This window comes from Neofelis nebulosa, chromosome 3 (assembly GCF_028018385.1).
Source record: "Neofelis nebulosa isolate mNeoNeb1 chromosome 3, mNeoNeb1.pri, whole genome shotgun sequence".
NCBI classification, from domain to species: domain Eukaryota; kingdom Metazoa; phylum Chordata; class Mammalia; order Carnivora; family Felidae; genus Neofelis; species Neofelis nebulosa.
This window is the reverse complement of record NC_080784.1, coordinates 114,152,373-114,224,169: the sequence shown is the minus strand read 5'-3', so window position 1 is coordinate 114,224,169 and position 71,797 is coordinate 114,152,373. Positions and strand designations below refer to the sequence as shown.

The 71,797-nt window shown below is 43.4% G+C and overlaps 1 protein-coding gene and 1 long non-coding RNA gene across 4 annotated transcripts; both read right to left on the bottom strand.

Moving 5' to 3' along the window:
• Positions 1-24,530: 24,530 nt before the first annotated feature.
• Positions 24,531-36,147, bottom strand: LOC131507192 (uncharacterized). Its single transcript, XR_009259385.1, has 3 exons — positions 35,839-36,147; positions 35,256-35,398; positions 24,531-24,704 (listed from the first exon to the last, which is right to left on the bottom strand). It is a non-coding gene; the product is annotated as an uncharacterized LOC131507192 (long non-coding RNA).
• A 1,236-nt stretch (positions 36,148-37,383) lies between these two features.
• On the bottom strand, positions 37,384-57,972 carry PITX2 (paired like homeodomain 2). 3 transcript variants are annotated; one of them, XM_058721646.1, is made up of 5 exons: positions 56,893-57,972; positions 53,066-53,121; positions 52,448-52,585; positions 41,118-41,323; positions 37,384-38,641 (listed from the first exon to the last, which is right to left on the bottom strand). In XM_058721646.1, the coding sequence occupies exons 2-5, from the start codon at positions 53,109-53,111 to the stop codon at positions 38,078-38,080; spliced, it is 954 nt and encodes a 317-aa protein (XP_058577629.1). In that variant the 5' UTR covers positions 53,112-53,121; positions 56,893-57,972; the 3' UTR covers positions 37,384-38,077. The 3 variants fall into 3 exon arrangements, with proteins under 3 accessions (XP_058577629.1, XP_058577630.1, XP_058577628.1); XM_058721647.1 differs by lacking the exon at positions 52,448-52,585; XM_058721645.1 differs by lacking the exons at positions 52,448-52,585; positions 53,066-53,121; positions 56,893-57,972 and adding an exon at positions 42,184-43,032.
• Positions 57,973-71,797: the final 13,825 nt, after the last annotated feature.

The following is a 71,797-nucleotide window of genomic DNA, read 5'->3' as shown; positions in this document are numbered from 1 at the left end:
CACCTAAAACTATAAAACACTGTTGAAAAAAACTAAAGATCTAAATGAATGGAAAGACCTCTCAGGCTCATAAACCAGAAGACTTAATATTGTTACAATGGCAATCCTCCTCAAACTGACCTACAGATTCAACATGATCTCTATTAAATCCCAGCTTATTTTTTTTTTTTGGCAGAAATTAACAACATGATCATAAAATTCGTATGGAAATACAAAGGACACAAAATAGCCAAAATAATCCTCAAAAATAAAAAGAAATTTGAAGAGCTCATATTTCTCAATTTTATTTTTTTAAAGATTTTATTTTTAAGCAATCTCTACATCCATCGTGTGGCTTGAACTACAACCCTGAGATTAAGAGTCAGACGCTCTTCTTACTGAGCCAGCCAGCTGCCCCAGATTTCTCAATTTTAAAACTTAATACATAGCTACAGTATCAATACAATGTGGTACTGCCATAAAGATAGAAATATAGGTCAACAGAATAGAATTGACAGTCCAGAAATAAATCCTTACATTTATGGCCATCTGATTTTTGAGAAGGGTGCCAAGACACCTCAATGGGGAAAAAAATAGCCTTCTCAAAAAATGGTTTTGGGATACCTGGATATACATTAAAAAATGAAGTAGGACCCATTTCTTCCATCATATACAAAAATTAACTCAAAAAGCATCACAGACCTAAGTGCTAAAACTACAAAACTGCTAGAAGAACACATAGGAGTAAATCTTTGTGATTTTGGATTGGCAATGGTTTCTTAGATATGACACCAAAAGCACAAGTAATAAAAGAAAAAATAAATTGGACTGCATCAAAATTCAAAAATTTTTGCTGCAAATGATACCATCAAGAAAGTGAAAAGACAACCTACAGCATTAAGGAAGATATTTGCAAATTATATATCTGATTAGGGACTGGCATACAGAATGTATAAAGAACTCTTACAACTCAATAGTAAAAAGACAAATCACCCAATTAAAAATGGGCTAAAGATTTGAATAGACTTTTCTCTAAAAATATACAGATATCCAATAAGCACATGAAAAGATACTCAACATCATATGCCATTAGTGAAATACAAATTAAAACCATGATGAGATACCACTTCACACCCACTAGGATGGCACTAATAAAAAAGACAGACAATAACAACTGTTGGCAAGTATATGGAGAAATTGGAACCTTCATACCTCACTAGTGGGAACGTAAAATGTTGCAGCTGCTTTGGAAAGCAGTTTGGCAGTTCTTCAAAATATTAGACATAGAGTTATTATATGACCAAGCAATTTTACTCCTAGGTATATATCCAAAAGAAATGAAAACATATGCCCACACAAACACTTGTACACAAATGTTGATAGTAGTAGTATTCATAATAGTCAAAATATGGAAACAACTGATATAAAATACAGTATATCCATGGGTTAAATGGTGATGGGATTAAGGAAGGCACTTGTTGTGATGAGCACCAAGCATTGTATGTGAGTGATAAATCACCGTATTGTACACCTGAAACTAATATAACACTGTATGTTAACTAACTGGAATTCAAATAAAAACTTTAAAAAATAACCCCCCCCCCCCAAAAAAATAAAGAAGATAGAACATATCTTCTATTATGGATGAACTCCTAGCTAGGGCCAGGGCCAGGGCCAGGGCCAATGTACTAGGTCTCAACTTTATAAAGCATTGCACTACTAAATCTCCATTTTCTTTTTCACACCATCAGTGTTTTCTTCTCTAATGGGCTCTTTACATTAGCAGAGAAACAGGCTAATATTTCCCAAAAAGTTAAAAAAAAATATATATATACATTGACCCCATTTCTCTTTCCAGATCTCTCCTACTTATTGCAAAATTTCTCTGAAGATTGTCTATGCTAGCTATTTTAGAGAAGTTAGCAGAAAGTATTGGATTTTAAATGGTTATGCCATAGACCTAGCAATTGTACTACTAGGGTCCCCTTTAGATAAATCCTTATACTTGTTCTCTTAGAGATATTTTATTGGTTCAACCAATATTATAGAACATTTCTTATGTCCAAGGTCTGTGCTAAAAACTGGCATGGTTTCTTTTATCAGAGAATAAAAGACAAAAACAAAACAGAGTTTTGTAGGTTCATCTAAAATTTCTCCCTTGAGCCCATTCTAGTAGGGCTTTCCACTAAAACTGCTTGTTGAGGTCACCTTGCTAAACTCAAAAGTCAATTCTCAATTAAAAAAATTCTATTCTATAGGAAGCAGAAATAATAGTGTCCATCCAGTAGACAGCTAATTTATATCTGGCTTAATCTGGAATTTTAGAACTTCTAGACAAATTAAATGGGCCATATTCTTCACTTAATTTCAGAAATACTATTTTCAACTGAGTTTTGATGTTTTACCAAAATAGTAGTGACTCTGAAAAAAAAAAAAACAAACAACAGTACTGAGTCTGAGTACAGATTTTTCTTTTGTTACTTTGTCAGATGAACTGAAGGAAATGGTGACATATTCTTATGATAGCTGAGAACCAGCTGTCTGAATAGAAGTCTACTCCAAAATTAGAACCATTGTGCAAAGATGAGATTTTCTCAAATAAATAATTTTGCATCTATCTACTCTATACCTAGGCTAATTATTAAGGTCCCCAAATTACAGGATGTAGAACATAGCTCCAGCTGTTTCAGCCTGTAAAACGTTTAAAGAAAATACTGGCAAGCTTCCTCCTCAGCCATGTCCTTTTAGGGAGGAAAAACAACAACAACAACAAAAAAAACCACCCAACTCTTGATAAAGCATTGTAAAATCTATAGTTTTAATCAATATACCTTTGCAATTAACACTTTAAGATAAATTGAAGATGTATTATAATTGGAAGGATAGATGTCAACATTATAACGAATATTATCCCTGAGGGGTGCAACTGATTCCTATCTAAGGAATTAAAGGTCTAGGTCTAAGGATCAATAAAAACTCAAATAAATGTATGCTTTTCCTAAAAGATTTATCCACAACATAATAATAAAGAGAATATAAGCTCTGATTTTTTAGAAAAGTCTAAACATAAAGTTCATCAAGAAGAAAGCTATAAAAAATTGGACAAAATGTCTGGTAAACTAATAAATGCTTAATTTGGGGTAAGTAAAGCGCTATGCTTTTTTCCCTCCTTTTTAAGAAATATGAAGTGATAGAATATACTCTGGACCCAGCTAGGATTAGTCAATGACTGTATATAATGTATCATAGTTTAAACTTTTAAATCAAATATGCAGTCATAAAACAAGAGTAGAATGGATCAACATGAAATGTAGATTTAGAGCGGCTGGCCTTGATTCACAAAGCTGAGAAAAGTCTCAGTGGTCAACTAGTATCTGATCTATTCGTATTCACCAAATTCATGCTTCATGTAACTATGCCCCAGAATCTACCCTAAATTCAGGTTCTGTCGTAGATTTTCTCACATGGATATTTTTATTTTCATATTTCATGTTGGTGTTGGGGAAAGGAAGGTCTTTATTTTGAGGCAATAAGGAATGAGTTTCAGGCATCAGTATGAACTCATGTTTAGCTTAATATAGATACAGATGGTTACAAATAAAGATATTTATAGATGTGTGTATATAGAAAAGTCAGTATATATACATTCTTTCTTTTACCTGTCAGCTGACAAAAACTAGGAGCAATGACAGCTCAGTGGTACTGAGCACCTTAGCATCCATATCTTGGTTTCTAATACTATTTTCTAATAAAAGAAACCAGGGCTTCTTGGAAAAATGGTTGATTTTAGGCCTAGGGCAGAAAATATACAAGATTAGCATGGAGAATCTTATAGTGCCAGCAAGTAAAGAAATGCTCAAAAACAAAACAAAAAACCTCACGGCGTGTGGGAATGTCAGAGGGACACAGGAGCCAAGTGGAAGGCCTCCCAATGGCTAAAGATGTACTAATTTGATAAATGAAGCCATAATGAATTATAACCGAAAGTATAACAGTAATATCCACAAATCCACACTGATATGAATAACTGATTAAATAAATTGACAAGCGGGGAAGAGTAACAAATCTCCTGTGCAGAAGCCAACATAATTGATGTTGATACTCTGCCCTCAGGGAAGTGGTGCATCGCTCCCCACCTCCTTAAATGCAGGCTATGCACAATGGCTTCCTTCCAAAGAGTACAGCAGGTTAAGGTAGAGAAAAGGCAACTTTAAGGGGCGAACTTGACAAACACTATCTCAGCCAGGTGTTCCCAGTCAACATCAGTGATAAGTCATACTGACAGTATGTACTCTTGACATGATGTGATGAGACGGCACTTCACCTCTGTGGTCATCCTCCCAAAACCCATAATCCCAGGCTAATCATGAGAAAAACATCAAATTGTAATAGAAGGACATTCTACAAAATACCTGACCAGTACTCAAAACTGTCAAAAATAATGACAAAAAATGAATTTAAAAATTCAAAAACAATGAGAGTCTGAGAAATTGTTACAATCGAGAGGAGTCTGAGGACATACAACAACTAAATGTAATGTGGTATCCTGGATGGGATCATGGAACAGGAAAAGGGCATTGGATAAAAACTAAGGATATCTGAATAAAGTATGGAAGTTAGCTAATGAAAATAAAATTCTGTAATTATTTATGAAAACTGTGCGTGATTTCTTAATACCACCTTTGTTCTTGCTCCACTTCTTGGACTGTGATGAGTTGAAAGAGGATGGGCTTTGGCATCAGACCAGATCTGATCTCAGCTTCACCCCTGGATAGCTGTTGAATTCTGAACAAGTTACTTCTCACTAAGCCTATTTCCTCATTTTAAAAAAAGGTGCTAATATCTCTTCATAAGACTGTTGTAAGGATAAATGAGATAATGACACATAAGATACCTAGCAAAGTACTGGCACATAGCAGGAGCTCAATAAACAGTAAAATGTGTCCCTTTTGCAAATTACAACAGTTGGAAGTCAAAAAGGGCAGGTCTTGTATATTATGTAGGAAAGCTGAATGTTTACTTTGAGTCTCATGTTGCAGATTAATACTTTGCCATCTGACACTTAAGGGGTTGGTATCACTTGTCAGAAATTAAAATATTTTTGACGCAATATGCCTTTGATGAGGGATAAAGCCTGTATCAGCTGTTAGAACTTCTCATAAATCTTCTCCTTGTACTCATTCAGTATTTGCTTGAGATCTAATTATATCTTGCCTATTTGAAAAGTCCTTTCTGAACATCCCTTATTTTATTAAAAAGAGAGTAGGTAAAGAGAACAACCATTTAATTCACTATAACGGCTAATAAGAAAAGCAATAGACACAATGCATTTTAGTCATGAATTGTGCCTTAATAAAAGTGAGTTTTCTAACTGCAAAAAGGAAATTCAGTGACAGCGACCTAAGGCAGCCCAGCACCACATACTGTGCTGAAATACAGAAGCATAAGCCAAAAGCAAGAGTGCCTTCATCCTCTATTTGGATACCAAAAATAAACCATCAAACACAACTGATAGGAACCAAACCTAATAACAATAATAAAGTTTTTCAAAGAAAGAAAAGAACTGTGATGGGGGGGGGGGAGCCTCAAAATGTGAATGGGAAAACAATGCAATTTCCAAAGTAATTTCCAGTTTTCTCACTTGCTGTGGGAAAAAAATAACCTCTTCACTACGTTAGTCCTCACATAATAAGAATGAAGAGCAGCCTCTAGTGGCAGGTTAAGGATTTTACAAAGTGACCTTGCAGAAACCAAGTATCTATTTCTTTTACTATTTGCTCCGAGCAGAAAATACATTTCATCCAAGGAACCTGCGGGAGTTCAGAGCCAAAGTTTGTGAAGCTGCTTTAGCAATTATCTAAGGCAGTATTTTATTGTAAGGAATGAAACCAGGGACAAAAACCTGAACGAAGACAGATAGGTTTGATGAACTGCAGTCCAGTTCCCACTTAGCCTTCTCTCTCCACGTCAGGAGTGACCCCAAACAGAAATACTCTCAGAGGAAAAGAGAAGTAGGTCTTCCACCTGAGAAACAAATCTCATGTCATCTTCTCAAAGGGGACCCCTCTCTCCAACAGTGCAAGAGAAAGGCTGGGAATGGGCCAAATAACTGTTTTCTTCCCTGCACCTCTCTGTCCTTGGAACTTGAATCTACTCATCCAAGCCTTGGTTTCTCACCACTTCTAAAGTTAAAAAATAAACGAACGAATAAACTGTACTTCCTCATCAGTTACTGCTACAAAGACACTGATATTACCTTTGGAGGAAATACTACCTTTGGAGTGGTGCTGGGATGTGAGGTTTTGCCCCTGTGGCTAGCTTTACTGCTTTGGGGTTAACAACGCTCAACACCGCGCACTGTCTACAGGAACCGTCAGAAACCCTGCGAACATCCAGGGGTAGGCATTTTTTAAACTCCCACGAAAGACATCGCCAGGGAATTGGGAAAATCACCGAGAGCCGTTAACACAAACTGGGGGCTGCGAGGAAGACACAAGTTGCTCCCCGAGAGAGGCCACGCACGCAGCTTCACATCTCATCGCCTCTCCGGACTGTCATCAGGCTCCACTTCTGGGAACGTGGGGAACCTCGCACGTCTTCCCGGCGTGTGACTCGGCCTCCTCGTTCTCAGCGGCCTCAGATGACTGCCTTCGTTCGCTCCCTCCTCCGCCCGGCCCCGCTGGGGTCGCGACGCGCCAGCAGGGCCGCGCCTGCGAGGTCCGGCCCCAGCGCGGGCCCCGCGCCTCCGCCTGCCCGCGCCCGCCAGGCTGCAGCCGCCTCCACCGGCCCCGTTCCTCGAGGCGGGCCTCTGCCGCGGGACTGCGGGCCTCCGGCTTCCGGCCCCGCTTCTCCGGGCCAGAGCGCCGCTCCACCTGGCAACCGGGAGCGAGAGGTGCGCGCCGAGGCCCAGAGCACGAGGACGAAGCTCCAGGTTTCTCAAAATAAAAGGCCCGCTTGGTCGTGGAAAGGAAGAAGGAAGCTTCGGGAAAGACGCAGAGGCGACCGAAACCCCGGCCGGGACCGAACTGGACTTCCCGGACTGGAATCCCCTCCTCGCCCACGAGGCGAGCGGCGGAGGGGGGCGCAGGCGCTCGCCAGGTGTTCGGGGCGGGGCTTCTGCTCTCGGAGGGCCGGGGACCCCGAGGAAGGGGAAGGGGAAGTGGAAGGGGCGGCCCGGTGCTGCGTGAGGCGAGGGTTGCACTCTGCCTGCAGTTAGTCACGGCCCCGTGGAAATACTGCTAATTGTTCCTTCACTTGAGAAAGGGGGGTGGAGACAAAATGTTCTTAACCTTGGCAGGCCCCTAACTCCCATGAGTTCCTCCTGAAATTACTTCAAGGGAGAGTGAATCAGAAAACAATATTACCTTCTTTCCTATAGTTAATATAATCATTTAATTTTTTTAGAGTTGCTCTGCTTGCCTCTCACAGGTGCTTTCAAGTAAATTAATTAATCTAGAGTATACTTTATTATCTTTTATTTATTAAAAATTGCTACCTCCTCATAGGAGTGCTGCAATGCTGAATTCGTATTTGCTAAGCACTTGAAAGGTGAAAACTACATAAAACTTGATGGAGTTACTCTTACTGATACAGAAAAAAAGATAATAACTTGGTGGGGTGGGTAACCCATGCCATCTGCTATCTTACCCGAAATTACATTGTGAAAAGGCTTTGCAAAGGCAAAGTGGTCCAGTACAGAAATAATTATCCAGGTAACTCAAATTCCCCAGCAGATGGAATCCTGCTTTTCAAGAAAAAAAGTGAGTCTTGACTGATTTCGTTTGTTTTGTTCAATCATTATTGTTGTATAAACAATAATGAGCCTATATACAACTGTGAATCAGTTGTATAAATATAGTCACTTTTGGACACCTTCTCTATTTTATTTTATTTTATTTTATTTTATTTTTTACACTTTCTCTATTTTAATTCCTCCTTCCTGAAAGCAAGGTCTGCATTAATAGATTGGGAATTAAAGAATGTTTTTCCGTTCATAGCAGCGCAGCTAACTGACTTTATATTCAGGTACTGTAATAGAAATTTAAATGACACTCCAAAAAATTTCAAATATTTTAATATCTGTATCATTACTTACACAGCATATCTGACTAGTAGAGAGAAATAAGGTTAATAGTGTATTACTTTTCTGAGGTATACGACAACCAGAGCAAAGATAAACATTGTATCTAGACTTAGATTTCCAGTTAAACTTATTTCCACCAGGATCCACTTTTAATTATTAGGACAACTGCTTTAATTCCCCTTCTTTACTTTGCTAATGCCAACAGGGCCATAGCCATCAAATAACATGGTACCAAATGTGTTTCAAAAGTATTCTGAAGAGTTTTAGAAGAAAATTGTTTTTTTCAATGCACGGTTTTTTGTTTTTTGTTTTTTTTTCAACATTTTTTATTTATTTTTTGGGACAGAGAGAGACATAGCATGAACGGGGGAGGGGCAGAGAGAGAGGGAGACACAGAATCGGAAACAGGCTCCAGGCTCTGAGCCATCAGCCCAGAGCCTGACGCGGGGCTCGAACTCACGGACCGCGAGATCGTGACCTGGCTGAAGTCGGATGCTTAACCGACTGCGCCACCCAGGCGCCCCTCAATGCACGGTTTTTTAACGTCATGTTCTAAAATATCCAGCGAGCAGCTCCAATCAATCGTTATAAAACTTCCTTATATTCAAGCACAGAAAACATAAAAATTTAATATCACAAAAGAAGGCCAGACCACTATCATCAACCTAATAGTCATCATCATTTATATCATTTATTAAATTACACGGAGCAGCAGTGCCAAAAAGCGAAGTAATATTGTGAATTCACTAGAGGGAGCAATTCTTTTTAGTAAATTAGTATTACTTAGCTCTATATAGTCAGTGGTCCTAGAGTGGATCTGGATACTCAACATAATTTGAGAATAAAAATATGCTGAATTCAGGAGAGAGATCTCAGTAAAGATGTACTGTCATTTCAAGGGTTATTCGGAACTTATCTTCAAACATCTGAGAAGAAAAGAGAATTTGGAAACAGACTAAGTCCAAGGTAGTAATACTGAAGCTGAACATCTATCAGCATCCCCATTCTGTTTTAATTTTCACACATTTATACTTTTAGACAAGAAATTACTGCCTACTAAATTGGCACAGTATCTTATCCATTATCACCAATCACAGTTTAAGAGCTGGTTTCCAAGTGTCTGGTATAAATGCAAATAAACTCCAGAGTCCATGAAATAAAGCTAACTTATTCTAGTTAGCAACACAAGTGACAGATGTTTAGACCAATTCACACTTCTACACATTTCTATAGTTTGGCTATTTGTGACTTAACCTCAATTCATTTAGATTTGCTTCCTATCTGCTATATTTAATACTTTGGATTTTAGCCAGAAAAGCATTTTTAAGCAACAATTAATGTGGAATTAACAAATAGTATTTATACAATTGTGCCTAAGTGTTTTCGTCTTGCCTGTTAAATGTTGATTTTTAATGATACAGATTTGCCCTTGAAGATAAAATAAACTTTACTGTTATCATTGAATTCTGTATTTTAATAATATCAAAGATGCTATATTCTTAAAATGTAGTTTTATTTTATTTTTGAAATATTTCATTCAATACTATTTAGTGAATTTCTATCTGGTACTGAATACTGTTAGGATTGGGGACACAAACGTAAATAAGAATAAGATCCAAGTTAGTTCACAAATACTGATCCTTTTAAAATAAAATTTTCCACAATAATTTAATTATATTTATGTTTCAAATGAAAACTATGTATTTAAAAAGCTAAAGTCTTTTACTGAAAGGAGTGGCATGTCTTCCTTTTTTTTTTTTCTTTTTTCTTTTTAAATCTCTGCAAAACCATCATAGGAGCTCAAAGTTTAAAGAAAAGTTTTAGAGTCTTCCAACATGTAAGGCATGTTTAGAATATAAATTGTCAACTCTGGCAGCTCCAAGTCAAGTATTTACTACTATTTATTTGTATGCAGATGGGCCAGATGTTCCAAACTGCATTCCCTGAACTCTTTTCCTTAAAACACTTCTCCCCAAAAATGCCATCCTAATACTCGTGCTGTTGAGTTGATGATTTTGATGTTGTTTCTACTTAAGAATGAAGAAAAAGGATAGGTGATGAATGAATTCCTGGTAATGATCAGTGTTTTCCACACTGAATCTCTCTTTCCCACTGCACCATCTAAAATAGTGTGTTTCTACACTGTTATAATGTACTGGGTTAACCATAGGCTTTTATGAACTATAATAATGTGTCAAAGTATGTATGAAATTATATTCTAAAATATGAAGGTGTACTGATGGCATCATTTCAAATATTATCATGCAATAAATGAAAGTGTAAATATCAGAGTCACTAAGGAAGAATGATAATTGAAATAGATTATGGCTAAGGATGACACAAGTTGAGAATGGATTAATTTTTTTTGAAGTCAAACACTGTGAAAAATTCACTTTAAGCTATGACTTAAAGAACAGGAATATTGAACTTTCATAAATATTCTATATCCCAATAACAATGAGATATTTTGTTTTTGGCATATAATTTATAGAGAGCTGAGAAAATAGGAATCCATTCATTCTACATTTTAGGATTAATTTCATCAAAAAATAAGTGAAATCAATTTTCTTTTTAAAGTTATATGAGGTTAGCTCCCATTATAGAAAATAAGTAAATAGCAATAAAAAATTATACTCCATATTCTGAGACATTCTGACCAAGCCATAATGTCCTTAAAACTAAACCTGCAACATAGTTTAACAGTGGCTTTAGAAATAAAAAGCCATCAGCCTTTCTGAGAGTGAAACCAAATACATTAAACTTCCAGAATTTTAAATATTTAATATTGACACATATAAAGAGCCATCCAATATTAAAAGTGGATACTCCTATCATTAACGGAAATATACTTTCTTATAACTTTTCCAGATTCTAAACCCAGACCAATTCAGTTTTTCAGGAAACTGAATTTAATTGCAGCATGTGTTGAAAATGAGTGTTCTCCCTTCTCCTTAATAATAATTAAGATTACTTCATTTTACCAATGCAAGGAACACAAATTTAGACCTATTTGGAAAGAGTTGGCCCTTTGCTTTTTGTATATTTTCAGTTGATAAATGTTAATCCCAGAGAATCCCCGGGACTGGTGAAGACTCGTAGACTGGGGACATATTTTGTAAGAAGTGAAAAAAGCAGTCATTCCCCCTCAGTTATAAAGTGAAGAACTTAAGAACTTTAAACTACAATCTAAAAATCTTGGCATATTAACTAACATTTTGAAAGGCAAGTATTCATGTGTGAATGTTGATGTATTTATGACTACTTTGCCTTATATATTTTTCTGTTTAATCTAACTGGTAACATAATATGAAAATAATGATGGTAGAAAAATAACTTAGGAGGCTTAGCCTGGGAGAGCAATGATAAGAAAAGACCTTGAACATAAGATTTTTCTAAGACAGCAACTTACAAATGGGCTTTTACATTCTTGGAAAAGAGCTCAGAACACTGAGTCTGTGTAACATAAAAAAAAAAAAAAGTTTATTTCAGACTTAAGGTTGGCATTTTAATATACATTATTCTAGTAGAAATGTGATTACTGTGTTAATACATTTGAGAAATGAAACTGTTCTTTAAGAATATTTCACCATTATGAGAATCTTCATCTTCAAAGCACAATAGATAAATCAATGTTTGTATAACATTCTTATATGTTGTTCATAAGTATCAATCCCAATTTGTAGACGGTAAAACTGAGAAAGACTTCTTTCATAACTTCAGAGATAATTGGTAAAATATTATGGTTTTTTTCCCCACATTTCTATTCAAAAATATTGTTACATTAGACACAATTATCCAGTTAGTAAAGTATTACCAACATATTGTTTTTATAATTGTGGATATTATCATAGCAATAATTCCTAAGATATTTTTAAGGATGAGGACACTAGCTCATCTTCTGTGTAATTGTATTTTTATTTTTCAAGAAAAAATAATAATATAGCTCTGTGAGTATTACATTAAGAATTAAGAAACCTCGGGCATTGAGGAGGGCACTCTTTGGGATGAGCACTGGGTGTTGTATGTAAGCAATGAACCACGGGAATCTACCCCAAAAACCAAGAGCACACTTTACACACTGTATGTTAGCCAAGTTGACAATAAATTATGGTAAAAAAAAAGAATTAAGAAATCTCCATTTTTTTCCCCCCAACTCTGTCATCAGCAATTATAAGACTTTGTTTAGATGATTAAAAGCTTAACCCTTACATGTATGGCATGTAATGGACCCTCTAGGTGAATTTCAAACAACACACAATGAAATGACTCCCAGTGGAGAAAATGATTTATGCTTATCTAATTCTTTTTATTTTATGATATACAAGTTGACTTTAAATCTTATAAATCATTCTAATCTCATTTAAAATGAGGCCAAAGCTGGATCTGAACTTTTTTTTTAAGTTTATTCATTTTGAGAGAGACAGAGACAGTGTGAGCAGGCAAGAGGCAGAGAGAGAGAGATAGAGAGAGAATCCTAAGCAGGCCCCACATGATCAGCACAGAGCCCGATTAGGGGTCCGAACTAATGAAACCATGAGATCATGACCTGAGCCCAAACCAAAAGTCACTTAACCAACCAAGCCACCTAGGCGCCCCTGGATCTGAACCTTAGTTTCAGATAATAAATCTATCCCAGAGAAGTCTTTTTTTTTTTAATCTTCACACAAAATAAGGAGAACAAGAGGTATCTTTACTCTTACATTGTCTTTCTGCTTTGTTTCTAGATGGTCATGTAATTGGGAAAACACTAATTACTTTTCACGGATCTGCAACATGCCCACTGTGTCATCTATGACAAAACTTCTGTAAGACTTTGGAGGTTCATGTAAGGGAAATACTAAAAATCTGTTATTTATTGCAGGTAACTGAACAAATGTATTTTAGATAAGGTAGGAAAGCAGCCTTCGAACCATTTTGCAAAGTTTATCCAACATTTTAGCCCAGGATTTTTCTGTACTGCATTTTTCTATAGGTGATAATCTAGCCTGTGTTTCACCTCTTCCAATGAGGAAATCATTATGTTTTTTAGAGAATTAGAATTACCAAAAAAAATGCTTTCATATGCTATTTAAAATCTACTGTTCTAGGGGAGCCTGGGTAGCTCAGTCGGTTAAGCATCCGACTCTGGATTTCAGCTCAGGTCGTGATCTCATCGTTCATGAGATTGAGCCCTGAGTCGGACTCCATGCTGTCAGAGTGAAGCATGCTTGGGATTCTCTCTGCCTCTCCTATGCTCATGCACTCTCTCTAAATAGATAAATGAACATTTATAAATAAATAAATAAATAAATAAATAAATAAATAAAATCTACCATTTTATAATTATTAGCCTTTTGTTCCCTTTCTCCCCTCTGAAGAAACACAGTCTATGCAAGGTATATCTATTACATGTTTCCCATGCTACTGCTTTAAACACATGTACAGATGCTGTGTCATGTCTAAGTCTATTCAAGGTATCACCAGTTGTTCTCAGATCCTCTTTATGTTATATTTTGTTGTTTGCACTATCCTGATAGTCCGTTAGTACTCTCAGGGACTTTGGCAATGTCTTTCAAGGTATGTGACTCAGACTATATACAGTATTATAAATGAATACAAGTCTAGAAATGGACTATTACCATGGTTGGTATGGAAACTTTGTTTCATTGATGAGGTCAAAAAACACGTAACATTTTTAAGCAGTCATTTCATATTACTGTCTCAAAACAAGGTTGTAGTTCACTGCATTAGTTATCTGTTGCCACATAAAAATTACCTCAAAACTTAGTGGCTGAATGGGGCCCCTGGCTGGCTCAGTTGGTGGAGCATACAACTCTCGATCTCAGGGTTGAAAGTTTAAGCCCCATTTTGAGTGTTGTAAGATTATTTAAAAATAAAACCTTAAAAAAAAAAAAACTTAGTGGCCGAAGATAACAACATTTATTATCTTAATTTCTGTGGCTCAGGAGTTTGAGAGTAGCTTAACTGGTAGTTTTGGTGCAATGTCTCTCATGAGATTACAGTTAAAAATCTCAGGTAGGACTAAAATCCTCCGAAAATTTGGCTGGGGCTGGAGGATCTGCTTGTGAGATGGCTCGCTTATATGGCAGTGAAGCTCACGAGGGCTCAGTTCCTTACCACATGGAGCTATCTGTCCTTAGGGTCAGATGCTTGAGGGTCCTCATGACATGATATGACATGATATCTGACTTCCCCAGAGTGAGTGATCCAGGAGAGCAAGGCAGAAGTTACAGTAGCTTTTATGTTCTAGTCTTGAAAGCTACCTTGTCATTTTCATGATATACTAATGATTACACAGGTTAGCCCTACCCAGTGTGGGAGGGGACTACACAGAGGCATGAATATCAGGAAGCAAGGATTATTTGGAGGTTATATCAGAGGCTGACACTAGAGTCCATCTTCTATCCCCCAAAGACTAAACTCCCTCTCACAGGTAAATGATACTGTCACCTTCTCAAGTCCACCAAAAGTCTCATCCCATCATAGCATCATCTCAAAGTCTAGAATCTTGTCAACCAGGCCCAGATGTGGATGAGGCTTTCTGGGTGTGGTTCCTTGAGCATAGCTCTTTGGAAACAGTTCCTTGATCTAAAGAGCTGTGTACTAAAGAAATAAGATATCTGCCTTCCCCCAGCCCCCGCCACTCCCTGCGGACACACACTCAACATACAGTAGTGAGGAAGGAATAGGATAACCACTCTAGATGTTCCTGTTCAAAGCGGGGGGAAATGAGGAATACAGGAATCACTGGTCCATAGTAATTCTGTAGTCCAGCTAGGCAAATATTAGAAGTTCCTTCACTAGAACTTATTCCTATTGCTTCCTGGGAATGATTTTCCATGACTCTTGAATCTGACCTTTAGGCTTTTGGTTCTGCCTTCTGGGTCAATTTATTTTTTTATGAAAGGTAGCCTAGGTTTGTAGCTGTGTAATTTTCTGAGTCTGGCTTCTGTCCATAGTTTTCAGGTCCAAAATCTTTTTTTTTCCTTTTATTCTATCTGTCTTCTTTTCAGTCCAAGGTGCTGATGTTTCTAACAATTAAATACTTTTAAAATTTTTGTGAGTCTCCTATGAATCTTCCTGAGGTTTACTCCATTATCAAAAGCCACACCTGCAGATGTATTTGAGATAGCCCTTCTCTACTTAGGGTTTCTGCTGAGATTGCTGAAGGACTGACATCACTGAGATTTCTAGGGACTTAATCTAGAAGCCCTCATGTCTGACTGGATGGCTGTCTTGAGGCATAACCTTAGATCTTTCTAAGATCTTAGCAAAGAATTTTACAACCTTACCCTCAATTTTTCCACAATTGCCTGGAAGTGCCTGGACTTGATCTTTGCTCAGAAACCATTTCTTTGGGGGTGTCTGGATGGCTCAGTTGGAATAACAGTCAACCCTTGATCCCCAAGTCATGAGTTCAAGTCCCATTTTGGGTGTAGCAATTACTTAAGTAAATTAAAACAAACAAAGAAGAAGGAGAAGGAGAAGGAGAGGAAGAAGAAGAAGAAGAAGAAGAAGAAGAAGAAGAAGAAGAAGAAGAAATTATTTCTTTGTTTTAGCAGTTTCCCATCTTGAGAAGCTGGCAATTTCCAAGACTAACAAGTCTTGGCTATTTTTATTATTATTATTATTATTATTATTATTATTATTATTATTTTGCTTAACAGCCCTGCCTTTAGCTTTTCCCCCTCATTCCTCATATTTGACTATAAACAGCAAGAAGAAATCAAGCAGCACCTTGAACACTGTGACTGAAAATTCCTTCACTAGGTCATCCAATGTGTTAGATATATTTTCTAGTTCCCACATCACTTCAGGTGACAGTGTTACTTAACTTTCTGCCACTATATTAAAACTATCCTTGTTTTCTAGCCTTGGAAGACACATATCATCATTTCCACAAATATCCTGTTAGCTATGTAGGTTAATTTTATTCATTGTGGGAGGGGACTGCAAGAAGATGGCAATTATAGGAGCCTAGAATCATTGGGTTCATCATGAAGGCTGGCTACTGCTTCCACTAAAATCTTTGATAATTTAATTTTTAGGAGTTTCTATTAAGCCAGCTTCATCCATTTGGGCATTTATTGACTAAAAATTTTTTTAACATTTATTTATTATTGAGAGATAGAGAGACACAGAGTGTGAGCAGGGGAGGGGCAGAGAGAGAGGGAGACACAGAATCCGAAGCAGGCTCCAGGCTCAGAGCTGTCAGCACAGAGCCCGGCGTGGGGCTCAAACTCACAAACTGCGAGATCATGACTTGAGTTGAAGTCGGTCGCTTAACTAACTGAGCCATCCAGGCGCCCCTACATTTATTGATTTTTTTAATCCAAAAATTACCTATATCTATCATTAAACTCCAATTGTAGTTTCAATTCTGTATTCCGACCTTTTCAGATCTTTTTTGAATTTTAATTCTGCCATATCAACAACACTCCACAGCTTTGAATTCTTGATAACTATGATAGATTATGGAATTTTAAAGATGTAATTCACTGATAAAAATGTTACTAAGCGTGTCTCTAGGCCTATTTATATGTTCAGTTGATAAAATAAGTACACATATCTTCACCTGCACCGTTATAGAAATGACACATACATTTAATACCTTTTCTGTCAAATATAAATAGGGGTCCATTTTTTCTTGTGCAGTATGCTAAACAGTGGGCTGCTCCAACTTCATCAGGAGTTCTAATATATTTTTTTTTAATTTTTTTTTTAACGTTTATTCATTTTTGAGACAGAGAGAGACAGAGCATGAATGGGGGAGGGTCAGAGAGAGGGAGACACAGAATCTGAAACAGGCTCCAGGCTCTGAGCTGTCAGCACAGAGCCCGATGCGGGGCTCGAATTCACGGACCGCGAGATCATGACCTGAGCCGAAGTCGGCCACTTAATCGACTGAGCCACCCAGGCGCCCCAGGAGTTCTAATATATTTTGAAAGATTGATCAATTAGGCAAAATCCTCAAGAAGTGAGAACTGAGGAGTACAATGTTTTAAATTCTCTAGTTTGAAAACCTGAAAAATATAAGTGATTTGATAGCTTACTGTGCACAAATTATCAACCTTTGGCAAAATTATGAGGTATGATAAATTCATTATCCTTTCCTCACTAAACTCCTTAAGAACAGAAACAATGTATTTGTAATTTTTTTCTCTCACTGGACTTAGCAAAATGCTCCAAGCTCATAGATCCTTAACAAATACTTTTTAACTGGTGAATTAGTTAATAAATGATTAACAGATCATGAATTCCCCTCTCCAAAATTTCTTGGTACGCAGTTCCTCTTGCCTGTACCAACTACCCTACTGAAGTCCTCCCTCAATGTTCCAAGATGAGAATCTTTTTCAATCTCCCTCTATTCAATCAAAATTTAACTATTTTTGGTAAGGAAGAAGTTGAACTATCTAAAACATTTACGGACCTTTTGTTGTCAATGTCCGAATCCATATTAGGGCATCTAATAATGTGGATTTTCTGATACAGTTGATAAATAAATAAAAAATTTTGAGCAAGCTTTTGACTGCCTTACAACCATGATAGATGGCTATCAATTCACCTTTTCAGTAAGATCAATCTTGGTTGAATATGTCAACTGTTGAATTCTCTACCAGGAAAATCTGTTCTTCCTAATTTTGAGATTCCAAAACTGTATTTCTCACTATGTGCCTTACCATGATTCCTTTTCTTGTTCTCCTAACTTAGGAAACTGTTCTTTAAATGAATAGCATTTCCCTATTTCTGCTAATGGACTCATCATTCAGTCAATCACATAAACTCAAAAACTTTAAGTTTGTTGAATTTGTCCTTTCCCTTATCCCTCTCATCCAAAGTAGTCTTTTGGCTAGCTTTCTCAACTCTACCTTTTCCTTTATCTCTACCATACCCCAGTTTAAACCTTTTAGTTCTTCTTGCAGTGTGGGTACATATTAACTTACTAAAGCACAGCATCTATCCTTTCATTACTCTGCTCAAAAACCTCACTCCCATCTACTCAGTGCCTACACAATTAACTCCAAACTTCTGAGTCTAATTTTCAATGTCCTACACATTCTAGCTAAAATTTCGCTTTCCATGCGACAGGGATGTCCACTCTCACCACTGTTTTTTAACATAGTGTTGGAAGTGCTAGCATCAGCAATCAGACAACAAAAGGAAATCAAAGGCATCAAAATTGGCAAAGATGAAGTCAAGCTTTCACTTTTTGCAGATGACATGATATTATACATGGAAAATCCGGTAGACTCCACCAAAAGTCTGCTAGAACTGATACATGAATTCAGCAAAGTTGCAGGATACAAAATGTACAGAAATCAGTTGCATTCTTATACACTAATAATGAAGCAACAGAAAGACAAATAAAGAAACTGATCCCATTCACAATTGCACCAAGAAGCATAAAATACCTAGGAATAAATCTAACCAAAGATGTAAAAGATCTGTATGCTAAAAACTATAGAAAGCTTATGAAGGAAATTGAAGAAGATATAAAGAAATGGAAAAACATTCCGTGCTCAAGGATTGGAAGAATAAATATTGTCAAAATGTCAATACTACCCAAAGCTATCTACACATTCAATGCAATCCCAATCAAAATTGCACCAGCATTCTTCTTGAAACTAGAACAAGCAATCCTAAAATTCATATGGAACCAAAAAGACCAAAGCAGGAGGCATCACAATCCCAGACTTTAGCCTCTACTACAAAGCTGTAATCATCAAGACAGCATGGTATTGGCACAAAAACAGACACATAGACCAATGGAATAGAATAGAAACCCCAGAACTAGACCCACAAACGTATGGCCAACTCATCTTTGACAAAGCCGGAGAGAACATCCAATGGAAAAAAGACAGTCTCTTTAACAAATGGTGCTGGGAGAACTGGACAGCAACATGAAGAAGGTTGAAACTAGACCACTTTCTCACACCATTCACAAAAATAAACTCAAAATGGATAAAGGACCTGAATGTGTGACAGGAGACCATCAAAACCCTAGAGGAGAAAGCAGGAAAAGACCTCTCTGACCTCAGCCGTAACAATTTCTTACTTGACACATCCCCAAAGGCAAGGGAATTAAAATCAAAAATGAACTACTGGGACCTTATGAAGATAAAAAGCTTCTGCACAGCAAAGGAAACAACCAACAAAACTAAAAGGCAACCAACGGAATGGGAAAAGATATTTGCAAATGACATATCGGACAAAGGGCTAGTATCCAAAATCTATGAAGAGCTCACCAAACTCCACACCTGAAAAACAAATAACCCAGTGAAGAAATGGGCAGAAAACATGAATAGACACTTCTCTAAAGAAGACATCCGGATGGCCAACAGGCACATGAAAAGATGCTCAACGTCGCTCCTCATCAGGGAAATACCAATCAAAACCACACTCAGATATCACCTCACGCCAGTCAGGGTGGCCAAAATGAACAAATCAGGAGACTATAGATGCTGGAGAGGATGTGGAGAAACGGGAACCCTCTTGCACTGTTGGTGGGAATGCAAACTGGTGCAGCCGCTCTGGAAAACAGTGTGGAGGTTCCTCAGAAAATTAAAAATAGACCTACCCTATGACCCAGCAGTAGCACTGCTAGGAATTTACCCAAGGGATACAGGAGTACTGATGCATAGGGGCACTTGTACCCCAATGTTTATAGCAGCACTCTCAACAATAGCCAAATTATGGAAAGAGACTAAATGTCCATCAACTGATGAATGGATAAAGAAATTGTGGTTTATATACACAATGGAGTGCTACGTGGCAATGAGAAAGAATGAAATATGGCCCTTTGTAGCAACGTGGATGGAACTGGAGAGTGTTATGCTAAGTGAAATAAGCCATACAGAGAAAGACGGATACCATATGTTTTCACTCTTATGTGGATCCTGAGAAACTTAACAGAAACCCATGGGGGAGGGGAAGAAAAAAAAAGAGGTTAAAGTGGGAGAGAGCCAAACCATAAGAGACTCTTAAAAACTGAGAACAGGGGTGCCTGGGCGGCTCAGTCGGTTGAGCGTCCGACTTCAGCTCCGGTCACGATCTCGCAGTCTGTGAGTTCGAGCCCCGTGTCGGGCTCTGGGCTGATGGCTCAGAGCCTGGAGCCTGCTTCCGATTCTGTGTCTCCCTCTCTCTCTGCCCCTCCCCCGTTCATGCTCTGTCTCTCTCTCAGAAATAAATAAACGTTAAAAAAAAAATTAAAAAAAAAACACAACTGAGAACAAACTGAGGGTTGATGGGGGGTGGGAGGGAGGAGAGGGTGGGTGATGGGTATTGAGGAGGGCACCTTTTGGGATGAGCACTGGGTGTTGTATGGAAACCAATTTGACAATAAATTTCATATATTGAAAAAAATTGTGGTTTATATACACAATGGAGTATTATGTGGCAATGAGAAAGAATGAAATATGGCCTTTTGTAGCAACGTGGATGGAACTGGAGAGTGTGATGCTAAGTGAAATAAGCCATACAGAGAAAGACAGATACCATATGTTTTCATTCTTTTTTTTTTTTATTTTTTTTTTTATTTTTTTTTTTTAAATTTTTTTTTTCAACATTTTTTATTTATTTTTGGGACAGAGAGAGACAGAGCATGAACGGGGGAGGGGCAGAGAGAGAGGGAGACACAGAATCGGAAACAGGCTCCAGGCTCCGAGCCATCGGCCCAGAGCCTGACGCGGGGCTCGAACTCACGGACCGCGAGATCGTGACCTGGCTGAAGTCGGACGCTTAACCGACTGCGCCACCCAGGCGCCCCCATATGTTTTCATTCTTATGTGGATCCTGAGAAACTTAACAGAAACCCATGGGGGAGGGGAAAGAAAAAAAAAAGAGGTTAGAGTGGGAGAGAGCCAAAGCATAAGAAACTCTTAAAAACTGAGAACAAACTGAGGGTTAATGGGGGGTGAGAGGGAGGGGAGGGTAGGTGATGGGTATTGAAGGGGGCATCTTTTGGGATGAGCACTGGGTGTTGTATGGAAACCAATTTGACAATAAATTTCATATATTAAAAAAATAAATAAAACAAAATTTAGCTTTCCAGTCTTACTTCCTTTACTTTGACACAGTAGATTATTCTGTCCACTAAACTCATCACAGATCTACCATTAAATCTCTACTGCACTTTTTCTTGTACCTGAAATGCTCTCCTTTCACTTCTGTTAAAGCTTTGCCCATCTTTCAAAACAAAAATCAAAAGATATCTCAGACATGATGCTTCAATCCTCCCAGCCAGAAGTATTCTCACTCTTTTCTGAAAGTCTGAGGTACTTTGTGCCACTCCTAAGGTACCTACTGAATTCTAAGTTAGGTTTCAGTTATGTGCTTACATGATTTATCTCTTCTTACATGTTTTCAGCTCCCTGAGAGCATAGGTTATATCATTCCATGTGTAGTATTTAGCAAATCTACTTTTGTTAGACGTGGTTGTTCCTGAGTTGGAACCATCATGGAATGAGCTGGTAAGTAGTATACATTGATTTGGGGTGGTGAATAGGAAAACAGTATAGTATGGTCAAGAGAAAAACCTTTAGAAATCAAATGATACCAGATTTAAACTTGGTTTTACCAGTTTCTAGGTACATGATTTGCAGCAAATCAACTAATCTCTTGGCATCTCAGTTTCTTTATCTGTAAGGTGGAAATGAATGCCGATCTCACAGATTTGTCATCATTCCCAAGGTGTTGAGTATAATGCACTTATCTTAATAAATAATTATTACCTTCCTATCTTCTATTGTGTTTGAAGAAGTGTTTGATAACTTTTTATTAAATAAATGAACTATTTAGAACACAAGAACATTATGAATTGTAATTTAAATATGCATATATATTTAATAATTAAGAAAAACATTAGAAGGGTATAGAAGACAGGATAAAAAAATGGAAGAACAAAGGAAGAAATCAAGATAGTACTTTTTTTAAATGAGCAAGAAAAAGATTAATTTTTGATACAGACTTACAGTCTTAACTCTACAGAATACACTGAGAATTTCTTACAATTTTCTAATGGGAAAAACCTAATTATTTATTTTTAATTATAGTAGTTCACATCTTAAATTACATATAAAAATGTTTAATACTGTAGCTTATGGGAGGCCCAGCCAGGCTCCAGATTCTCAGCCACTGGGGAGTTTCTGTGCCAGACCACCCACTATGAAAGTGAAAAGTTGGTACCTTTGCCAGTGTGGAAATTTCTTCAGAAAAGAGCTCTAAACTGTTGTAACCATTTTCCCCCAGGAAGAACAAGGTGGGGTGAAAACACATGAGAAATTACTGGACAAGCACTAATTGTCCAAGTTTCAAAGTAATAATCAAATGTGGAATTAATGCCTTTAGCATCACAGCTCTCCCAAACTTAAGTCTGTTTATATAGATTTGGACTGACTTGTTTCAGACAGTTTCTTTGGAGAAAACAAATGTATAGGAATAAAGCTAGAGTTTCAAGGCAAGTCACACTATTTAGTTATAGTTGATTTGGGTTTTTGTTCATTTTTTATAATCTTTCTCAAAATGTCTTTAGAAACAAATCAAATAGTAGTACTGTGATACCACTTACATTTGAAATCTTGTTTTAAGTTTCTTGGGATAGCCTTTCACTATGAGAGCGAAAGAGACATCCAAATAATGGTTAAACCTGGCGGAGGTTTAGAAAGGTGAACAGAATGAGAGTCTTTGCTCATACCTTTTTCTTTCTAGAAAAAGTAATATTTGACATCTTTTACCTTTAAAGGTATTATCTCATCTATAATTAGGAACAGTATGAAAAATCTAGTTTCTTGGACTAATGCAGAACAGATGTTTGTAAAAGTGCCTGAAATATAATAGACTTTCAATAAATATTATCGTGTTGGCAAAAAAACTTAACGTGTGTGTGTGTGTGTGTGTGTGTGTGTGTGTGTGTACCCAATTCTCCTTCACCACTTCAATACTCTACAGGCAGTGTTAGCAGAGGGCACTAGAAGATGAGAGTTTTCTTCTTACACTGATGCCTCTGAGGATCCCCCAAAACCATCTTAAATCATGGTTCCCAAAGCACTTTCTTCTGCTCTCCTCAAGGAAGAAGACATTTATGGGGGTGGGAAAAGGGACACTCTATTGAAGCAAGAATTCTTTTGGCTGCAAGTAACAGAAACCCAATTTTAGACGGGCAAAACAGGAAGTAAATACTGACCTGAGTACCAAAATCTCAGGAAGGGCACGGACCTCAAGGAACAAGCAACAGGGACTCTAGACAGGCTAGACTCTCTCTCCATCCAGCTGTCATCCGTGCTTCTCTCTGAGTCAGCTTTCTGTCTTACCAGAGACAGCAACATTCTGCCCTTGAGAACCTCGCTTTTGATATCTCTTTATGAAAGGACTACTTCTTTCTAAATCCCACTTGAAAACTCCCAGAGAGGGACCAAAGGGCTGGCCTAGGTCGTATGCCTCCTCTTGTGAAGAGAGAGACCATTTCTATAATTGGCAGCCTCCACTAGAACAATACAGTTTAAGTAAAGAAAAGAGCATTTCCTCCAAAAAGAAGACACTTCTGTCTCCAGAAGGAGAGCAGTGCTGGGCAGACAAAAGAAATATTCTTAAATTATACTTTTAAAACTCAGAATCTTATTTATTAAATATGAAGTAAAATATCATTTTCAGTTGCTTCTTATTTTCTGTAAGTTTATTTTTCTGTCTCAGAGTGTCTATCTCATATTTCTTCTAACTCAAATGTTTTTCTTTTTTTTTTTCTTTAAAAAAATTTTTTTTAACGTTTATTTATTTTTGAGACAGAGGGAGACAGAGAATGAATGGCGGAGGGTCAGAGAGAGGGAGACACAGAATCTGAAACAGGCTCCGGGCTCTGAGCTGTCAGCACAGGGGCCCGATGCGGGGCTCGAACACACGGACCGCGAGACCGTGACCTGAGCCGAAGTCGGCGCTCAACCGACTGAGCCACCCAGGCGCCCCTCAAATGTTTTTCTTAAACAGCATCACTAAGTCCTATCCTTTCCCTCCTTCAAAGCTGTGCTTAAGATTCCCCTCCTTGGACTTCTGGTAAAATTTCGTCACATCAAGTGGTGTCTGGGTAGCTCAGTTGGTTAAGTGTCCCACTCTTGGTTTAGGCTGGGGTCATAACCTCACAGTTTGTGGGTTTGAGCCCTGCATTGGGCTCTATGCTGGCAGCATGGAGCCAACTTGAGATTCTGTCTCCCTCTTTCGCTGCCCCTCCCCCACTTGTGCTGCCTCTGTTTCTCTCAAAATAAATAAATAAACAAAAAAAAATGGCAGATCAAATAGATTTATCTCTATTTTCCCCCCAAATGCTATTAAAATGGTAGGGTGGGGGGAGAGAGAGAACCCTTAAGTGCAAAGAAGTGGGAGGACTATAAAAGATAAAAAGTGACAGAAACTTTTGGAAGATAGGAAGTCTGTATGTAGTGGATTAGTTACATATTGCAATGTAACAAATTACTCAAAATTTAACTTGTTGAAACAATAAATATTTATTTCACTCAGTTTTGAGGGTCAGGAATCTCGGAGCAGCTCAGGCTTGGGGTGAAGTTAGTGACCAGGGCTGCAGTCATCTAGAGAGTTGGAGAATCCACTTCCAAGCTCACATACATGGCTGTTGGCAGGAGGCTTCAGTTTCTCACTGTAAAGAAACACTTCATGCTTGTGAAATACTAACTACAAAGAGAGGAGATGTAATAATACAATAGAGAAGCTAGCTGATGTCACCTAAACCAAATAAGCAATGTAACATCATGAAATTTTAAGCAGGCATTGTGTGCCTAAGAACACAGCATCACTTCTGTGATATTTCTGAATGTCATAGAAGATATGTAATTGGAATCTAATCGCAGGAAAATATCACACACACACACACACACACACACACACACACCCTAAACTGAAAAACATTCTACAAAGTAACTGACCTATAATCTTCAAAAGTGTTAAGTTCATGGAAGTGTGTTATATGCTTTTTTACAGGTATGTGAGCATACAGGAGGGGCACCTTGACCTAATCCAATGCTAAGATGTCAGGGAAGCCTTTTCCAGGGATATCTAAGCTGATACCTAGAGTTAGCATTGAAAGGGACAATGGAGGGTGAGGAGAGGCAAGAAAGGAGAAAGCAGGTCATAACATACAAGACCAAGGAAAAATCATTTCATCATATGCCAACTGGTGTGTGTGTGTGTGTGTGTGTGTGTGTGTGTGTGTGTGTGTGTGTGTAAATTCTTTCTTTAATATTAGCAAGAGTTTGCTCCGTTTCCTATCATATCTAAAATGTCATAGTTCAAGGGAACCTGGCTGACTCAGTCAGTAGAACATGCAACTCTTGATGTTGGGGTATGAGTTCAATCCCCATATTGGAGGTAGAGATTACTTTAAAAATAATAATAATAGGGGCACCTGGGTGGCTCAGTCAGTTGAGCATCAGACTTCGTCTCAGGTCATGATCTCACAATTTGTGAATTCGAGCCCCGTGTTGGGCTCTTTGCTGACAGCTCAGAGTCTGGAGCCTGTTTCACATTCTGTGTCTCCCTCTCTCTCTTTCCTTCCCCTGCTCACACTCTGTGTCAATCTCAAATATAAATAAAGAATTAAAAAAAAATTAAAAATAATAAAATGTCACACTTCAAAATAGTTTAAGAGGTTATACCTATTACTTTAGTCTGAGAAACGTGCTTTGAGACACACACAGAAGAGTAGAATAACGTTACCATTAATGGTCTCAGTTACTATAATCATTTTTTTCAAACACTAATCATTTCATAAACTAGGCAACATTATTTTCATAGCACTCTTAATATATTTCCTTAATCTGTATGTTTTTTATGAATGACATTTTCTTTTTTTTTTTTTTTTTAAATTTTTTTTTTCCAACGTTTTTTATTTATTTTTGGGACAGAGAGAGACAGAGCATGAACGGGGGAGGGGCAGAGAGAGAGGGAGACACAGAATCGAAACAGGCTCCAGGCTCCGAGCCATCAGCCCAGAGCCTGACGCGGGGCTCGAACTCACGGACCGCGAGATCGTGACCTGGCTGAAGTCGGACGCTTAACCGACTGCGCCACCCAGGCGCCCCTATGAATGACATTTTCTAATGACATCAACAGAAAGTGGTACAGAAGACTGAATTCTTTTACAGTGGTCATTTGTTTAGATTGGCCTGATTTGTCAGACTGTGCCTGGTTTGAGTCCTATTCTAGGCCTGGTCCTGGCCACTCACTGGCCAGGCATCCTGAAGCAAGTCACTTCTGAGCATCAGTTTCCTCATCTGACAAATAAAAACATAACAGTATCTATTTTATAGGATTGTTATGAGAACTGATTGAGATAATATGTGAAAAACGCTTAGCGCAGTACGTAGCTCCTATAAATATTCAATAACTCAGATGATCTTTTGCATCACCCTATAGTTACATTTAGAAAAGATTATATATAAAATCAGGTCAAAATATAATGGAAAAAATATATTTAAAGTACTGTGAGAATAATATTGGCCCATTGTTTCTTGAGTGTATAGATCATTTTTTTAATTGATGATTAGAGTGCCTGAACCAATCAAAGGTAATTTGCCTATCACATCGTATAGTTTCCCAGTCATCTTCCCCCTTGATTTTTTGAATCTTCAGCCATCTAGTCTAGAGCGTTCTTCTAAAGAACAGCAGGGCAGGGATGTAGAGATGGTGGTTTCGAAAGCCATATAGGCACCGTAAAACTCACCTTATTGTAACTCTCTGTCATTTCAGCCTCCCCATTTATATATTTGTTTGTTCATATGTATGTTTGTTTGCTTTTTTTTAGCATAATAAGGTAAAACATTTTTTTCTTGTATGTAACAAGAATTATTAAATGCTTCATACTTGTCTCATCAAAGGTAATGACAATCTTCCTACTGTTCTGGCGAAATGTATTTATTGTTTATGATAGCAGTTGGCAAGTGGGAGTGGATAGGGTAAGTGATCTAGGGAATATTTTGCCACCAATAAATTAATCAAAAATATTGGAGGTTTGTGGGGGCAACAATTAGCAGAAATAAAAATAACTGTGGTTTGTTTGGTCTATGACGTTAGTGAGAGTCTGATTGGGTTAATACTTTTTTGTTGTTCTGGGGTTGACTAACAGTTTAACTTAATTTCTCAAGTTCCTTATCTCTAACTATAAAAATGAAAAAAAGAACTTTGTCTATTGTATATTGTGAAGCACTATGTTTTACTATTTATTATAAAGAGTGAAATTGTTAAGTGCGTTAAGTAATTGTGAAGATTGGAGATCATAATACCTTAACTAGTAACATGATTCTACTTCCTGACATTATAAGCTTGATACATCTGTCATCTATGTGCCCCCCTCCTCCAACCACCACATACACATCTCCTTAGTGTCTCCCTCACCACACACATTCTCCATGCTATTTATTAAGAAACATTAAAATTTTTCCAGTTTCTTACAAGCCCTGACTATCATCCTAAAAATGATGAATGATTTGATTCATTATCCTAAAAATGCTCTGATGTAATAAAAATGATAGTAGTGATGATAAAAAAAAAAGATCAAGATGAAATTTCTACTATGGAATTCTTTCACATATCTGATTTGTTGAGAGAAAATTAGAAATGAATTAGAGTTGGGGTGCCTTGGTGGCTCGGTTGGCTAAGCGCTGACTTCAGCTCAGGTCATGATCTCATGGTTCATGAGTTCAAGCCCCACGTTGGGCTCTGTGCTGACAGCTCAGAGCCTGGAGCCTGCTTCAGATTCTGTGTCTCCCTCTCTCTCTGACCCTCTGCAGCTCACGCTCTCTCTCTCTCTCTCTCTCTCTCAAAAATGAACATTAAAAAAGAAAGAAATGGATTAGAAATAATCTGAGATTTAATTCATGCTATTTCTATAGATTTTAATCTTTGAACTTTAATTTTTGTGGACAAAAGTTTTAATTCTACCAATTGATCAGTAGGCATTTATTGAACACCTACTACTTAGCAAGTATTGTTCCAGGCTCCCACAAAAAGCTTAAAAGAAAATAAGTCCCAAATCTCAACTCATAGTAATACATTCCACATGGTAATTGACAAAGGAGTAATCTAGAGGTTTAAGGTATGGGAACACTAAGTGCCCAGAAATGAAATTTAAAAAGTAAAAAGGAAGAGAATTGTGAGATTTAGAATTATCCCTAAAAGAGATGTTGGAAGAAGTTACAAAGGAAAAGGAATCAAAGAAGGATGGTAATGGGACAAATCTTCTATGGAGAAAGACAACGTTCTATTAAGTTCTAATCTGAAAATGGAGGATGACAATGAAGGTGATTTCCAACCATAAAAGGCAGGCAAATCACCAAAAAAATACTGCTGAGCCAATAACAATAGGATATAGTACAAGAAAAACAAGTACCTTTATACGGAAAGATGCAGAAAGAAACTCATGTTAGCACATAAACTCCACACCGAACTGTATCTTTGCTCTTTTAGAACACATAATTTTGAGAACGTGTCCAAGCCTACAGGTGGTGGTTTCAGGCAGAAGAGGAGCTTCCAAGTTGAGAGTAGTAAACTGAACTGAGATTTACCACCTTGCTGGTCATAATGCCAAGGGTGATGCTTCCTGGGATTAAAGGAGTGTGTTCACTGACCCTTCCAGGATATCCAGTCTTCAATGGGGCTTTGTAAAAGAATGTTCGCAGTCCCTCTGTTGCTATGAAAAGACATATTCCAATGTTGCATGTTTTACTTATTGGCCCTGACACCTTTATTGTTCATACAAGCACTCTATATTTATGAATACAAATAGTTTACAAGCAGGCTATTGATTGGATAAAACAACTTTTCATATCTGGAGTTGTAAACACTACAAACAATCTAAAGCCTTGATTCAAAAGAGGAGACAGGTAGAGGATAACCCCAAGAGCAGCCAGAATTCTGGAGAGAGCCAACTGAGGTGGAAAAGAGCAAAAGGAGAAGGAGGAAATGAGGGTGACAGGAAATAAAGAGAAGGTAAAGACAAGGGCTGTGAAGAGAGAGACATAAGCTTCTCCTGTCCATAAAGTTGTGTGGATAGCTCTTCCTCTCTGGTCTCTGATGAGGCATTGCATGTGAATGTAGAGTCCAGCAGAGACTTGGGGCTCCCAGGCTGCTGCAGCCACGGTGGCCTCGTCTTTCCACCTCCACGGTGGCACCCCACCCAGATTCCTTTCTTGTCAAACTTGTTTCCAATCACCCAAGCCCTCTCGTCTATGACCTCTTGGTCAAACTGTCTGTTACCCAGGACACAAATAGATTGAGAGTGTCAGATAACATGGTAATTTGATGGGGGAGAAGACAGTTTGAGTGAACACTGCAATACTCTCTATCTTATCCCTTTCCCCAGCTACCTGCACCTTTAAAAGTAAATGTCCTTTTTCCACCTATGTTCCTCTGTGTCTGTAAGTCACTGTGGGCCAACTGAGTGTGACTCATCTCTCTTTTTATTTCTTTGCCTTGATGTGTTCATTCCCTCTGGGGAGCTAACTGGTAGAACAGTTGAGTCCATTCTATTTTTCTTGGAGAAGTGGGGTAGCACACAGTTGGGTGATGACAATCTTGGGTTGTGTTGCTCTTTGGGAATCACATAGAATACTGTGTGCTCCGAAGGCAGAGCACTGACATTACATGAAGTGAGGAACATTCTGTAATTACATCTTATACTCAAAGTCATTTCTCCTGGAACTAATATCCAACTAATACAAATATATGGTATTCATCACATGCTTGATGCCTGCTGAGTCTCTGAAGTCTTATCCCCTGAATGTCACTGTTGTCGGTCTCTACCTCCTGCCAGAAATTCTCACAATTGCTGTACAGGCTATAAACACACTAGAGAAGAAGTAGTTTTTTAAGAAGCTAAAGCATGACCATGAGAGTAATGGCATGATGCACAGCTCACACCAAATATGCACACCACCACAGCCACTTCCTCACACCCCTAAGTACAAAGATTTGGGTGAATGCTCTCAGTAAAAATTACGCTGCTTCAATGAACAGGTTAGAGATAGACTCCAAGGTGTGGGTAAGAAGTAGGGGGTGTTACCTGTTAAAAGAAATCTTTACTCAGAGGTTATTATGGGCCAGGCACCACATTTTGAGTAAAGCAGCCACTATGGATAGAAATAAACCAATCATCTTAAGAAGTACAATTACTCTGCAGGTTGATTGGCAACTCCTGAAAGCTTTCTATAACATTACAGCTTTCTCTTGCTAGCACCTAACTTTATCTCTTTTCTTGAATGGGAGAGAGGGGAATGGAGAGGTTAGACAGAGGGAGCGAGAGATACACAAACGGAATCACCTTTCTATTCAGGGATTTACCAAGCACCACGGGTTGCTAATGATTCCAGGTGAGGGCATAAGAACTGAGGATGTGCGCTCTCTTGAACTCTTTCCCCGCTGTTATCTTTTCATAAATTCTGTGTATTTGACTGGGCAAGTGGGTTTAGTCAGTACTTATGTTTAAAAAAAAAAAAAAATCAGAATCGGAAACAGGCAGGGCCCAGGCGAGGGGGGATGGGAGTGCGACCTGAGCCTGGGATTTCAGCAGGACAGCTGGCCGGGGCAAGCGCACCGGCTCAGCCTCCCGGCCAGACCCCCCCACCCCTCACCCCCGCCCCTTGCGCCGCCCACCGTGCGCCTCCCCTCAGGCTCCAACCTGGGCTTGCAGAGCTCCCGCTCCACTCTCTACCCGCCCAGTCTGCCTTTCAGGGTCCATCGGGAGCGCCAGGGCTGGCGGCCGATTCCCAGAGTCGACCGACCAGCCTGGGTTCTCGACCCTGTGGGCAGCGTCCCCTCCTAGAACCTCAGGTACTCCCACTAACTTTGCTAAGATAGGAAAGGCTGCTCCAGACCTGTATACCTCAAGTGTAAAAGGAAAGGAAATTCGCTTGCATTAGAAAGCTTAAACATCAGGCCACTCAAGGAGAACGTCAGGTTCGATAACCCCCATTCTCCCCGCCTCCACCCACCCTCAGCCGCGGGCGGCTCAATGGTCCCTAGGAAGTGGATGCCAGAAGGGTCTGTGCATTGGGCCGGGGACGTAGCCGGGCAGCTCCAGGCGCGGAGCTCTCTATAGGTCCTCGCTCCCAGGATCGGATAGATGATTCATTTTTATATGTAACGTTTTACCCCACTCTATAGCTCCGGCTGGTTAATGTTCAACCCTAGGGCTTCGAAAGGCAGCTCTAGGGAGGCAGGCAGGAATGACCCACTCAAGGTATATGGCCGCTCGGGAATGAAGGCACAGAAGCCCAAGAGAGGGTGAGGAGAGAAGTTGTGGGGGTGCGGGAGGGGTCGCTGCTCCGGCCTGGGCCTCCTCAGGCCGCCTCTGAGACTTCAGAGCAACCAGCGGGTCCGCGGCCGAGGCGCAGCAGGCGTCCCCGAGGCGCAGCCAAGAGGCTGCGCTCTGGCTGGGCCCCGACCGCCCACGACGCCGCTGCTGGGGCCGGGAGCGGCGCGTGCGGGGGCGACGAGCGCGCGGAAGCCAGGGCGGGCACTTTGCCCCAGAAGGACCCCGGGGGCGAGTCTGTGCTGCCCCAGCGTCCGGGCTTCGACGCTAGCCAGCCTGCCGCGCCGCTGCCGGCTGGGGACGCCGGAGGGAGGTGGGTGCGCGGTGGCAGTTGAGGATTAGATTCCGTTTTGTTGTCCCAGGGGACGTGCAAACACTAGTGCGGCGACACGAAAGGGATCCCCGGAGGTGCGTAGGTTGCCTTCTGGGCCGCCACTTCTCAGGGTGCCTCTGAAAATATCGTCAGGGTAATGCGAGGCAGCACGACTTGCCATCGCCCTTTTCCCCTTGTTGCAGGGCCAAAAAAAAATTAAAAAAAATAAAAAAGAACATTAAGATAAAGCAGCTGTTCTGGTCAATAGAAGGCGGTAGGACACGGCTGTCCCCGATCCACAGTTCAGGAGCTTCAGTGAGGCCCAAGGCGAAGCTACCCTTGGGGGCAAGTTCAGGTAGAGCGGCGGCACCTAGGGTCCTTCTGAGAGTTGGACCACGTGGCTCCCGCGGAATCCATGGGTCCAGAAAGTCCTGGTCAGATGTCCAGACTGCCATCCCTTGGAGCTCAGAGGTGGACCGGGCAGAGGTGGGGGGGGGGAGGGGTGCTGCACGGGAAAAGGAGGTTCCGAGCTGGGGAGGGGAGCTTCATGCCGTGGAGCAGCAGCCTAGAATTCCGCAGGCGGGATTTTTTTTTTTTTTTTCTGTCAAAGAAACAAACAAGACCCTGCCTCATCAGATAAGAGTGGCTCCTAAGATTTCACGGATTTTAAGCGAGGGGTGGAGGCGCTAAGGTTAGTAGAACACTGTGAATGAACATCGCCGAGGCCCGCAGAAGGAGGGTTTTAATTTCCTTTTTTTTTATTGGTTTGTTTGATATTATATTATTTTCTAACAAAGTGACCTGTCGTCTGTAGCCTTGGGCTCTGGCCGGCAAAGCCCCTTCCTCGGCACTGGGGATGGCCTGCAGGGTCTCTACCTCTGTCCACATCAGCGTCCCTACCCTCCCACTACCCGGTGCCCGCACACTTCCTGGTGAAATCAGCCAGATATACTCGTCCGTAACCAAACGCAAGCAGCCGCGTTAAGTGACGACAGAGAAGGCCCCGCTAGTCCATCCCGGAGGACAGAGAAAGATACCATCAAACTTCAACTGGGTTCAGCAGCCCCACCCCGAAACCCAGAGAAGCGGAGTTGAGGGGGTTGTTGACACAAGCCGAACGGGGAAAGAGTCCAAGAAGTGGGTTGCCACTAATCTGGGATCCACGTCACATTGCATGTGCTGCCCCACTGCCTTCTCAGCTGAGACAGTTCTAGGTCCCATCTCCCCAGAAGGACGAGGATAAAGGTTCCTGCCCAGGACCGCGTGCCAGGGGGTCCCGCGCTGCCCTGCCGCAAACTGTCGCAGAAGACAGAAAGGCCTTGCTACTTCTGGACAGAGGAAGCATTGGTAGAGAATCCTGGGGCTCTAAGGAAACCACCCCAACCAAGCCTTAGCCTGGCTTAGTATATGAGGTCCCAGCATCAGCGGACCATTTTCTAAGTTGATAGAACAGGAAAAAAGCAAGGACAAAAAACTTTAGAATGGGTAAAGAAAAGAGGAGAGAGAGAAGATGGGGGGGGGGAGGAAGAAGAGACAGGGCAAGGTTGGGGTGGGGGACACTTTAAACATTTTTGCAGGAAGAACAGGAGAACTAGGTCTGGAAAGATCCATCAAAGTCAGAGGGTGCAGACACACACCCGGCTCAGGGAGGCCCAAATCAATGAGTCTCAACTTCTCTTAGCCCTTCAGAGAGAGGAAAAAAAATGCAACCCCCCACACAACCTTCCAAAACCAAACAACTTTACCATACATCCATTAAATAGTTTTTTTTTAATGTTTTTATAAAGAGGAATTTAGATAGTTCTTTTAATCACTTTTTTTGGCTAGGTAACTTAAGCCTCAACTATCTCCTGTTTTCCACAATTGCCACTGAACTGTTCATACGTTGTTACAACAGAAGTAGCAATGATTTTTTAAAGGCAATTAAGTAGAATTAAATACATCTTTAATGGTATATTTTATGTTTTCCAGGCCTTCTCTAATCTTCAAACAAAATCTAATATCAACATTTACATAAAATGCATAAAATACTCAGAAGTGAATGGAGTTATGCATCCCAAACACAGTAAATTCTGGATTCTATCTTTCCAAATAGAAAGTTAACAATGAGAAGGCCTCCCTTCGTGGGGGGTGGGGGTGGGGAGATTGGGAAGCAGGATGATAAACTTTTAAGATGAGAGTAAAATGTCCCTGCTTTAGTCTGCTAAAACCTGAAAAGGAAAATTAGTTATGTATCTAAAATCAGATTTCTACTTAACCCATTATTATTTTTTAAAAATCTCTTCCTCAATTATCACTTTCTCAAGTTCAGTTAAAATGCAATTGTCAGATTAGGGACACTGGGGAAGGAAGGATAGTTTTTAAAAATTCCTTCTGAAAATCTGCTACAAGAAATTTCTCCCATTTACTTCAAGACCTCTCCTCTCTCAATCAGCCACGTCTCTTGCTTTCCCCCTGTGCTTAGATTAACTGCTGCTTGCCGGGGGGTTTATAAATCAATCAATAGGGACTCTATATTCATAAAGGCCTCTGATCTGATTACACCCTCTCCCTTTTTTCTCCCCCTCTCTAAAAAATTTACATCGGCTAGCCTGGGACTCCCAAAGTTGCCTGCGTCGACGAAGAGCGGCGGGCGGGAGGCTGGCCAGCCCCGGCGACGGCGGCGAAGGCGCCCGTGGATTAGGATGTGGATTGCAGGACAGACCTTTGTTTGGTCACATTCGCGACGCGGGGTGGGGGTGAGGGTGGGGGGATGGGGGTGGGGGTGGGGGTGAGGTTATCCTCCTTGGAGAACGCGCCAGGTTTTTATAGACTCTCCTTAAAAGAGTTCGCTGCTTTTCACAGGGTTAATTTTTGGGGCTTTCGAGGAATACTGGGACTTTTAAGATGCTCTTCATTTTTTTCTCATTATTTTTTGTTGTTGTTACACTCCTAAAGGCACTCCCGGGTTTCAGCACCTCGCGGGACAGGGGTGGGGGGTGGAAGAAAGAGCAGGGCCGGGAGGCGAAGGGAGGATTTACCTACAAATCAAGACGCCTACACGGCTCAGGTTGCCCAACATTGTTTTTAAAATTAGATTTCTAACCAAGTTGCGGGCAGTAAAACTCAGATTGAGGACCTGGAAGGAAGTTGAGACAAACGTGGGGCACATACACCTTTTCCTAGGTCTCCGCCAGTCTGAATTCGCTACTAGGGGAATGAAGAGTTTGAGGCCTCAGGAATTTTAAAAGTTTAAAAACCGAGGGCAGGCGGGAGAAAGGGTTAGAGTAACAGGTGAGGGGTGGTTGTTTGGGGGAGGGGGGAGGGGAAAGCCCCGAGACCGCGAACTATCAGTGTGGGGTTCCTGCCCCAAGCACCCCCGCCCCAGCCTCTGGGCGCGCAGAGGGCTTAGGCCTGCGAGGCCTGGGCTCCTGGGGGCCAGACCTCCGGCTCGCCATCTTTGGTCCCTAGCGGAGGCTGGTGGTGTTCATGCTATAGATTACCTTAAAGGTTCCTTTAAGCGCTTTAATACACAACTAGCTCAGAAATCATTAAGAGACCTAGAGAAGGAGAAAAAAGACCCTCACACTCACCGGTAATAAGTGTTGACATGCAGCAAAAATCGATTGAGTGGAACCGAGGTGGTGGCAGTAGCGGTGGCTGAAGGGGGGACCCGCGTGGGAGCGGGAGGGGCGAGAGGACCGACTCCACTGGCTCAGGAACTAGGCTTTTCTCACTTGAAGGGAAAAAGAGGTGCAGAAAAAGGTTGGCGGGCGAGCGGGGATGGGTGTGGGGAAGAAGGGGGGGTGAGGAGGGTAATTCTTCTTTCTGGAAGTCCAGGGAAAGGAGCTGAGGTGGGAAAAAGGGCTTCTCCTCAGTCCCGAGTCTCCGCCCCCAAGCCCGCACCACTCAAGTTGGGGATGAGACAACTCTTCCCAAACCTCGACTTCCATTTTTGTTTTTTGCAGACTGATTGATTTCCTCGAAATAGAGTTCTATTTCAGCCAGCAAACTAGGCCCAGGTCCGCCTCCTCTATCCCGCTCTCCCAAGTCACTCTTAGACCTGCAGGAGACGCAAGTCCTCCCAGCAGGTCTCGTTAGCGTTTCCAGCCCTCATCCCCAAATCCCCTCTCCCAGTCCCCTCCTCCCCCTCCCCCGTCGCCCCTCCCCCCATACCGGGCGGAGCTCGGGGAGGCCCGGACCGCTGGGCTCCGCGGCTCCAGAAGCCAAAGTCCGCCCGTGGGGACCGTTTTCCTCTCCACTGCTCTCAAGTGAACAACAAGGACGGAGGTGACCCTCGGCCAAAGGGCTTTTATCTGCCCCCCACTGCCGCGTGATCCCTCCGTAGGTTAGAGGCAGAGCTTAAAAAAGAAAGAAGAAAGAAAGTTAATGTGCATTGAGCACTGATCTTAAACCGGGGACATTATCTGCGATCTCTTTAAGTGGCAGCAGCAGTCCTATGCAGAACAAAGACTCAGTGTCCGAGGCTCAAAAGCTTATAGGTAAAGTTTCAGTTAGATAAAAGTAACCTAAGCGCAAAAACACAGGTTTTCTCGGCTCCAGAAAACTCCGGGCTACTTTTCACTCCCTGTTCCCTAGGGTTGTGTTTATCCTCACCCGCCGGGGGGGAGGACGGTGACCAGAATAGCAAAGGACCTCAGGATTTACCCCTCACTCCCCCTCCCCCAGCGCCTCGGTAATGAATTCCTTCGGACTAAGTCGTATTTGCTACGATTTGTTACGAAATCGAATTTCACATTAAAAAGAAAAAAGCTGAAAACCACCAACAAAGGAAGAGCGGGTGCTTAAAAGTTCTTTGAAACACTCACACGGACCTCATTCCCCGTTTAGATGTCAGAGGATGGGAGGGAGGGCCAGGGTTGTAATTCATCTTGATTTGCTTCATTGTCCCGCAGTTTGCAAACTATAATCCTGTATAATTTCAGGAACAAGCAGGTTTAGAATTAATGGGTCAATATTATTTAAAACAAAACACGGGGAGCATGACCTTTGCCTCAACTACATATTGCTCGACAAGATTCAGGAAACTCCACTCTCACCTCTCACCCCCTGTCTTCGGGAAACTAAGGGGCTGTAGTTATTAGAAATGGTCTTTGTTTCTTTTAATGTCTCCTAAGGATTTGGAAATAGAATGCAATATAACATGAAGAATCTCTCTACTTAAGCCTGAAAGATAAACGTGGAGGCCTAAATATTTTGAACTGGAGGTGTTTCCTTGTAAACTTATTATAGATGTATTCCTCTTGAGAGGAATGTATATAAACTGTACATGTATACATACACACATGCTTCTCCAGAACAATTTACCGGATGTGTAGAACCGCCCTCCCACCCCCGCCAAAGGAGTATATTTGAGAGTCATTGAAAGCTGGCATACTTTCTAAATTTCTTTCTCCGTTCTTCTTTCTCTCTTATATTATTTCCTAGCAATAATGGAATCCTCTGGGTTTAAGCCAAAGAAAAATCTGGGAGACAAGACCAGACTTTACAGGCTTTTTTTCCCCCCCTGGGAGTGGCTTTTCTTTTTTCTTTTTCCTTTTTCATTTTTGATGAATGACTATAATTTATTTCTACCAAATTTAAATAAGGCCTGCTGCCTTGTGTGTTTAACTAGGCGGGCAGAGGAAAACTGGTTTGTTTAGGAAGCAACGACTGAGAGACCCTGGCCAGGTGACAGAGGAGGGCAGAAAGAATCCAGACCAATTTGTACATAGTATATTTTACTCCCATGAAATAAAACACATTTTTTTCATATTTGCTGAAAAGTAAAACAATAATATTGTACGAAATGTTATACACAGGGTAGGTTGTACATAGCAGTTTCAGAAACATCATTGCATCCACCAGAGAAACTATTCTAAAACTGATATTCACACATTTTTATAATAATAATATGTTAGAAACATACAGTGTGGCATTTAGTATATACATTCCTTTGCTCACAAGCGAAAAATCCTAATCGCTTCTGTATAACATGCTTTATTTTAAAGCCTAACCTTTAAAAACACTGTTGTGAGAGTACTAACAACTGCTTTTTATAAAATTAATTTGACATTTCGATATATATACATCCTTTCAGTCATTTTAATGTTAACAATGCTAAACTTAAAAAATAACAAGCTTATAGTAATGTTAAAATGTCATATCCAGTCAAACATTTGTGTATGTCCTTGCAACTGTTGGAAATACTTTTAGTGAAAGATGTCAGACATTTAGGAAATTCCTTTGAAATCAAAGGAGCTCTCTTTAATTCAGTGGTTTCCTTTTCTCTTTATATCTTTTCTTTCTCTCCTTTTCTTTAGTGCCCACGACCTTCTCGCGTAATTCCCAGTCTTTCAAGGGCAGCATTGCCCCATCCGGCACGGTCCTAGGATCCCGGTGCTGTGGGCGGGGCTCACACTGGCCTGTCCACGGCGTACTGGCAAGCACTCAGGTTGGACGCCGGGTTCTGCACGCTGGCGTAGCCGAAGCTGGAGTGCTGCTTCGCTTTCAGTCTCAGGCTGGCCAGGCTCGAGTTACACGTGTCCCTGTAAACGTACGGAGGAGTCGGCGGCGCGTAAGGACAGGCGGGCGTCGGCACCGCGGAATTCAGCGACGGGCTGCTCAGGTTGTTCAAGTTATTCAGGCTGTTGAGGCTGGAGCCCGGAACGCCGGTCACGGCTGAGGGCACCATGCTGGACGACATGCTCATGGAGGAGATGGAATTGGGCGGGGAGAACATGCTCTGCGACGACAGAGGGTTGACGTTCATAGAGTTGAAGAAAGGGAAGCTCTTGGTGGACAGGGAGGCTGACGTGAGACCCTTGGCGGCCCAGTTGTTGTAGGAATAGCCCGGGTACATGTCGTCATAGGGCTGCATAAGCCCGTTGAATTGCGGCCCAAAGCCATTCTTGCACAGCTCAGCCTGCTGGTTGCGCTCCCGCTTTCTCCATTTGGCCCGGCGATTCTTGAACCAAACCTGGGGGTGGACGGCAAAGGAGCAAACAGATGCCACAGATCGGATTAGTAAAACCTTGATCACAGAAAGCACCAGAGGCCACCCATGTCCAGCGCGCGCCTGCGCGCGCGCGCGCGCGCACACACACACACACACCATAATTTCCCCCACCTCCCACCGCCCGGCGGGCGGGAGCTGCCTGAACCGCGTCTAAAGCGAGGGAGGCCTGGCCGGCTGAGGCCCAGGCTCTGAAGTGCGCCACAAACCCCAGTCCAACGCCTGGCAGCCTGTGGACGGCTTGTTCACTAACCCAGGCCCTCCTCAGGATCCAAACTCACTTACTGTAAAATAAACGCGGGGCAGCAGGTTTTCTGCCCAACTCTTACCCTGCCACCTTGCAAACTTGCTTCCATTCCAAAGCCACAGACACAGTGGCTATGCCACAGACACAGGCACAGGACTAGTGGCTAAGAGGGCACCAGAGGCCCGCGCTCTCTTGCACAGCTCCTCCCTCCAGTCTCAGACCTTCCCTGCAGCCCCCACACCACAGAACTCGTTCTCACAACTGGCGCCAGGCCGCGACCCCTATCCTCGCCTAGCAAAATAGCGAATTAAAAAGCAAAAGGCCTTCAGTCTCCTAAACTCCAAAAGCTTGGCTTGTAAATCTCTGGGAACCCAGAATGTGTCACTCTGCAACCTCCCCCTCCCTTCCTCCGCTCCTACTCATCCTCCACCCTCTCCAGTATAGGCCCCGGCTGCCAGCACTGCTCCCGCCGGGCCCAGCGGGTTTGCTTGGCTTTGCAAGCCGTCGCCTGGCCCGTCAGCCCCCACCCGGCGTCCGGTGGCCCTGACGCAACCCTTCTCTCAATCCACATCGGACCCGCCCGTCGCCGCAGACTGCGGCTTTTGTGTATTGGAGCGAGGCCTGGCCCCAGATTTCAGAGCTGACATCGGTGATGTTTCACATTACACATCTCAGCCAGGCCCAGACGCCTAATCCGCTCTTTTCCCCCCCTTTTCTCTTTCATTCTCGATTTCCTTTTTATCCTCCTTCCTCTTTGCACCCGACTGCTATAAAAAAGCACGCTTCACTCCCACTTGGCTGGACACACAGCGGGCCTGGAAGGAGGCAGCCAGAAGGAGCGACAGCCCAGCGTGGTAGAGGCAGGGGACTTGGGAGAGACTCCTGGAAAGCTGGAGGGGTGGGAGAGGTCTTTTCAGAAGGATTCCAGAGAACCCACTGATTGTGTTTTTATTTTAATTAGTTTTAATTTCTACCCTAGGCCGTGCAAACTTTGCTCAGGCAAGAAGAGTACGTGCAAGGCCCGTTCCCCTGATGCACGGGAGGGCTAATCAAAGCCTGACCTTGCTCAAAACCACGCGGCCAGAGTCAGAGCTCTAGCTCTGTGCAGTTAAACTAAAACCATCTCCAACTTCATCCCGGCTCTTATCCACCAGCAAAGCCTCATACCCTACACAAATGCAACCCAGAGAGTACCTTCCTTCCCTCTGCTTTGGGAATGCATTTTGGTCTTTATTCTTTTCATCATTATTGCCATCTTATTGTTCTTTCATCTCTGCTTTAACTGGAGGCTCTATTTTTCTATCCAGAATTGTTTTGTTTTTGTTTTTAACAGCAAAGCCTCTGGATCTTGCTATGGGTGTTTCTGCTTCCAGAATCCTAACACATTTGGAGTTTTCCACTGACCAGCATAAACCAGGATGTTGCTACCGGGTAATTTATTTAACTTCACTTTTGCCAATCCATAAAGTACAGATTTGCTACAAAGGTAAGCCCCCCCCCACCTTTAAAAAATAAAACTATTATCATTGGGAAGAAGGGTGTGAATAACAATCTCCTGAGAAAGATAAATAAACCAAACCAAAAAGTCTTTCTTCTTTTTTCTTTCTAAGAGGACTAGCAGGATAGTAGTTGTGTGTCAAAATGCTTCCGTGTGTCACAAAACTAAGGGATAGGGTGTGGGAGAAACCTGAATGGCCGAAAACCGAAAAGACTGTGTAAGGAGGATGAGCCGAGTAGAGAGAAAGGGCCGGGTGAGCCTGGGGGGAGAAAGTTTCCTCAGGAGGGCCAAGCCTTGCTTGTCTCCGGTGGGTTTTCCTTGTAAAAGGCACACAGGTTGGAGCCTGTTCTCGGCTCCTGGCCTGGGAGGGATTTTATTAGCACTCTTCCGGCGACCGCAAGCCGGGAACACAATGCCCTGTGCAGGGGAATGCCACGCGGCCCAGTTCCGAAAGGACTCAGGGTAGCGGGCAGTGAGCGGGTGCCGCTCGCGGAGCCTGCGCCGGGCCTGCAACCGCTGGTCTGTAAGGGGGAGCTGTAACCTCGCGACTGGAGCTGCCGAGAGGCCTTCTGCCTGTGCAAAGGCACACCGTGCCTTTCGGGAGACTGCCTTCCACACTCTCTCCGGTTCTAAGTGGCCCGCATTTCTACAATGCCTTCCTCCCTAGCCTTCCCAGGCTCCGTGAGGGGTCCTACCCGGACTCGGGCTTCCGTAAGGTTGGTCCACACGGCGATCTCTTCGCGCGTGGACATGTCCGGGTAGCGGTTCCTCTGGAAAGTGGCCTCCAGTTCCTGCAGCTGCTGGCTGGTGAAGTGAGTGCGCTGGCGCCGTTGCCGCTTCTTCTTGGACGGGTCTTCGGGGCCCACGTCCTCATTCTTTCCCTGCTGGCTCTTATCTTTTTCTGAAAACGAAACACAGAGAGGTTCCCGTCAGCAAGTCCCACCTGCTACCCGTGAACTCCAAATGGACCGGGCTGCAGAGGCCGCGGAAGCGATGGGCTGCCAGGCAGGGGAGGAGTGTGCGAGCGGCCTCTCCGGGCCGCGGTGAGCGCTGCGACTGTGGGGCGTGCAGACGTGAGTGTGGGTGTGAGCGCCCCATCTCTTCCCCTCCCCCAGCGCCGCACGTTTTATTTACATGTTTATCTCACTGTGAAGGCACATTCATTTTTACAGCCTCTTTCAAGTATATTTATACTCTTCTGCGCAGACACACCAAATTTTTTCCGGACACCTACACGCGCGCATTTTTCAGACCCCCACAGATCTCCATGCGGTTTCAGGAGACTAGTAAAGGTAGACTTTGGGATTCGGTGACCCACCCAAGTTCCTCTACCCTTTAGAAATACCGCCTCTTCTGCGGCATCGTTTCAGAAATACTTTTCTAACAAGCGGAGCTTTTCGGGAGCGGAAAGCGGAGAGAACAGACTCTGGGTTGGGGAGTCGGGGGTGGTGGCTTCTGAACGTCTTCGAATGGAGATGCTGGGATTTTTGTGACCCAGAAAACAAACATAGGGAGGCCAGGATAGGAATAGGGCAGGGAATGGCTCGCGCAGTTCGCCCCACCCCGGCGGGGCGGTCGAAGTAGGGCAAAAGAAACTCGGGGCCAAAAGAATCCCGGCTCCGGAAGTTCTGCGGGAGGCAAACTAAACGACCACTCCCACTACGCCTCCCCCTGGAGGGGTCGACTTCCTTGCGGGCGGGAAGAGCCCAGCGGCAAGGGGCGGCTGGACCCCGATGTCCGCGGGGCCGCGCGGCGCCTTACCTGCGGCCTCGGGGCTGGAGGTGTCAGAGATGGTGTGCACCTCCAGCCTGTGCTTGGAAGAGTCCAGGGAGCGGGTCTGACCGGGAGCCAGTACCGAAGCCATGGCCAGCGGCTGGGGATGGTGACAGGAGGAAGACGAGGAGGCGGCCAACAGCTTGGTCCCTACTGCTCTGTGCTCCAAGTGCAGCGGGCCTTTCATGCAGTTCATGGACGAAGGAGCGCGCCGCCCTACAAGTCCTGGGCTGCCGCCCGGCCGTAGACCCGTGGCCGCCGCCGCCTGCTCCGCTTGGCACTACACGCGCAGAGTTTCCGCGCTGTGGCCGCCGCGGGCAAAGCCAGGGAGCACAATCCCTGCTGAGTCTTTTTGAACCGAGCGGCCCCCGTCTCCTTCGGAAGGCTCAAGCCTTAGGGTCCGGTGGCGGAAAGTCAGCGGGCAAACGGAGACATGGGGATGTAAGTAGGCGGGCGCAGCTCGGAGCGTCTTTGGATAGCAGGCTTCCAAGCTCCAAAGCGAAACAAGAGTGGGCAAAGACCCCTTTCTTCCCTCCCTCCCTCCCCCACGTACCCCTCCAATAAGGAAAGCTAACGGCGATCGCGCTCTGCCCGCCCCCCGCGCGGCAGCCCTGACAGCAAAGTGTCAAGAGTGACAGGGACAGGTAGCTGATATTAGATCCCCCGCAGCGGCCGCGGCAGCAACGCGGGCCTCTGGGCGCACCCTCCGTGGCACGCACACGCACACCCCCCTCGGGCCGTCGAGCTCGAGCGCGGCCTCGCAGCAGCTCAGCTCCCGGCACCCAGGCGAGCGACGGACCAGCTCTGCGGCTCCGAGCTTCCCTGTTGGCCTAACATCTTAAAACCAGAGGCGGGCTTCCTGGTGCCCAGACGTCACTTTGCCGCGGCCCTCCCAACGCTCCCCGCCTCCGCCTCCTCCCAGACCCTTCGCCCAGCGGGAGTGACGTGGCTCCGCACCAATCAGAAGGCCCCGAGCCCCGGCGGAGGGACAGCCCTGTCTGCACCTATCAGCTGTGCGGGGCTGGGCTAATACCTCACTGTGCCCACCAAGTCTACACCGGCCGGCTCCCGGGAATTCTGCTCCGGCCCAGCCGAAGAAGGTCTTGCTTTTAGTTCAGGCGGGGAGGCGGAGAGATGAGGCTGGGAGTAAGAGGCTCGGGAGAAAGGAGCGGAAAGGTCCAGAGCTGAAAGGTACAAGGATCAACATGGCTCGCACCCCTTCCTTTTTGTATCTCACTACATCCATTTCCAATCGAGAGATGCCTTTTTATGCCCCCTGTATGGAAAGGGGGCATGCTACTTAAAACCAGAAAAAATTGAAAAACAGCAACACATCACCTCTCCGATCTTAAATTTTCCAAACAGCCTGTCAAGTGAATGCTGCGCTAATCTGAAGAAGCTTTATTTTAATTGCAAAGAAGACAAAGCCCTGAGAAGGCCGGCTAATAAATTAGAAATCGAGAAGCAAATGGACCCGTCAAAAGAAAATTACCTTGACTTTAAACGAACAACTGTTTGGCGGTTCACTCTGGATTTATACAAGAATAAAAAGTCGCCTCAGATCACGTTCTCTGTAATGCTTATTAGACCCCAGACAGAAAATACACAATAGAATAGAAACCCTAACCCAGCATTTTCAAAATGCTGAAAGCTTATCCATTCTACTTAGCGTTGATTAAGACACATATCCAAGATCTTTCAAATTCCTTGTACACTGTATTAAGCTTGTCCTAACCCTAGAGAGAGCCCGCTTTAAATTCGACTCTCTTGTTTACTTTATTATCAATCAGATTCAAATCCATAAAGCCTGCAGAATCAACAACCTTGAGCTAATTATATATAAAATGTGCTTTAATGAATTTCCATACAATTAAGAATGTTGCCAAATAACCACTTTCAAGGATATTTTTTTAAGTCATTTTCTTTTCCTAGAGAACTCAAGGCTGCTGAATCTTTAAAGTCCAAGCAGGCAGAGGCAGTAGAATGGGGGCGAAGGGCAAAAGCCTAGGAGAACACTCAGCTCAGAAAAACCAAAGCTTTATTTATTTATTTTTTAAAAAAGAAAAAAGAAACACCTTGGGGACATACAACTCTTTACAACACTATTTCAAAAAAAAATTAATTCCCAAAGGAATTAAAGAAATACAAATGTATCATTCAAAATAACTTTTGAAAGTCCTTTTGTCCTTTGCTTACTTAGGTCATGGGGAGAGCAGAAACTAATCTCTTCTGGGTTTCTGCATTGGTGATTGCTTTATTGTGGAGTTAGTGTTATCATCCCTGAATGTGTATTTGTTTGACATTACAGTCAATGATTTGTAACATCAGTATGAGGTATCTTCAGAAAACTCCCTCCTTGTCCTTGTTCACAAGATTGGGAAACTTACTCAGTCTGGGGCAGAGTGGATGAGGCAGACTGCAAATTATGTTTGTAACCTATGTGTCTCTACTTTGCCGGGCTCTCTCTGCCAAACCCTATCTGCAACTCCTCCCCCATTTTAAACATGCTTGAGAGCTATCCAAAGAAGCAAATGACATTTGTTCTTCAGTTTCTACCCAGAAGTATCATCCCACTTGAAGAAAAATTTAGCTGAAAGGAGAAATTTTCTTTATAGTAAGCTTTAAAGCAGCATTTCTAGTTTTAACCTTTTATTCCAGTTCACCCCATTCCAAGCATACATACACCTGCTCAGAGCAGAACACATCCTCATGTGACAAGTCTGCATTAGCTGAGGCTCATACATCCAGCTATATTAGGTCCTGCAATCTTATCACTAAATTATACATATTACACCAGCAGCCTGTTGGTAAAGAAGGTTAAATTAATTTACATTCTGCTCATTATCTGGTGCTTAAATGACGCATTTTATCCCTGAGATTTGGCGGAGAATCTCCTCAGACCCCACAGCGTTTCACCGAAGACAATGCTCTTACATTTGTAGTGGTTTTTAATCTGATAAGACTCTAATTTGCTTAAGTCTTTTAAATAAGGGTTTTAAATGTTTCTAGCCGTTTTCTTATTGAATTTCCTCTAATTCCCCCAAGATCATAAAGTGTATGTGTAAAGTAAATATTTCCTCCCATTGCACTGCCAGCCGATGACCTATAACTAAGTCAATATGAATTCAGCTCTTTTCTGCCCAATGTGTTTACTAATCATATTCCAGTTTCTTTTTTTTAACCTCAGTATAGCTCCAGTCCCCAAAATAACATCCCCATAAAGCTTAATTTCATGAAGAGATTCCATCATAGGAACAAATGATAAACTATAGTGAGTATACTTTCTTTCTTGGTATTAGTTTCTTTGAGATTCAAACCCCGGAGAGGCAATTTTTGGTGGAGGCTTTGGGTGTTTCTCACAACTCCTTACTCAGGAGAGCTGAGGAGCTCCACAGAAACATATAGATTTCTAAGCTCATCTCTCATTAAACCCACAGAATTTTGATTTAAACTCGGTGGCTCTGTTGACTAACAACTCTCATCAGGGCAGGTACACAAATGGGAAGACCTAGTCTCCAAACCAGCTTCCAAAGCGGCTGAAAAACCCCAGGGCGAGTGACAGCTCAACATAGTGCTAAAGGGTAGTAGAGGTTGGAAGTGCTGGTGATCTTCAGGCAGCCTAAAAGCCTAAAAAGATGAGGAATCTTAAACTGTACCTATCCACTGCAAAGTCAAGTGGAGAATAAAGACAATTATCTGGAGATATCTGGTTAAAGTAAAAAAAAAAAAAAACCATAACATAACCATGTCTATGTATCTATCTACCATCTATCTAGATAATGCACATATGAAATATATACCCCCCCCCCAACTCAACTGAGCCAGTAAGGCATTTCTTTGCATTTTTCCAACCAGAGTTTAACTCTCTCCTTATCTCCTAATCACTTCACACATGGTGAGATCGGCTGACCCCCTTCTCAGACCCAGTTCCATGGATGGTGGGAGCACACCAACATGAAAAGTCTAGATGGAGAAAAGCAAGTGAGTAATGGGAACCTCCCCCCAAAAAACAAACAAACAAAAAACAAACTCAAAAACAAAAGAAACAAACAAAAAAAAAACCAAACAAACAAACACTTTTCAATGAAAACAGTGGTGATGATGGTCGGCAATTTAGGAGACTTAGTCTACAAAAACTTAATCCACTTAATATTGTGGGTGCACAGATATTGGTAGTATAGATAAGGAAGGGGTTGAAAGCAATCCTATGTATTTTGCAGGTTGAGCACTACCTCTGCACCCCCCACCTCTGCACAGTCTTCTTTAACTGGTTCTAGAAATCACTATGACTTCAGCCTCCATCACAGAAATTTCCAATCCAGAGAAATATCAGGATGGTCAGTTCAGGGAAGCTGGAGGTGCTGCAAGGCCCCCACGGAGGGCAGGGGTGGGGGGAAGGGAAGCCCAGTGCGGGTTTAGGTTTTCAAGTCCGAAGACATTCAAGAATTGTCTCAGTTGGGTTTTCTTTGCTTATTCTTGCAAAGCCAGACCCTTGAGGAGGGAAATGTGTGACACGGGGTCAGGCGTGTTTTGAGCTGCTGGTATTTGCCACCGATTACCAGTCTTAAGGTCTTATTTAATTTCACACTCTTTAGTGTTAGTTGCGCAAAGCCCCTCTGGCCTTCGCGAGGAGATTGGTTGGGTTATGCCTCCAAAGTCTGGGGTGCGGGGTTGGTCAATCCAACCAAGCAATCCACAACTTTTTTGGGGGGGTGGGGTGGAATCTGTCTTCAAAGCTCACCTGTAAGATCGCTCATTAGATGTCTCCCTGCGCTGGCTGTCAGGCCTTAGAAGGGTGGGAGTCTTGCTCTGGCCCAGGCCAGTTCAAGGCCGAGGCAGCCCAGACTCAGCTCAGAGCCACGTGACAGGCGTGAGTGTGTGTGCGTGCGCGTGTGGTAAGGCGCAGAGGTCAGATGGAGACCTTGCACCCCGCTCAAGAAGTGGCCCTTCCTCCCCTCCTTCTTCTTCTGCCTGCCTTTTCTCTGCACACAAACCAATCTGGAAAGGCCCCCTTCGCTGTACCCCGTGCTCCAGGCACGTAGCGGAAGCACCCAGACATTTAAACGTTACTGTGGTTGATCCCCTCCTACCCCATTCTCTAAATGGATTTAAAAAGTGCTGGTTTGTAAAAAGGGGCAGATTGTTTTCTGAATCAAAGTCTGTGCACGTACTGAGCAGCACCTACATTCTCTGGGTGTTTGCCAACGGCACCCATATTTTAGTCTCACACTTGAGCTTCGGAGTAACTAGCTGGGGGTGCTCAGTGTCGGGGTGGGAGAGGTACCCCCACACTGGCAGGTGAAGAGAAAATCGGGGATTAGCAGAGTCAGGACTGGTGGGGGATGCTGCTGAAATCATTAAACTCACGTGCTACAATGCCTTTTCACGTTAGTTTGTTAACACAACAGGTTTATTCCGAGAACGTTTAATCCCAGAAAACTAGTAAAAGTAGAGTGGTATAAATATGTCTTAGCAATGGGGGGGGGGATGAAAATGAGATAGACACTAATATCCAGGTCCAGAGAGAACTGGAAAGGTACTAACTAAAGTCACTTTTAAAAATTGGATTAAAACTCGCCTTTTTCTCTTTTCTCTATTTCTCCTCTCTAGCTCATGTCTGTTTCCCTTTTCTATTTCTCTTGCTCTCCCTTCTTTCTGTCTTCCCTCTCCCCGACATGCTGGTAGCTAACATTCAGCATTAGTTGTCATGGTGACCATAAATCACATAAATCCAAAAATACCCACCTATAATCTGAGATGAAGCTTTTATTTCCCTAGCGAAATAATATTTTAAAAGCTGTCAGCTGACAAAAAAAAAAAAAAGGAACCCACCTCATCGTAGTAACCCAAGTAATATATTACTTCTAAAGGTTTAAATTAAAATGCCATCCTGTTAAAAACATGGTGGAAGAATTTTGGGTACTCTTCATGTCAGATCCTCACAAGGAAGTCGACTCCACCGCTCCTGATCACTCTTTAACACATATACCCAATTCTGCTGTTCATTCTCCTTCCATTAATTTCTTCCCACCCCTCTCAACTATCTAAGTCTGCACAGACTCTGCTTAGGTTGTAAAAGAAAGGAGTCTCCACCTGGATCAGAAGGAGCTCAATCCTCTGCCTGAGCCTTTTGAGGACCTTGTGTATTGGTCCTCTGTTATCAATCACTTCCCCAAATGAAAGATGGGGGCTTTGGGGAAGAAAAGGTTCTGGTCAGGATCCAGACGAGGGTGACTTCCTAGAGGAACTGAGAAGAAATGCAGAGAGGACTGGTGGGGGCAAATGGAGTAGTGGAGAACTGAGCTGGGTGACCAGATTCAGTGGTTAAGCCCAGCCTAGGAAAGGTACCTGTATTCTCCCACTTCTGCCCTTTTCTCCAGAAAAGAAACTTTGCTATTTGGAGTCCCTGGTGGGGGAGGGGGGTGGCGGCCACAGTTGGGCCTTTTGTCTTCTACCTTGGGCTTGTTGTCTTTTGCCTATCTTTGGATTACAGGGTATTCGCCTAGATGAAGAGCCATTAATTACCCATTCAGTCAATATTAGGAAGACGACAAAGCTTTTTACATAGGATTAAGAAGACATCAGATTGTTCCATTAGTATATTCCTGCTCACGAATAAGCTTTCGTTATACATTTCCTTTTCCCTCCGAGTCGCTCTAACAACTGCTGCATATATTAACAGCAGGCGGTTTGGAATAACAACCCAACCAGCCTTATGAAACTTTGAGCGCACTTGGTGTCAGTAGCAAGGAACACGACCTGTAAAAAGACTACCTCTGCGGGCGGGGATCCACAGGGAGTGACTACCTATTGCACAACTGGTACAATTTCCCCTGACGGGGAAAAAAAACCCACAAAAGGCAGAGGCAGCTGCTGACAATAAGCTAGACTCGGTGGCGGGTGGAGTAGGATGGGGTGGGGAGGCAGGGGTGGTAGAAAAGAAAATGGAAATCCCTCTCCTTAACCCTGTTCCCCTCTGTCCTGGCTTCTTCCTCGGACCTCCTGCCCATTCTGCAAGCCCCTGTCCCTTACCCCGGGCCTCACCAATGGCCCTCTACCCTTCTAAGCATCCCCTTTCTTTCTAACAACGCTCAGGCCCCAAGCACAGACGCAGGTACCACCACATCGCGTTTTGCAGGAGATGGTCTGAACCTGCTCTAGCTAGTTCCTTGTTAACATTAAAGCTGCTTCATAACGGTGAAGGGAAACCGGCTTATTTGCTTTCAGGGGGTACATTAGGAATCCACGTAGTATGTGCTCGGCAAACATTTGCTGATTGAATGAATGAAGGGTTTGCTGCCTCCAAGGCAGCGGGGGGTTACCCCGGGTTCTCTGAAGAAGACTGGGGCCAAGCTGCCACTGAGAGAGTGTGTCTTGGCTGGGGGCGCCCCAAGGGGCCTTGGGGTCCCCCTCCCAAGGGAAGGACGTCGGCACACGCCAGAGACCTTGGTGAGACTCTTTCAGCTCACCCATTTAGCCAAGGCTACTTAAAAATTAATGGCGTCTCTGGAGAAGGTACCCGCCCAAGTCTGGTCGCCGAAGCTAGGCACCCCGACCGCGGGGCGGCAGCTCTGTCCAATTTCAGCCCGGAATCCAGAGCCACCGCCCCGAAACTTTAAGGGTTACAGACAAGGGAGGATCGTTCCCCCCACCCGCCTTCCTGAAGATCAAGAGCACTTTCTGAATTCAGCAAGCAGGCTTTTTTGGGGGGACACTCAAAGCAAGGAAGTCAAGGATCTCTGTTCTAGGGGGACGTTCTCAGCAGACCTCTGAGCCTTCTTTCTGGGTTACAGCTAAACTTGCCAACTCTTCCCGCCTCCACTTGGATGCCTAGCCAGTCCTTTTTCTACACTCTCTCAAACCCCTGGATTTAGGGGTCTCCAGCCGACCTCCTACTCCACCTGCTTCAGGGTTTGAGCCAGGCCGTGGGCCAGCCCAATGGGTATCAAGGGGACAAAGATTCGCTTGGAAAGGAACGCAAGAGTCCCAGCCTTCCAGAGGTTAACCTTGTCTACTTGGGACTGTTTTCAGTCTTTAACGAAGACACGGTGTTTTGGAGGGGTTGAGGAGAGGGTAGTGCCAATAATAAAGTACCATGGCCCCTTTTGAAAAAAGACATGCCATTGTAAACATTTTTTTCTTTCTGAAAGAAAAAAAAAGCTATCAAAAAAGGGAGAAAAATCTTTCTTTTCAAAGCAGGCTGTGGCCAGGGGTTTGCATATGACATAAATTAAATTTACTTATATTTAGTAAAGGGGACTCTGGCAACCTTCCTTGGAGGCACTGTAGTTTTGCTTACTCATGTGTGACATTTTTTTTTTGTCTATTACATCCCTAAAAGCCAATAAAATCAAGATTTTCGGCATTTCTCCCTATCGCATGCCTCTCCTTAATTAATGGTATTAAACATGTTTAGGCAGCAATTTTCCTCTTCTGTCCAAAAGGTAGAAAACAGATTGTTGCCAATGTGGAGGATCAGTGCACTAGAATAATCCGGACCTGAAAGTTAATGGGTAAGGAAACAGTCCTTCATTATTTCTAGTTCTTTATTTATCTACTAATTATCAAAAGTGGATGCCCAGTGGCAACTGTGACAGGAACAGAAAGGACTCCCCGGCTGACCACGGCTTCTTGCCCACGTTAAGAGGCTCCCATCCCATCTCTAGCTTCCCCTCGGACGGGCTCCCATGGAGACCACCTGTCCTCAGAAACCATTCCTGAGGTCTAGGAGCCCTGGGTTGGGGTGGGGATAAGAGACGTTAGGCAGCTCTCCAGCTCCGAACGCATCGGGAAACGTCAACTTCCGCTGGGCGATTGTCAGCCCGCCCCGCGCGAAGCGAGATTGGGGAGCTCCCCTAGTCTGGCCAGACGGGAACCCGCACGAAACATTTCTCCAGGAGTCATCGCTGTTCTTGATTTTTAACCATACCCCAAACATACTCCGGTCTAATAATTTATTTTTTACGACCGATTATCAAACAGAGGAAGAATTTAACACAATCTTAATGACAGAAATCACCCGACGTTATCTCTGCATGGCCCCATTTAACCCCATGGGGTTAATCCCGGACAAGTGAGCGTTTAACTAGCCCAGCGGGAGGACTCGCGATAGTGTGCAGTGCCAGGCTGCTTCGCTCCCGACCATTTTAGAAGTTTTACTTATGCAAATGATAATTTTCTCAGGTTTACCGGGAAGCACGAATGCAAGGCCTTTGTTTTCTTCTTAGCAACACGGTTTGTTTATTTGGCGGGGCGTCCCAATTCGCCCCCCTCCGGCACGCATTACATTTGTATCCTTACACTTTAATCCGGAAAGAGGGGGTTAGGGGCCGAGGGCTGTGGGGGGGCTTTATCTCCTCACACTATCAAAGGTCAACAACTTCCTAAGGCTAGGCACTTGTTATTACAGTAGCCTGGAAAACCCGGAGAATAGAACAGTTGTTAAATTTGAATTTTTCATGTATTCCAAGGGAAAGCTTGCACACACGCGCGCGCGCACACACACACACCTAAAGGGCAAGTTTCCGTTTAGCAAAGGCCTGTGCAGTGAGTTGGAGACATTCTGGCTTTTACACAAGCCTTTGAGCAGGAGAGCCCCTTGACTCGTCCACAGTGAAACCAGCTAATCAAGCAACGACACCACCAAAACCCGAGGCCTTGCAACCTGCACAACAGGTAGGTTCGCGTCGACAGGGGCGCACACTTCATTACACCCTTGGCTGCGGCGCACAGTCGCTGCCCTCAGGCTCTGCGGGGCTCTAGTCAGCCCCTCCAACTCCCGGCCAGGCGAATCTTCGCCCTACGCAAGCCTCTGGTGCATGCCTTCCGCGGCAAACCCCGCGCGCACAAGCCTGGGCGGGGCAAGGCTGAGAGAGGCCGGGGCGGAGAGCACCCTTGGTGGTGCTACACGCAGTGGGACATGGCGGGCGACAGAGGTCGCTGTTGGACTACTTTTCCACGCCAGCTAGCGGCGCAGAGGTAGGTTGGGGTGTGCGTAGGAGATGAGGCCACAGGGAGAGAGCGAAAAAGAGCAAGAGGGAGAGGTGTTGGGTCTCAGGAGTGCAGTATAATTTTGGGGAAAGGAATTAACGTCCCTGGGACGGCTGCTTCCCGTCCCACACAGGGGCCAAGTGTCTAAGTCAAGGGGCAGGGGCGCCTGTCTGGCGGCCTAGCCTCGGTGCGCTGTACCCGAAGCCCAGAGGCCCAGAGGCGGGTGACCTGCGCGCGGCCTGCGCTTCGCTCCCGGCCTTACCAGTGGCGCCGGGATGCTGCCGCGGGAAGAGCTTGCTGCTGGCCGCCTCTTTCCGGCTCTCAGGAGAGTCTGTGAACTCGACCTTTTTGATTTCGGAGTCTTTGGAGAAGAGGCATTCAACGGCCGCCGGCTGCACGCCTGGGCCGCGCGCGCCCGCCCCACAAGCGGGTAGAGAGACGCCCCGGACCGCGGTGGAAAGAAGCGAGGGTGTTGGGGGTGGGGGTAGGAGGCAGGACGAAGAAGAGAAAGAGGGACAAAGAGCAAAGACCCAGTTAGAGGAAAGGGCGGAGGTCACTCGCGTCTCCCGGACCCTCTGGCAACCCGGAGCAGGGCGGCACATTCTTTCCGCGCCTCCCAGGCTGCCAGCGGCTCCCTCAGAGGGAGGAGTAGGCCCCGGGCATCGGGACGCGGTGAGCGGTTCCCTCCCTATCCATACCCCCCAGTCCTACCCCCGGGAGAGGCTGCCGGTGTCCCGGTTCTGATTCCCTTTCCGCCCCGGCTGGTCTCTCCGGGAAGAGCCCCTCGCCGCCGCCTCGCCAAGGGACCGGTGCCCTCCTGCCGCCCTCGCATGGTGCGGTGTCCCGTCGAGTGACCCCGGCAGAAGAAGCGCGTTCTTACCTAGTTGCACACACGCCGACACTAGTTTGCGGCAGTTGGTCTCCATTCCCCGTTGTCTGCAAAATAAAAGAGAAGGAGGGTCGTGAGAAGCAGCGGGGTCTCCGAGCGTGCAGGGTTCAGTGGACGCTACCTGTAGGGCGGACAACTGCAAACTCGCTCTTGAGTGCCTACTCTGGGTTGGGTTTCGGGCGTGCTTCTCAGCTTCATCCCCACCCTAGCCCCTGGTCCAGAACAACTGAATGTTTACCAAGAGGGTGATCTCCCTCCAGAGTTGCGGTGAATGGGCTCAGGGGCTCTCGACGGATAAATCCATCATGTCCTGGGGGACTTAGGCTGTGGAACTACTCTCAAGGTGTTTATGTCAGGAGTTAAGAGCCCGTCTGAACACGGGGGCAACCTTAGCAGCTACAGAATTTGGGGGTGAGTGGAGAGGACTTTTCTATGTAAGAGGTTGTGTGGAAGACCACCATTCAGCACAGGACTTTCGGTCAGTAGACGCTAAGTAAACATTTGTAGACTATCAGACTCAACTTATACCTGCCCTAGACAGCGGTTTTCCTCGATTTTCTGTAATTCTGAAATGAACGGGACTCTCAAAGCTCTTGGCCTAGGGTACTCCAGGAGCGAGCTGGCTTCGGGCCTCTCATCCATCAGGAGCCACTTTTCCATATTTAGCCACACTTTTCCCTGGAGATACTCACCCGGCCATTTATTTACCCTAAACTAAGATTTAAGATCGCAGAGGAGGGAAACGAAGTGGACTGAGTGAGACAGAAGAGAACGGGGCAAAAGTCCGGAGGGTTTTCTACCCAGCGAGAACGTAGAAATAACTCTCAGAGAACGGCTGCCCCGATTCAACCCCGGCAAACCAAATCTTTTTCAAAATTCCAACCACAACGCAGCGAGCCAAGCGTTTAACGCGCGCCCCCTTTTTCCGCCACAGGCAAACCGGGAGAGGTGGGTGGCGAGAGGCTCTGTCCGGGTGGGTAGAAGAGCCGCGGCAGCTTTAAAGACAGAAGGAAAGAAAGAAGGTCTCGGGCTCCCCAGGCCCTTTGGATCTCGGTGCCTGCCTCTCTCCACGCTAACCAGGGTATGCCGGCGGCGGGAGGGCCCACTTCTCTGTGGTCCAGGGTAGAGGGGAGGAGCGGGCGTTGCCCCTTTGGCGCAAGAGCAGAGGCGGGGCAGGGAGCTGCGGGTCTGGCTCTAGTCTGGGTCGTGTTTCCCCGATCCTTGGCCTCTGCTGGAACAAGCCGAGCCCCGGGAGCCTCTGGCCAAGGTCACCGCTTAGAGGAGGGGCTGCCCGGCGCCGCGGCGTGGGTGTCCAGGGGTTCCCCCCCACCCGCTAGCTGGGACGTGGGCGGGGGCTCTGCCGATCCTTGCAGGCCCGGGGACCCAGAAGTAGCAGTTTGGCGGCTCCAGATTTAGTGATTCTGCAGTAAAATCACAGGATTAGTCCCTGATTGAGATGTCTGTTCGTGAGATATTACAAAATTCATTATCACAGCTTTCTACTAACTCGATATGAAGTAACACAGATGGGATTTTATTAGTCCAGACTTCAAATGTTTACTTATGATAATTTCGGGGGAAATTTGCATGTCACCATCAATTCGATAATCTTTTTTTTTTTTTTTTAAAACATCTGAACTGGCTGCATTATTAGCGGGTAGCCGAAGCATTGCAGATGGTAACTGCAAATAGTTTTCATTTTTTTAAGAAATGAAATATACAAAAGAAAAAGATGGGGTCGCTCAATATTAAAGTCAGCCAATTATTACACATTCTTCCCCCCCCCCCCACTCCCAAGCTTCAGTGCTGAAGGCCAAACAAAGCAATACAAAACAAATCAAGAACTCTGCTCTAAGGATTGAAAAGAAGGTCAAGGCGTGTTCCTTAGCTCACTCCTAAGTGTCCTTGTGACTTGGGAATTTATTTTGCAGTCAAAATGAGCCGTGAGACCTGCATTTTTTTTTCTTCATATAATTACCAGGCCTACTGGATGAACTGAATCTAAATAACTGAGGGAGATAGTTTTTAAAAATAACCTCCAATTCCTGCCTGCTGATCCTTAAACTTGCCCTGTCAAGCAAGACAAGTCTTACTAGGCAAATTTGGCTGCAGGATTTAGGGGCCAGCCTCCACCACTAATCTCACAAATTAAGATGCGCAACTTTTCTTGATGGGAAGTTGTTCTCACCCCAAAAGTTCAAGTCCTGGTTTGAACGTATATGCCAGGCAATCTTGTTTTGCCTAATTTGAGTTTTCTATTGTGAGTATGCTAAAAAGCACCACATAGTTAATGAAGCATACTGAACCACACTGGCCAAAGCAGGCAGTAAAAGCCTGAGAAATAAAACAATTTTCTTAAAAGTAATTTCTGATGATTGCCATAAGAGGAAATCGCAGGAAAAAAATACAGTTCTAATAATTCCAAATTCTTTTACATTCCCCCCCTTTCCATTTTCTGTTACCCCGTAACAAAATCTTTAGTGGAAAGTTTAAAAATAAACAGCACAAGAACATATGTTTTAAATGAACTAAATTAAGGAGATTAGCCACTAAATTAATTTGCAGTGGGTAATCGTTTAAGGAAATTAAAATACTGCTTAACACAATTCTGTATTTTACCAGTTTAAGCCTTCTTTTAAACCAATTAATATTGATGCTTTAGGAACACTTGAAGACAATATGCTCAACTTGAGGAACAAAGCACCTGAATAATTTAAGTGTAGTTTTGCTGAGGTAAAGTAAAACATTCCATAAATGAAGTAGCTATTCACATTTTAGGGACTGTTTGATTATTCAAACCTTGTACACTTATTTTATGTTACACTAGTAAAAATCCTCATCTATTCTGTGCCGGTGCTTTGTTTCCTTGACATAATTGGTATTTGAATTTTAGATAAATTTCTTCCAAACTTATATTAAAACCACCTTTAATTCTTACTAATGGCCTAAGAACTGCAAGGAAATCTCTGTAAGTCAGATTAGTTTTCATAAAAATATTTTAGAATATATGAATGCCTGTGTTATTTTAATTCAGAATAGTAAAAGTTTTTTTTTTTCATTTAGCTTACTTTACTAAGACATAATAGACACACAAAAAGGAGTAAAAATCACACTGCCCTATGGTGGCTTGATTTCTGAATTATTTAGGAAAGTAAAGTCATTGAATTGGAATGAAAAGAGAACCATATTTCTCAGATTTAGAATCATAATTTTTTTCTTACTCGACAGTTGGAAAATAGTCCTCTCCTCTCTACCCATTTAAAATGTATCTCCTGAAGTGCAAGATTGGAGTTGACTGGTGATCAATTTAAAGGATTTATAATCCGAAGTAATTGTGTAAGCTTGGCATCCAGGCCTGGTTCCCAGGTAATTCGCTTGGGCCTGAGAGGTCACTAACTGCCAGTTAAGATGGAATCTTTTTTCCAATTGGTAACAATGGGAAAGGGGCTAATCTTCCAGTAGCTGAAACTTTGTACCCTGCCCTTTATCTTGAGAATGCTAATCCTCAGCCTGAGGATTTGTCCCTGCAGTGTTGGCACCGAGATTTAAGGGAAGATACCTCGTTTTAAATGCCAGCCGTGGTCTCGCTTCCCACTCGACTTCAGCAACCCCATAGATTGTTAGTGTCTGCGACTGGGGACGAGAGGAACAGGGCTTTGCGAGGTCTGTTTGCCAACTGAGTTACTTCGGGGCGGGGGGGGGGGGGATGGCAGCCCCAAGAACCACAAATCACCTACGGTGAAGATTCTCCAAAGTGGAACAAATTTCCAAACTCGCATTATCTCACATCCCTGCGGAAAGAGACGGCCTCCACTTACCGGCTACCGGGAGAGAGCTGCTGTCTCCGCGTCCCACCGCTTCCCGGGGAGACTTCCAGCGATCCGAGGCGCAGGCTGCACCGCAAGCGCTGGAAAGCCAAGCCCGAGAGGACTGCGGGGCTCCCGAGGGTGCCAAGTTCCGAGGGAGTCCACGGGTGCGCGGCGGCCGCCGGAACCTAGCCGTCACTGGCAGTTTCTTTCTGCTCCTCTCCAGCTTTCTCGCTCGGTCTCGCACTCTCTCTCCCCTCCCTCGCTCTCATCCCTCTCTCTTCCCTCAGCTCGGTCTCCGTGTGGGGAGTGACGTGACGTCAGCAGAGATTCCACCAAACTCCACTGCACAGTGGCGGGCGGGCGGGCGGCCGAGCCCGGCTGCGCGGCGGGCGTTCAAGGAGCGAGCACAGCGTTCGGGCGAGCGCGGGGGGAGCGAGCAGGGGCGACGAGAAGCGAGGCAGGGCAGGGAGGTGAGGCCGGCAGGCCGGAGACTCGGGGGCCGGAGGAAGAGCCCGGAGAGCGAAAGAGGGTTTAGGGGACCGGGCAGGGCGCTGAGACTGGAGCAGAAGAGCAGCAGACGCAAGCACTCCCACTGTGGATGGGAGGATAGGAGGGGAGGGTGGGATGGAGCAGAACTAGGAATCTGCGCCGAACCGGGAGCTCTAATAAATCAGAGGTGGGGTGGGGGTGGGGGTGGGGGTGGGGAGGAGACCGGAGCGTCCGGGAGACAGAAACGTACTCTTGGGGAGCAAACCAGGACGGAGAAAGAGGAAGGGCCAGGGAAAGTGGCCCAAGAAATGGAACAAAGGACTGTGTGCATGGGTTTTGTTTGGGGCGAGGCATGTAGGGTGTGAGTACGAGAGTGCCTGTATGTGACCTTCTTTCAGGCCTGCAGGGTTGAGAGACGAGTTCACAGAAACGAGAGATTGCGGAGTGGGGGTGGTGGTGATGTGAGGGACGCACTGGAGGCTGGAGAGAAAGTAGGCGGAGTGGGGGTGAGAGAGGATGACTGAGGAGTAATCTGGAAAAGTGGGGCCAGCGGGGAGGGGGGATGGTGGGGAAGAGGGCTGGGAAGGCGACAACCGAGACTAGTCAGCCGGGGAAGGCCCAGAGACTTGGCCCAGCACCGCCGGCCGGGACACCACGCCCGAGGTCAAGGCGGGTGGACCAAGCACGCTGCACCCGCTGTCCGCGCGCAGGTGGGCACGGTCGCGCACTGACCAGTGTACACGAAAGGATTGCTCTGGACGAGGTTCGGGCGTTCATAGAGTCTAGAATTTCCTCTGCTGTACCTACACTCAACAAGTTCACCCCGGGTCACGGATATCTCATTTTTTAAAATGACGAGGTTAAGGTTCCTGGCGAGCATGGTATTAAATTGCAAGGCATGGTGGTGGGGGTGGGAGGGGAAGCTACTCTCAAATTCACATTTGCTCTTAAAAATCGAAGAACACGTGAAGTTAGAGGAGTCATTTTCATTCGGAAAGTGTGTCTTACTTCTAAGCCCTGATTTTCCGATTTCTCGACTGGAGCAAGGCGTGTATTTTGGTAGCCAGCAGGGTGTTTTTGCTTCGTCCTGCCTTTGGGTGTAAGGACTATAAATATGATTCGTCTGGAAGACCAGGTGTGAAGGCTTCTGCCAGGCATACTAGACAAAGTTTGTTTTCAATTTCAAGGGCGTCCGGTTAATGTATGTTTTTGGAAAGCGTCGGAAAGCAGTCATAGGTTCCGGTTTGGTTTTCCCATCAATATTAATTTCTGCATAGGAACAAAATTCGCCCAGGCGCGCCATGAAAAAGCCCTCCCCTTTTGTCCTCAATAGAGAATAAAGTTCCTTCTAAAAGTTGTATTGCTCTTCCTCAATCAGGATACCAATTCTCTCAGTTCTAGGGAAATAAATGACTTGTTGGGAGAGCATGTGTGAAATACATACATCTTTAAAAAGCTTGGCGTTTAAAATAACCCAGGTCACCCTATAGGTGCTGGGCTTTCCCTGCATTTGGGGGCTGTCTAGAACGTGTTATGTGTTTTCTTGAATTACTCCGTGTTTTGAATTCATTTGAGTTAGCAGTAAAAACAGGCAAACAAACTTGCTCAATTTGTTTTGAGTGCTAAATCCCTTCACTTTGAAATAGCTAACAGTCGACAGATGGACTCATTTTATGGAAAGGGCTAGCCTCTTCAGCCACGAAGAAAACTGACTGAGAGATCTACATTTTAAAGCCATCTCTAACCTCTCCATAACATCCATGAAAACTCAAACTTTCTCTCTCTACCCGTTGGAGAGTCAAGACCGTTTTACTTAAAAGGAGAGAAGAGAGGAGGAACAGCTCACGTGCTGTTTTTATCTTTATTTCCCCTCTGTTCCTGAGAATTTTTATTTCTGGTTTTTGAACTCTTGCTGAATCAAGAAAATCAAATTCTTTCAACAAGTTCCACAACCGAAATCTAAAGTCACTGCAAACCAGAGAAGGTGTTCTGAGAAAGACATTTTCATCTGTATCCATCAACGATTTCTGCTGTCTCCCCACTCCCCTGAGTAATGGGTTAATGTCCTCCCCATTTTTCCTTTTCATTTTATAGAGATTAGGAGACGCTTCTAGCAGAACGACCTCCCTTCATCTGGTGGCGAAGATGAGGAATCTCATGGAAAAGTGGGAAAAGAGTGAGAAAATCAGAGACGGGAAGATTCAGAGACTTGCAGAGAGACGAAGAAAAGAGAAAGGGGCAGCGCTGGAGAGACGCGCAGATAAGCGCGTGCAACCCCCCACCCCCTTTCAAGATTCGGAGGTTTGCAAACCCGGGCTGGGATGAAGGGGCTCCGGGAAGCTCACGTTCCCCTCCCCACCCCCCTCCTTCTGTCTGGAGTCTCGTCCGCCAGAGGCTGGTTAACCCCAGCCCCGGCCGCCTCAGACATCGCGCTGAGCTTTTGGGTCTTCGCCTCGCCCAGCGCCAGTGCAGCTGAAGTGAGCAGCTGGTGGGAAATGCTAATGGCTCCTGGAGAAATAGAAGATACAGAATGATTCTCATTCCCTCCTCGAGTGTGCGGAAGGAGCTGGACATACGTTTCACGCTCCTAATCCTTCTTTTACATTTTTAGTCATACTCCTATTAAACAACTAATTAATGCTCAGAACCACTAGGGAATACATTAGGCATGCAGCGGAGAGGCAGGGTGCTGGGGGGCTACAAACCACCGAGCTGATTTAAGACACGGATTTCAGGTTTTTCCCTCGTCAGAGCAGAAATGAAAGAGTGGGCCGTGGCGATTGTATTTAGATTCCGATTACTTCAAATTAGAAGGGGGTGGAGGGAGCGTCCGAGCAAAGCAAGCAATTCCCTGCCCGGCAGATGTAAACAAGATTGTAGCATCAAAGGTACCAGCTCCTTAAGGGCCAGATCGCCTGGGCCGGGAGCCGGGGGTGGGGAGACACTGACCTTATGTATCTGTGAATTTCAAGGATGTTACACTTTTACGTAAACAACTCCGGTGGATCTCCCGGTGATCCCCAGTGAGAGTCACTGTTCTAGAATATCTCAATTTTTTGTTGTCCTCCGGAACAATACCCCCTTTTTACTTTTCCAAACATTTAAACTATATCTAAAGGTAATAACCTTCCAGTAAGCCAACGCACTACATAATTTCTCACAGCCGTTTTTTCTGTCTTTTTTGGTCATCTAATTTAATGGTGGGAGGACACAGGGAATTAAACATATGCGTCCCCTCCCCCCCCCCCCCAAATCAGCATAAGAAGAGCGGTGTTGGCTAAATGGATTCGTAGAATTTTTAGTGAGATTCTGAATTATACCCCTCCCTCTAGTATTTTCAGACGGGTGACAACTGTTAGAACAAAAATCAAAGCATAGGGAGGACAGACAATTTTGTGAGCAAAGCGGGCAAAACCGAGGACAAATTTAGGATGACCTCCGCCAACTCACTCTCACCCAAGAGTCAGGATTTGGGAAAGGTACAGTATTATTTTAGAGCCCGCCCTGACGGGGTGCGTGCTATCATTTACTTTCTTCACTTTGGATTATGATCTCAACCCAGGCAAGCAATTTCCCCAGCTCCTTATCTGACAACAAGCGAGTATGTAAATACCAATGGCTAGAGATGTTTAACTGCCTCAAACGTTATTGATTTGTCGGCGGTTTTAGAATTTCCCTCCCCAGTCCAGGTCCGGTTTCGGAATTGTCCATTCGGGCGCTTTGATCCATACCCCCGATGCTACAATACAATAATTGTTTGTTTTTTTTTTTTTAAGGAATTAAGATGAACCAATTGATTTGCATATAAATTAAAATTACTATGCGTTGCCTATTCCTGTGTTTTATAATCATTTCGAAATTAGTACTTAACCACTCGAGCTAAAAGAATATATAAATGTCTGTATTGACTCACTAATGAATTACCTAATTAAAACGTCCCGGGGATGCTGGGCTCTGGAAAGATTGTTAAACCGAGACATATTAGGGAAGGGATGAATATTGGAAGGGTAACAGACCAGTGTCTGGAACTCAGAACAGAGTTTCCGGTGATTGCAAGCGTTAATTTTGGAGCATTGGTTCTTTCCTGTGGGTAATGATTTTGTGCTTGCTTGTAAATAAATGAGTTAGAAGGAGCGCTCTGGTGGCCGCGGTCACTCAGGCCCTTTGCTCTGGCAGAGACTGTTCAGCTCTAACCCAGCAGTGCTAAATCCTGGGAGAAGCTGGGCCAGCCCCGGAGGTGTGTGGACCCGCTGGCCGCCTGGCCAGTCTTCCCCTCTCCTCCTGCCCAGAGGACCGGCTGGCCAGCTGCGGCAGCGCGCTCTCAGCGCGCTCGGAGAGCTGGAAATACAGCCGACATTTAATAGATATGCTAACTGAGCACTTACCTTCGTCCTGAGAATAAGAATAAAAGGTAGCTCTTCTTAAGAGAGGCGGTGCAAAGGCACGCTAGGAGTTCAGAAAAGGCTGGCGGCGGGAAATCTGTAGCCTGGGGGCTCGCCAACAACCCCTTTCATTTCAAGCACTTATTGATTTGCTGTTGTCATCTTTGGCGACGCAGAAGGACACTTGAAAGAATTTCTGATGGGGCTCTGATCTGAGAAAGGAGGTGACCTGCCCAGGCTCTCACCAAATTCTTAATTACCACATCAACTGCTTTTTTTTTTTTTTTTTATCCCCCACCCCCACCTCCTTCCCCCTTGGCAACTGAGTTTGCTTCTTCTTAACTTTTTAATTATTCAGAAACTTCCTTACCTTTCATTGGTTTCCCTTTTGCAGCGGTTTTCCATCCGCGTCTCTCCCCACCACCTTTCCTGTGGTAGGGTCTGTGTATTGATCCTTCTGACCTTTGGCACATCTGGGCCTTCCAAAATCTCTCAATCTTTTCACATTTGAGGATGGAAGACTCCACCCTCTCCACAACGTGCACACACTCAGAGTTAGGAAGACTAACACAGACTGCCCTCCAACTCAGGGGTCTAACAGATGTTCCCTTTTCAGTTGTCTCTTGAAATCCGAAATGCCTGCCTGATTTTAACTCGGATACCCCTCTCTCGCCCATTCCTTTTCCAAATCAGTTGGAACATGTGTGCAAATGTGCCCACAGCATCTCCACCTACATTCTTTACCAAACTGGGAATAAAGAGGAAGGAACTAATGCAGTAGATTGGGATAGAGATTGCATCAGGAATCAGAACCCCCAATTTCAGGATTCCTCAGTCCGCTCTGGCCATCTTCTGCACTGAATCATTTCAAGTGGGAGGCCCACAGGGACCAAAACAGGTAAGGCCACAGTAAAACACAGAATCGTTTCAGGATTATTTCATTCAAATGCAAGTGATGACTCGGAGTTTTATTTATAACCGTATGGTTTTAGTACATGCAGAATTGGACAGGAAAGGGTATGTCAACATGGTTATTGGTGTTGGGGAGGATAATAAATACCTTGGGATCATCAGTGAGAAAAAGACCCCCAAAGTCTACAATGGTTTTACTTCATTTATAATAGGAATTGAGACACAAACGGCTTTATATATTTTATGTAGTTTGACTAATCTGAATTTCCATCAAAAGTAGCTACACGGAATTTCTTTTAATTTCTGATAGCAATTTCGGAAAGTAAAGCCATTGAGAGACACCCTGAACTGGGTAAAGCCTTTGGGTTGACTGCTCTTGTAAGTTCAGGAGTATAGTATTATTTTTGTTTTAGATAATCTGCGAGGGTTTGCAAGTCTTTAACAGACTTCACTTAACAGACATCATTGTTTGAGTCTACCTTCATTATAGGAAAAGTCCAGTTACTGTGCTGATTTTAAAATGGCCTTTCTGCCGGCATAATCTTGGTTTTCAAATAAAAATTTTTAGCTTAATTTATAGACCTCCCGGTTTTCACTTCAGAACTTCCATTTCGATTGTTACGACAAATAATTTGTAGTACTCTATGTATTCCCTTTACTTTTCAGGGAAGTGCGTTGGGTTTCATCATTACCACTGCCACAAACAACAAACTCTAAAAGCTAAGCTCTTTCTTGTAGAATAATCGGTACTTGAAATGCTTTATTCAACACCATCCTATAGATCTACCTGGTAAACTTCCTTGGAATTTCTAGCAAGAGTTTGCAGCAACTGGACCACCTCTCTCACAGAAAATATTCTCTCTGATGGGCTCTCATTTCTGGAGGAATGGATTTTAGAGCAATGGAGGAGGATGGGGACCTTGGAAGTTGCAGCTGAAACAAGCCAGAATTCAGTGAAGTGACTGATGCAGGGCTCAGATCTCCCATCCTGCATTTCTCTTTAATTGGAGCACTGACACCCCCCTCCCCCCACCCCAAACACACACACACAGTGGGATCCTGAAGCACTTGATGTGTACGTGGATTGTCCCCTTGTAGTCTTCACCATGTGGTTTTATAGAAGGTCTCTGGTTCCATGGTGTTTTTTAGTTGTAGCTCTCCTACTTATCATAATCTCAGTGTTTAGGTTTTGGTGTCCGGAGGTGAAAGCTGCTGTGTTCATAAGCTGTGACGTACAGAAGAGCTGGGACAAGTGAGGACTCATCACAACTCAAATTCAGATGTGTTTCAATGGCTCTGGCTGCGTAAAAAGTCTGGCAGTCCTTCCAGCTCCCCCAGCTTTCTACTCTAAACTTTGTATGGACCATGAGAGAAAGCCTCTGGCTAATGAGGTATGCCGAAGTCTGGGTTGAAGAAATAATAGCATTTGTATTGAGAACAAAGTGACCACAAAGTGTAGACAGTATGGGTCTACATTAGTGATAACGATAATAACTAATATTTATGGGCTGCTTAGTTTATTCAGCAATTATGCCAAGCAGTTTTGTATTGATCATCACATTCATTCCTTACAACAACATTATGAGGTAGGCAACTGTCATTTTACAAATGCGGGGGCAGTGAGGTTTGGAGTGATTATGTCGTGGGCCCGAGGTCATCTAGCTTCTAACCACTGGTGTGCAGAATGAGTGGGAAATTACTTTAGATCACATAGGTGGTAAGTAGCAGAGTCGGAATTTGAATCTAGATGTGTCTACCTCCAAATATTAACTAGTGCACTGAACTGGTGGTGACCATAACTACAGGGTTAGAATCCTCTGGAGAAAGAAATATAGAATGTCCATGTGGAAGATTTGAAAAAAAAACGAGAGGAAAATGCAGAGATAAGAAAAGCAAATATATTACATGGGGGATGGAGAAAGTCAGAAATGTTTTACCTGCTAGAGAGAAGGAAAGGGAAATGATTGAATTAAAGAGAACAGAAAAACCAAGCTCTACTATTTGTCCTGGGCGGGCCATTCTAGAAAAGAGAAGGTAAATTCAGGGATCATTCTGAACAGTAGGAAAATTAATGCTCAGATTGTCAGGTTGACCTAAGCCCAGTATAAGAGCTCAGAAATCTAGTTTACAAGAACTCTTTCCTAGATACTCCCAGGGAGAATAAGATGTTGAAATTGAGGTTTGAGTAGTTTTATCTTGAAACCGAAGAGAAATAGCGAGTAAGGACTGAGTGACAAGGACATCCACATTGTAAAAACATGCAAATGGAGTGAGGAGCAAAATGTAGAAAACCTGTTAGGAATCTGGTTATTGTGCTAAACCACGCTGAACTCAAAGGAGAAATGAAATTTTACCTATCATTACCTACCTGTCTAGTTTGCACCCTCATGCCTTTGTTATTATAGTAAAGTCATTTGAAATTTTAAGGAAGATGACTTCTTGTGCTGAAGAAGAAACCCTGGGTGGATGGGTGTCAGGAGACAAAGGGGAAAGATAATGATCCCAAGGACACAGTCTGTTGGTAGCAATGCTGGACCGTATACTAGTTGTTGATGGTAGAATGTGAGCCAGGGAAGAATGCCAGGGAACCTTCTACAAGGTCCCTTTCATCACAGCAGACCAGTTACTTACTGATCCAAAAGGTTGTTCCCAATTCAAGTTTGTCTCATTGTCAGAAATGATTTAAAATTGGCTCATTTTGACCTTTTCCAGAAGGGAAAGATAAATGTAAGTTGATGTGTAGCTTCCCAATTTTATGAAGCACAGGAGAAGAAGAAATGGGAGAATCAATACAGTTTCCTGTTTTCTGGCAAAAATTCTTATTTCTTTGTGTAATGTGAGTAAGGTAGCATGAGGAGTGGTTCGTATAATGAAAAATGGTAGTTGAGTGTATTTTAAACTTTCTTTAAAAAAATTAAAAAAAATTTTTTTAAATGTTTATTTATTTTTGAGACAGAGGGACAGAGCATGAACAGGGGAGGGTCAGAGAGAGAGGGAGACACAGAATCGGAAGCAGGCTCCAGGCTCTGCGCTGTCGACACAGAGCCTGATGTGGGGCTCGAACTCACAGACCATGAAATCATGACCTGAGCCGAACTTGGAGGCTCAACCGACTGAGCCACCCAGGTGCCCCTAAAATTTTTTTTAATGTTTATTTATTCTTGAGAGAGAGAGAATGGCAAACAGACAGACAGACAGAATGTGAGCAGGGGAGGGGCAGTGAGAGAGGGAGACACAGAATCTGAAGCATGCTCCAGGCTCTGAGCTGTCAGCACAGAGCCTGACACGGGGCTTGAACTCACAAACCATGAGATCATGACCTGAGCTGAAGTCAGACGCTTAACCAACTAAGCCACCCAGGCACCCCTATTTTAAACTTTTTCTTAATGTTTATTTTTTTATTGAGAGAGAAAGAAAAAGAGAGCAGGGGAGGGGCAGAGAGAGAGAGAGGGAGAGAGAGAGAATCCCAAGCAAGCTCTGCACTGTAGGCCCAGAGCCCGATGCGGGGCGGGAATTCACAAACCTGGAGATCATGACCTGAGCTGAGATTAAGAGTTGGATGCCTAACTGACTGAGCCACCCAGGCACCCCTATTTTAAAGGGCTCTCAATCTGTGCTGTCACACAATCTCTTGAGAATTCTATGGTATTTTTGAAAGTAAAGTTTGAGGGCACACACTGTCTTATTTTCCATCTCTATCCCATGGGTCTCATAGTTAGCACTTTTCTAAATGTGCAGGACAAATTAGGATCCAGGGGTGCCTGGGTGGCTCAGTTGGTTAAGCGTCAGACTTTGGCTCAAGTCCAGATCTCACGGTTCATGAGTTTGTGCCCCGTGTCGTGCTCTGTGCTGACAGCTCAGAGCCTGGAGCCTGCTTGGGATTCTGGGTCTCCCTCTCTCTCTGCCCCTCCCCTGCTCATGCTCTGTCTCTATCTCTCTCTCAAAAAAAAAAAAAAAAAAAAAAATTAAAAAAAGAGAAATTAGGATCAATATACAATAAGAATTGGAAAGGATCTGGAGGGTGACCCCCTCTCTCACCTTATGTTGAAATCTAGGAAGATAGTCAGTTACACTTTTCAACAAAGAGCCCCCTGAGGACCCTTCATAATTCATTCTGTATATCTTGTCTATTGACTGAACTCCCATTACTGAATAAAATGATGTCATGTCAAATAGCTCCAATTAATAGAAGGGATTTCTGGGGCGACTGGGTGGCTCAGTTGGTCAAGGGTCTGACTTTGGCTTGGGTCATGATCTCACCATTCATGAGTTCGAGTCCCTCATCGGGCTCTCTGCTGTCAGCACAGAGCCTGCATCAGATCCTCTGTCCCTCTCTCTCTCTGCCCTTCCCCAGCTCGCGCTCACTCTCAAAAAGAAAAATAAACATTAAAAAAAAATAGAGGGCATCTCTTCCAGAGTCTTTTACATATTTCATATGTCTTTTGCCCTCAAAAAACTGTATGAAAATACCATTAGCCTCATTTAACAGATAGAAAACAGTGTCATAGAGTCTTTTAGAGTTTTTCTCTGTTATGCAGCATGACACTGTGAGAACTAAATTAAAAACTAAGTCAGAAAATTCTGTGTTCAAGGTTTTCCTAGCAGACCCATCACTTCTTGGGGCAAGTTATTATCTTTCCGTCTGAGTAAAGTCCACATTTGATTGTAACTCTATCTGTCCTTCTGTTTGTCTGCCTGTGAGTAGTTTATCTTTTAATCCATCAATTTATCTCCTTGCTAGTTTTCTAATACACCATAAGTTAACCAATGTTGATAAAATTTCACCCTTACTATGAGAGCTACTTGAGCAGATTGAGATGGTTGTCATATTTTTCAAATATTACATGTAGCTAACAGTGCTGTTGCTGTTTAAGTGCCATGATTTCATTCTTATCTTGAAATTGTACACATACCACACCTTCTGTCATGAGGGGACAGCCTCCACTTATTAGCGCTTTTGATATTTACACTGTCTCTTGGGAGGATGTTGGATCATTTGTTTATGTCACTCTTGAAGTTATAATAACTACCTTTTTGTTCAGACAGGTGTATTTAGTGTGTTTCCCAAGCCCAACTTCCAAGAAACTAAAATCACTGACTCACTGAAAGATGTTTAAATGTCCTGCTGGAGTAATCCTGGAACAAGTATGGTTTTCCATCATTGTCCTTATCTGAGTGTAAATATACACAAATTCACATATGGCAACTTTTTTTTCCCACCTGAATATGTGAAAAAGATTCTTTTCCTGCAGGCAATTTATGAATCAAAAGCAATAGGATTCTTACTTTTTTAAAAAAATTTTTTATTTTTTATGTTTGCCCTCCGTATTCTCCCCTGAAGTATCTAATTTTTTTTTTTTTTCAACGTTTTTTTTTTATTTATTTTTGGACAGAGAGAGACACAGCATGAACGGGGGAGGGGCAGAGAGAGAGGGAGACACAGAATCGGAAACAGGCTCCAGGCTCCGAGCCATCAGCCCAGAGCCTGACGCGGGGCTCGAACTCACGGACCACGAGATCGTGACCTGGCTGAAGTCGGACGCTTAACCGACTGCGCCACCCAGGCGCCCCTCCCCTGAAGTATCTAGTCTTTTCTCTCAAGGATGCATTATGGAGAATATTCTGTATTCTCTTCCTTTCCCACAGGAGAGGTAGTGTGAGTTGTAGGAGTTAAAACTGTGTTCTTACAGCTCTTTATTCTTTTTTTACCACCGTTGACAACTCCTCCCTCTTTCCCCAAAGCATTAATGTCATTCTACTGGTTTCTGATTTGCAAAAATCAAGTAGGATCTACAAAAGTCAATAAAAATGAAAGTAATGTTTTTCATCTTGAAAGATTTATTTTCTTCTTATGTGTTAGAAAGGGCACACAGATCATAGATGCTTTCCTCATTCTCCACCTTCTCCAAGTACATGGGAATGTGTTGAACAGAGAGAGAGAAAAAAAAAATCAAGAAAGGAAAAAGAATGAATGAATTAAAATGAGAACAATCAGTGAGCTTATCCTGACCTCAAAGGGCTCCCAGGATTTGAAGGAAGGCAGGGGTGAGAGTTTAGATCAGGTTCAAGGCTGTTGTCACTTTGCTTTACCACCAAACCAGCAGACCAGAGTCTCCCATAAGTAAGGGTATTTGTGAGAGTTCCTCAAAAGAGGATACATCCCAGAAGTTCCAAATTTGGGGGCCATATAGTATAGCCCATGAGGAATGAGGAGTCTGCCAGGGCAGAGGAACTTGAGCCATGATGCTGTGGTAGAAGCTGTGGGGCCCTCAAATTATCTCCTTATTACCATGTCTGAGAGTCTTTACTGCCCCCTATGAACTTATTTCTGTATTCTACTTGTTACTGGATCATTGGCTTCTGCCTACCTGGCTAGGACCTATAGATAGTGAAGGACAAAGACATATGTGGGGCTGAGGAATAGAGGGAAAACAACAAAAATAAACATTTCTTTGTGAAATGAAAAAAATTCAATTATCTCTAAAATAGGATGAATTACTGATCTGGATAAAATTCATTGATTTTAATTGATTTATTATGTCTGATTTGCTACCTCACATTATAAGCAGATATCTGAAAACTAAGAAATTGACATAAATTAGACCTTCAAAACAACTGATATTCAACGGGTCTGTGATATAATAGCTGCATTTATTTATTTATTTATTTATTTATTTATTTATTTATTTTACTATTAGTTGTTAGTTGATAAACATTACTGTTGAGCTGAAAAAATATCTCACTGTTTTGGAAGTCACTGATGGTGGTTTTCATTCTTTTTTATTCTTTTCTTTTTTTATTTTTGTTAAATGTTTATTTATTTTTGAGAGGGAAAGAAAGAGACAGAGCGTGGGTGGGGGAGGGGCACAGAGAGCGGGAGACACAGAATCAGAAGCAGGCTCCAGGCTCTGAGTTGTCAGCACAGAGTCCCACGCAGGGCTCGAACTCATCAACTGCGAGATCATGACTTGAGCTGAAGTCCAACACTTAACCGAGTCGGACGCTTAACCGACTGAGCCACCCAGGTGCCCCCATTATTATTATCAACAAGGGCTTCTGTTAAGGTTTTTATTCTTGCCAGATTTTTATTCTTTATATTTGAGTTTATACTTACTAAGACAAAGCTTATAACAAATAAATTGTCATAAGCTAAATCAGGGCTATCCACTTAGAAGTAAAATGCCTCAACTTTATGCTGGTGCTTTGTTTCATTTGATTTTTCATCATTTTTAATTAAGAAAGAGTTTAAAACAGTCACATAATTATGAGCATATTCTCTCTGTCTATATTCTGTTTTTCACATATAGAGAAACTAATATATAAATATTCCTAGTAGGAGGTCCATGTAAAGCATTATGATTTTAGATAGGTCACCCTGTATAAATGTATGGATAAATATTTATGCACATATATACATATGCTATGTATCAACATTTCTTGTAAGTCCTATCTGCTTATAATTTTAACTACAAAAACAAATAAAAAATGAGATAAGTAATAACCAAATTGGGAAAACTCTCTGACTCATATAGAGAACTGAAATATAAATTCTTTAAATACTTCTAATTTATTTATCAAAGATATCTCATTCCTTAGTGAACTCACAAAATCCGTAAGCTCTAGCACAAAGTTTAACTGCACACTACATTTGATAGAGGATAATGCTTAAAATTTTAAAGTAACACCTTATATTTTTGCAAAGCAATCTCTGAAGTGTTGCTGAATTGTAACAGAACAAGCAATTCACTTCAGACTCTCCCTGCCTCTCCTACCCCTAATCTCCTCATTCATAGAGGTGATTTTCCTATAATAGTGATAGCCAGTTAGGATATATTTAATAAAGGATTGACTCTTAATTTAAGAAAGAGCAAAGTCCCCATGGTAAGATTCTTAGTAAGGGTTATGAGGAAGCTTTATATTTTTTCTCCCCAAGAACACCTTGACACAGTTACACATAATTAAAAAAGTATATGGCTTTATTTGAAGCTGACTCTTCTTCGGAAGAGTGTTGGTAAGAGTTAATGAAAACCTCTTTGTCTCAGACCAATTAAAAAAAATAAGTGACATGGTCTTAGTAGCATAAAATGACGTGTTGGGGGGCGCCTGGGTGGCTTGGTCGGTTAAGCGTCCGACTTCGGCTCAGGTCATGATCTCACGGTCTGTGGGTTCGAGCCCCGCGTCGGGCTCTGTGCTGACAGCTCAGAGTCTGGAGCCTGCTTCAGATTCTGTGTCTCCTTCTCTCTCTGCCCCTCCCCTGTTCATGCTCTGTCTCTCTCTGTCTCAAAAATAAATAAACGTTAAAAAAACAATTTAAAAAAAAATGATGTGTTGGAATATTCTTAGATGACGTCTCATGTGCTAATTCCAATTACTAGATTGTTTTGGCCCTGGGAAGGTAAAAACTAATCCCTTTTCATTCATCTTAATGCTCTATGTCAAAAGGTCTGGCTAATTATGCCACTGTATTGAAACTGTATTGGAAATACACCAAATTTAGATTTTATGAAAAAAATGATCTACCTCTGAATATAATGTTCCACATGAACATTAGCCGGTCTGGATTACATTCAGTATCGTTTGCCACTTTCTTTTGAAATGTATTTATATGAAAAGAAACAAGAAATCTGATTTGTTGTACTCTTGAATCAGAGCTGTGGGGAAGGTTTGGACAATAAAACCTCTTCAAACAGGGGCGCCTGGGTGGCTCAGTCGGTTGAGCGTCCGACTGCAGCTCAGGTCATGATTTCATGGCTGGTGAGTTCGAACCCCATGTCAGGCTTTGTCTGACAGCATGGAGCCTGGGGCCTGCTTTGAGTTCCGTGTCTCCCTCTCTCTCTGCCCCAACCCTGTCATTCTCTCTCTCTCTCAAAAACAAATAAACATTAAAAAAAAAAAAACTCATAGAATATTAACACAACACAAATTTATTTCCGAAAACATTCATCATACATCTTGATATCTTGGGTGAAGAAGAAGTAGTCACGATAAGTAAATTTGGGGAAGGTGAACATGACAATGGAATAGACTTCTTATTCTTAAGCATATGTGCTCTCATTATTTTATTTAAATCACAGCAGATTAGAATGAGTTTCTAGTTTTCAGCCTGACTTTGTAAGAAAGAGGGGAGTCTA

Coding starts and splice junctions, on each gene's coding strand:
- PITX2 (XM_058721645.1), bottom strand. CDS start 42,391: ATGAACTGCATGAAAGGCCCGCTGCACTTGGAGCACAGAGCAGTAGGG. Junction 41,324..42,183: donor CTCCAGCCCCGAGGCCGCAG/GTAAGGCGCCGC, acceptor TTTCGTTTTCAG/AAAAAGATAAGAGCCAGCAG. Junction 38,642..41,117: donor TTACGGAAGCCCGAGTCCGG/GTAGGACCCCTC, acceptor GTCCACCCCCAG/GTTTGGTTCAAGAATCGCCG.